The 72,089-nt window shown below is 33.4% G+C and overlaps 7 protein-coding genes across 7 annotated transcripts; 3 read left to right on the plus strand and 4 right to left on the minus strand.

Annotated features, from left to right (window-relative positions):
* The first annotated feature begins 538 nt into the window (after nucleotides 1–538).
* Nucleotides 539–9,105, plus strand: LOC148232623 (phenoloxidase 2-like). Its single transcript, XM_088191796.1, has 13 exons — nucleotides 539–3,178; nucleotides 3,250–3,442; nucleotides 3,510–3,612; nucleotides 3,684–3,804; nucleotides 4,469–4,674; nucleotides 4,739–4,852; nucleotides 4,919–5,063; nucleotides 7,233–7,397; nucleotides 7,475–7,603; nucleotides 7,671–7,855; nucleotides 8,260–8,402; nucleotides 8,467–8,699; nucleotides 8,770–9,105. Exons 1-13 carry the CDS (start codon nucleotides 3,068–3,070, stop codon nucleotides 9,001–9,003), a joined length of 2,082 nt encoding a protein of 693 aa, XP_088047922.1. The 5' UTR covers nucleotides 539–3,067; the 3' UTR covers nucleotides 9,004–9,105.
* Nucleotides 9,106–11,840: 2,735 nt separating this feature from the next.
* Sse (extra spindle pole bodies like 1, separase) lies at nucleotides 11,841–14,955 on the minus strand. The gene is made up of 13 exons (XM_088193298.1): nucleotides 14,747–14,955; nucleotides 14,536–14,670; nucleotides 14,387–14,468; nucleotides 14,141–14,328; nucleotides 13,905–14,078; nucleotides 13,703–13,842; nucleotides 13,531–13,646; nucleotides 13,120–13,462; nucleotides 12,887–13,055; nucleotides 12,692–12,827; nucleotides 12,421–12,588; nucleotides 12,206–12,351; nucleotides 11,841–12,128 (listed from the first exon to the last, which is right to left on the minus strand). The coding sequence occupies exons 1-13, from the start codon at nucleotides 14,838–14,840 to the stop codon at nucleotides 11,971–11,973; spliced, it is 2,049 nt and encodes a 682-aa protein (XP_088049424.1). The 5' UTR covers nucleotides 14,841–14,955; the 3' UTR covers nucleotides 11,841–11,970.
* A 713-nt stretch (nucleotides 14,956–15,668) lies between these two features.
* LOC148232625 (RRP12-like protein) lies at nucleotides 15,669–21,878 on the plus strand. The gene is made up of 13 exons (XM_088193297.1): nucleotides 15,669–15,864; nucleotides 15,929–16,293; nucleotides 16,364–16,663; nucleotides 17,626–17,709; nucleotides 17,777–17,929; nucleotides 18,017–18,252; nucleotides 18,314–18,428; nucleotides 18,490–18,654; nucleotides 18,790–20,767; nucleotides 20,838–21,005; nucleotides 21,077–21,239; nucleotides 21,501–21,635; nucleotides 21,715–21,878. Exons 1-13 carry the CDS (start codon nucleotides 15,729–15,731, stop codon nucleotides 21,824–21,826), a joined length of 4,110 nt encoding a protein of 1,369 aa, XP_088049423.1. The 5' UTR covers nucleotides 15,669–15,728; the 3' UTR covers nucleotides 21,827–21,878.
* Nucleotides 21,879–25,058: 3,180 nt separating this feature from the next.
* LOC148232626 (uncharacterized) lies at nucleotides 25,059–26,568 on the minus strand. The gene is made up of 2 exons (XM_088193299.1): nucleotides 26,195–26,568; nucleotides 25,059–26,111 (listed from the first exon to the last, which is right to left on the minus strand). The coding sequence occupies exons 1-2, from the start codon at nucleotides 26,515–26,517 to the stop codon at nucleotides 25,166–25,168; spliced, it is 1,269 nt and encodes a 422-aa protein (XP_088049425.1). The 5' UTR covers nucleotides 26,518–26,568; the 3' UTR covers nucleotides 25,059–25,165.
* A 178-nt stretch (nucleotides 26,569–26,746) lies between these two features.
* Nucleotides 26,747–28,956, minus strand: Tcs1 (Threonyl-carbamoyl synthesis 1). The gene has a single exon (XM_088193300.1). It carries the CDS (start codon nucleotides 28,954–28,956, stop codon nucleotides 28,294–28,296), a length of 663 nt encoding a protein of 220 aa, XP_088049426.1. The 3' UTR covers nucleotides 26,747–28,293.
* LOC148232628 (mitochondrial inner membrane protease subunit 2) lies at nucleotides 26,774–29,335 on the plus strand. Its single transcript, XM_088193301.1, has one exon. It carries the CDS (start codon nucleotides 26,774–26,776, stop codon nucleotides 27,227–27,229), a length of 456 nt encoding a protein of 151 aa, XP_088049427.1. The 3' UTR covers nucleotides 27,230–29,335.
* Nucleotides 28,964–29,293, minus strand: Polr3K (RNA polymerase III subunit K). Its single transcript, XM_088193302.1, has one exon. The coding sequence runs from the start codon at nucleotides 29,291–29,293 to the stop codon at nucleotides 28,964–28,966; it is 330 nt and encodes a 109-aa protein (XP_088049428.1).
* Nucleotides 29,336–72,089: the final 42,754 nt, after the last annotated feature.

The raw sequence follows: 72,089 nt of genomic DNA on the forward strand, positions 1-72,089 counted from the left end.
GAAAAATAAGTAGTTGATAAGAAAATTGTGTACTTACTATTATATTCCACATATCGCTGCTACAGGAAATCATAAAGGAAGTACTAAAACCAATAATCATTATCACGTATCCTGTTTTTACCGACAGGTTTTAATTAATATTTATATACATACATATATTTGTATGCACGCACATTATTATGTATAAAACCGTTACGTTGCTCGACGCACGTAAAAATATGTAGAGATGTATTATTTATAAAACTTAAACGTTTCAGGATTCTAAATTCCCATTATCTACTCTTCTGCGTTATTTTTAATCGATTGTATTTTATTTTCAATTTATCGGGATCGCCCATAATCGTCGCGTTGCAATTAATTTGTACGAGATCCGCTAAAACTACATTAAACTGATACAACGAAACGGCGTTTATGGTTTCTGCTAATCTCGATCCACTGACACTAATTTAATGTTGTTTTAAGTCTTTGCACTCTGGTGTACAAGTGGATGTTATTTATATACGTATATTTTTATAAGGCGTTTGATAAAGTCAATCACGATTTACTTATGAAAAAATTAAATACAAAAGTCAATGGACGTATAGGCACTCATCGTAATCCACAAATAGTCAAGAGAAATGTTTCAAAATACTCGTATATAAAAGCAAATTTTCCCATAAGAAATAATGGAAGCGTATTGTGCCACGCAAATTTTTAATAAAAAGACCCATGGCGCCATTATACAAATTTTGTGGTATAATGTGTATTTTTTATGTAGGGATGATAAATTATAGTTAATTTTTTTTATGACATATGAATCTAATTTAGATTGGCAGTCACCGGTGACTGCCGTGGCGCCAATATATAAAATGCAAGAGACACAGATATGGATTAAAGTTGTTCAAACTGTGTACAGGCTCTGGGTATACTTATAGCATACATGTATGTGTACTCCAAAAAAACACAAATGTCGGGATCAGTGCCAACACATATTATGATGACATTTTCTCAACTAAAACTTTGTAAAGTCCATACAATATGTAGCGATAACTGGTACACAAGTTTGGATTTAGCTAATAAGCTATTGGCTAAAGACACACATTTACTTGGAACAATTAGAATTGATCGGAGAGGATTACCGAAAGAAGTTACCAGACAAAAATTGAATCGAGGCGAAATAGCTACCAAGAAAAATATAAAAGGCCTAACTATTTTCAAATGGAGAAACATGCGAAACTATGCTCTGTACAAAAAACAATATCGAGCAAAAGACAATAAAAAATAAAATAGGTAATCTGGTTGAAAGATTGATAATGATCCACGATTACAATCAAGGGAAAGCAACGGTGGATTTATCGGACCAGATGATTGCAACCAGCTTTGAAAAACAATGAAGTGGTACCGCAAATTGGGAATCGAGCTCCTTTTGAATACATCAGTAGTAAATTCTTTTGTTATGTTAAAAAATGTAACAAAAGAACAATTTACCATCGTGGAGTTTTGAAAGGAGCTCGCGATGTATCTTACGTCGTGCAAAGATTTTTCAGAGCCATCAACTTCGGTAATAACTAGAATACGATTAGCCATGAGTTATTTAAAAAATTTGCGCCAGGTACTACAAATTAAACTCTAAGTTTGGAAGAAAATTTGCGAGACATAAAACCACTAAGACTGTGTAACATACTGTGGAGGATGTGAGGGTCAACTCACTTCTGTTTATCGTGTTTCAATACAGAACATAGAAATGTTTGTATGTATAAGTTTGTAAAACCTATGACTGTCATGGCGCATTTTTAACAATTGATAGCTATGTTTAATTTATGTTTACATTGATAATATAATTTCTATTTCTATATAACTTTACACATAAATAGATATATTTAATTAATGCTAAATATGTTTTAATGCATACGTTATTTTAACCCTTTCGATGCTACGGACGTCAACATATATGTTCCACCAGTGCTATGGACGTCCACTGACGTCAACTGTTTTTTGAGCGTTTTACTAAAAAATATTGCCATCCCTGGAAAAAAGTAAAAAATCAAATATAAGATTTGGGCTTTATATATTGGTTTTTATTGTCGTCATGACACCTGCATACAAACTTCGCGAATCAGTGTTGCCATATGTGAAAAAACTCCCAGATCACAATAAATCGCCGAATTTTTTATCACTTTACCTCAATGAATAAGTTTAGTTTTAGTCACATAGATGCGTTTTTCCTTTGTCGTGACCGTTGTGTTCCTGTTTTTTTCTATATTATTAGGTAACTATTATGATTAATAATTTTTAATGCTTAATTGTAATATTTCGCATAAAATATATTTTCAGAAAATATGTCGCAACGGTGGTTAATATTTATATTTATATGTAGCATAGAAATGGCTAACGCATACCTATTAATACTTATTCAAAAAATTATATTACGATGTTAAAAAATACATAAAATGCTATTTTTGTCATGAGGCCCGAAAGCATTGTTTTCCCAGGGCCCGGATTCGCTCTCGGCGGCCCTGCTGATAGTCCAATGAAATTTTTTTCTCGTGGAACTTTAATTAGGAACATTTTGAAGTAGGGTTCTCTTGGTAGCCCCACTCCATGCTTTATAGATAATCTTGAGGCAACTGACGAAGTGAAAATTATTTTTTTAAAAGTCTCTGATGGTAAAATTTGCTCATTCGGTCACTTGAAAGTTTAAAGCGTCGCTGAAAAAGTGATTCGGTGTACACCTTTTGAAGTTTGAAATGACATTCTGATCCATGGGCACTTTGTAGAAAAAAATTAAATCTCCGGTCTGGAAGATAAGCAGAAGTATTACCCATAACTGACAAGACTGAGTGGCAAATTATTTTAAGAAAGTCCACTGTATTGAATTAATTCTTATTTTATAATTAAATTTATAATTTTTCATGGTTTATTAATATATGTAATTAGAGTTATTATAAAAAACAAGTAACCACAACCTGCGGTTTTGCACTCATCCACCAAAAATTAGGTACTTATAAAACATTGTATTTCTACGTGCCTTCGATCAGTCTAAGTAGCGATAGAGTCGAGACATTATTCGCATCTTCGAGCTTTCACGATGACGGCGAACAACGAGAGGCTTCAACTGTTGTTTGATAGACCCGCTGAACCTTCGTTCATGCCGAAGGGTAACCAGGGTGTCGCCTTCGACATACCGTCCGAATATCTGGTGAGATAATAATACACTAATTGCATTTTCAACTTTTTCCCGAAGGGTTGATTGTTAAAATATTTTTTCAGACCGAACGCTACCGACCTTTGGGGCAAACGCTATCGAATCGCTTCGGTGAAGATGCCACAGAGCACGTTCCCGTCAAGGCAGTGTCCAATATTGATCTCAAAGGAATCACACAGCTGTCGAGACAGGACGCCTTCTCGCCGTTGATACCTAGACACAGTCAAATCGCTTCGAGGCTCATCGACATTTTCATGAGTAAACCGCCCTTCGCCATCTTTTTTTAATACCGCATACTGATAACCAAACGAAACCCCTATTTCAGAATGTCCAGACACCGAGAATCTAACATCCGTGTCTCTGTACTGCAGAGATAGGGTCAACGCCGGTCTATACAATTACTGCTTAAGCGTAGCAATGTTGCACAGGTATCAATCATACGTTGAATTATCTCGATCGTTTCGATTTTTATTATAAAATATCATTTTAAACGAAATAGACCAGATACCAGAAACGTGCAAGTGCCGACATTGCTGCAGAGCTTTCCAGATCGCTTCATCGATTCTTCGGTGTTCCAGCAGGTCAGGGAAGAAGCTCAGTTGGTCGCTCCAGAACTAAGGGTAAGCTTTATTCCTTCTTGAAACCACTCTAAATTCTCCACGATTTTTCAAAAGACTTCCATCGACGAATACTATGTCGAAAATTTGCTAAATAATCAGCTTGAAACTTTAAAGTATAATACATACAAAAAAATTTAGTTTTCTACAATTTTTAAAAATGTTTCATTAATAGCTAAATCCCTTAATATTACAAATAATATTGTTAATTCTGAGCCATTTTTTTTTAAAAGTATTTTTTAACTACATAATATTATTATGGATATAATAGACCGCTTTTCTGACCAATTAACAATTATTATAGATATAAATATTTTAATTGCAAGCAATTTAATAAATGCTGATTAAAAATCTTAGGCAGAAAATTTATCAAATTTCTACTAATTTTGCCAAAGTCAAAAATGAAAAAAGATAATATAAATTTAAGACATCAAATTAATTGTGAAATTTGCAACTGAAACATGTCAAAATTCCATAACTTGGAAAGAAACGTTTAGCAATCTTGACGAGGATATTTATCTAACTATTTGTACTTTACTATCTATTAAGTTTACATTACCGAAGGCGACGTTTTAAAAATTATTCATCCGTCGCATTGTAAATTTTTTTTATGAACTTTTCTTGTATTAAAGTATAATATAATTGTTTTTATATTTCCGAACTACAGACTCCGATCATAATTCCGAGAGATTACACAGCCTCCGATTTGGACGAGGAGCACAGAGTGGCGTACTGGCGTGAAGACATCGGTCTCAACATTCATCATTGGCATTGGCATTTGGTGTATCCTTTCGAATCGACGAACAGAGCTATAATTGCCAAAGATCGGCGCGGTGAGCTTTTCTACTACATGCACGAGCAGATTGTCGCAAGGTATTGAAATATTTTTTAGATAAATCTAAATTGAATCAAACTAAGTTTCGAGTCTGCATTTTAGATACAATTTCGAGCGCCTCTCCAATACGCTTCCGAGAGTTAGACCGTACAATAACTTCAGAGAACCGGTTAAAGAGGGATACTTTCCCAAACTGGACACCATCATCGCGTCGAGGTATATAAAACGCCAGGAGACGTCGCTGTTTTTTTTACATATATTATATAATAAATCATTTTACAGGGGATGGGCGCCGCGCCAGGAGAACATGAACTGCAGGGATCTCAATAGACCGATCGACGGGATCATTATGAACATACCTGATTTTGAAACATACATCAGAAGACTTTACGACGCAATCCATACCGGTCAAGTTATGACCGGTCAGGTTAGTATTTGATTTTTTTGTGTAAATGATGTTATATTTTAATTCCCGCGTATTTAACACATTACGGTCCGTTCACGCGTTTTCGCGTGATAGCGTAATTGGCGGTCAATCTGTTCGCGCGTTTTCGATCGATAAAAACAATGTAACATAACTTGTAAAAATAATGCGCTATAGGGTCGGCACGTAGATTTTTACGCTTGTGTGCAAGGCGGCTAACAAAATATTTTAATACCCAATACAATACAAAATAAAAATACACAATACAATACAAAAAGGAAAACAGAAAACTAACAAAGTCAATAATATTCTAAATTCGATTAATACATTTGAAAATAATTATTCGAGGTTATAGTTGTAAATCCATTTTAGAATTGATTCATGTGTATTAATAACTTCAATTTTGCAAGATCAATTCAGTTTTAATTTTTGTCACTTCGCTCGGTAACGAGCGTTTTAAAGCACGATTTTATTGATTTTGACGTGGATTTTTGACTTCTGAGAAGGGATAATTGTTTTTTGTGCTTTCCTAAAGGGCAAAATTCAGTTTGGATATGCTCATTTATTGTAAGTATGTTATAAAAAGTCTTAATATAAATACTATATAATACTAGACCGTACGATTTTATTGCTTTTGACATGGATTTTTTACTTCTGAGAAGAGATAATTTTTTTTGCGCTCTTCTATTGCTTAATATCTAAATAATACTAGACGGGACGATTTTATTGATTTTGACGTGTGTCCTAAACACTTTTTTAATTTGGCCAGAAATATGCATGCCATTTAATGAAATACTATGAATCTTAATGAAGTCAAAATATTTAAAATACGACCATTGGGTGACCAAATTTTATCTACTAGACGCGACTGAATGACCACCTTCTGAATCCCACATCTGAAGCTGCTCGAGCACCAAAGGGTTGTCTACTACGCCTTTGAGAAATTTCCAAAAGTGTTTAATTATATAAACACTTCTTGAGTTGACAACGAAACGTATCCTAGCGCTTCCATATGGAGAGATAGTATCTGTATTCCTTTATGTATAAATATGCTGTACATTTTCTAGCCGCAATTCATTACATTGACTCATTACGCTTGAAATCCATATAATAGAGCCAGCTTTTAGTATGCCGCGGACTAGGGCATCATAAAGAGTGCGCAAAATTTAAGTATTCCTGAAGTAGCGCGCATATCTTAAGATAAAACCGAGCATTTTTATCGATCTGCTGTGAGTCTCTGCAATGTGCAGGCTGAATTTTCAGTGTTTTTCGATAGTCACACCTAGATCCTTAGTAAAGGAAGGCCTGTCTAAAATATATCCGCCGAGATAGTAGGAATACTCCGAAAATAAAATTGTGTAACATTTATTTACACTGAAATGCAATCAATTACAGCAAGTCCACTTTCATAAAGAATTGAGATCCTCCTGCAGGTCGAGGGAATCCGAAATCAACTGCACTCTCTTGAAAATTTTCAAGTCATCAGCATATAATTTATTGCTATTTATTGCTATTTCTATGTCATTGATGAACAATAGAAACAGCAATGGACCCAATTTGAATCCTTGCGGTACTCCAGTAGAGGTCTTATATTGTTTTAAAAATGAGTTTTCAAACTTGACGAACTGATAACTATTGGTCAAGTAATTTGAGAATAGTTTTATGAGATTAGATAATTTTTTCACAAGTAAATCTTGATTAGCTTTATCGAACGTATATAACGTCTATTTGTAAACCAGAGTCCAATGATCTCGAAACAAAGTTGGAGAAAACCATAAGGTTAGTGACAGTAGATCGAGATTGCACATGCAATGATTAAAAATGTGTATACATATGTAGTATAATTTCAAATAATTTGTGGGAGCCTAGATTTGTTATGGCCAAAACTTGGCGGCACTTGAGTAGCACTGGCGTGATGGTTATTCTCTACACTGGCAATCTTCCGGGCGTTCGGACGCGTCGTCTCGCGTCCGCTTTTTACAATGTAAACAACCATTAAAATTCAATAAAACATTACTGCAGCGGTTCAATCTGTGTCTAATAGCCACCCGTCGCAAAACAGATTGAACAAGTTTTGGCCATAACAAATCTAGGCTCCCACACGTGCTGAAAGCAACGCCAATTAGATACATGTAATTCGGTATGCAAATAATATTTTATTTTCACTATTAGCAAAGCGGTCAGACGATAGAATTGGACGAGGTCAGAGGTATCGACATTCTCGGGAATCTAATCGAATCGACTGATCTCAGTGTCAATCGGAACTACTACGGTAACGTCCATAACTTCGGGCATCTGTTTTTGGGCTACTTGCATGATCCTGACGGCAGATACTTGGTCAGTTACCGGTACCTTATGAAGTATACTTTATTCGTTCGAGCGTAATTAATTCATACGTTACCCGTTTATTACAGGAACGCTTCGGTGTTATGGCAGATCCTGCCACAGATCTCAGAGATCCGATTTTCTTCCGTCTCCACGCTTTCATCGATGCCATGTTCCAGGAGTACAAAGGCACAATTCCGCGATATTCGAGAGCTCGCGTATGTTTGTTTTAAAATATGTTGTTTTTTCTATGTATATAATACATATTTAATTAATATTATATAGTTGGACAATCCAAATATCATCCTACGAGATGTGGTTCTGCAACAACAAGGTAACAACGCTCCCAACGCCTTGGAGACATTCTGGATGCAGACCGACTTGGATTTGTCAAGGGGTCTAGATTTCGTTAGAGGCGGAGGAGTGTACGTTAGATACACTCACTTGAACCACAATCCGTTCACATACAGGTAATACGCATACAATGAACATAAAAACCTATACAATTATGAATATTCACTCAGTAGGAGGATGATATTGACCATAATCTTCCCGTAAATTTCGATACGCAATTTGTACAGAATTGTTATGTATGTAGAACGATTTGAGCGGTAATTAAGCGATACATTTCGTAAATGTGTTGTTACTAACTAGCATTTAACACTTTGAACACGCGTGATTGTTGACAGCTGTATGATTTACAGTGCTGCCAATATACTCGAATTGGATGAACCTGTACATGATTTTTATCACAATCACAATGTTATGGTTAATAGCGCCGTAATTTTGAATACTGCAATGTTAATTTATTTAAACTGCAAAACTTAATTCCCAGTTGGAAGAGAAAAATACTAAGATTAAAAAATATTTTCAGAATAACGTATAACAATACCGGTGCAGCAAAAATGGGCACTGTGAGGATATTCATGGCGCCGAAGAACGACGAGCGAGGTCTACCGTGGCAAATGAGAGAGCAAAGACTGATGTTCATCGAATTAGACAAATTCTTCACGACTCGTAAGCGTCCTCTTAGAAATTCGTATCGTATTCGAGCTCTCTTGACAATTTAAAAATTCAACAGTCCAATCCGGCGAGAACACTATTGAGAGGCGCTCCGACGAGTCTTCAGTCACGATTCCGTTCGAGAGGACCTTCAGGAATTTGGAAGGCGGCCGCAATTTAGAAGGGCTCGCAGCGGACGCTTTTAACTTCTGCGGATGCGGATGGCCTCAGTACCTTTTGATTCCCAAAGGGACTCCCGGCGGAATGCCTTGCCAGTTGTTCGTCATGATCTCCAACTACGAATTAGACAGGGTGAGAAACATTCGGTCCTAATTGTACATCTTGAATATTAATCCTTATAACCCTCTCCGTATCGCTTAAGGTCGAACAGCCGTCTCTCGACGGGATCTGTTCGGACGCAGCCAGTTACTGCGGAGTCAGAGATAGGCTCTACCCGGACATGAGATCCATGGGCTATCCGTTCGATAGAGTGCCGCAAGATAACGTCGGAACGATCGACGATTTCTTGACTCCGAATATGATGGTGAAAGATGTTACGATTCGCCACAACAACAGATCGGTATTGAATCCGAGGAACCCGACGAATAGCAACTGAGCAAAATACAATATTAATATATAATTTTATTGCATTATATTTTTTATATATAATATTTATGTATCTCGCATATTATTGAATACATATTCATTTTAATACAAACTTAATTTTATTACAAAAAAGTAAGCCGGTTCAAAGTTAAATAAATATAGTTTTAAATGCTTATACTAGTGGTTGTTAACCTTTTTGAAGTCAGGGAGCACTTTTGATTATGAGAAAATAATCGTGGAGCACCAAAAGCAAAGGGTAAGAAAAAAATAAAAAAACATACAGATATTACTTTTATTACAATTTAAACGGATTACATAACGGTTAAGAAATATTAATTAAATAAATATAATATATATGTATGTACATTTAAAGTTTACTAACCCTAAGGGATGTGACTTCGCAACCATTAAGACATCGGTGGAAATCGGTAATATTTTATTAGTTAAATCTACATATTGCGACAAAATATGATGGGCAAGCTTGTCATTCTCCGAGCAGTGGTGGAGAAGCTGGCGGAGGGATGATGTCAGTGAGAGATCTTCAGAGGTCAAGCAGCGACGGTGTAGTGAAAGTTGGTACCTCTCTAGTGATGGTCGTTCGTGACTGTTAGGTCCTCATCTCCGGCTCGTATCTCCTGTTGGGCCATGTGTGCGTGTCTGTCGTATCTGCCCTCTCCTCATTGGAGACCAGCTTAAGTATTAAGGACTGCAAAGCTTGCTGACAAATCACAATCATGCAGCGATCATCCAGCCAATCGTTGCACTCGTTTCTTAGAACAACGAAGTATGTATACGCCTCTAGAAAGTGACATTAGTTTGATGGACATCTTTCCGAGGACTAATTGTGTAACGGAAATAATGTGGCATTGCGGTGCTTTTTGTCTTCCGGTGATATATTGTTTCCCGTGACCGTTTCACAACAAACAAATATTTTTTCAATGCATCGGAGAATAATTGCGTGTTATTTATGTGAACCCTTTTTTCTATACGTAACGAGGGCTTTTGTGTGGTCCCATTCTTTACATTCTATTGTCTAATTCATCCATATTATTACGAATGGTCACCCTTGGTTGCGGTCATTAACGCGAGTTTCAAGAATAAGACCCCACATAGATATTTGTAAATATCATAGCTAAAAATACTCAAATTAAATTTATTCGAAGCGAAACTCATTTAATGTGATACCTAAGCTTGTCAACTTTTGCAGGTTTCAGCAAAAGTCGACAAACTCGACTATAATGTAGCTACTCTCAAGTCTTTCGCGTTTCTTAGTATTTATATTGTTTATTGACAATAAACTGAGCTCACACATATATGAAATTGATAACTGTTAACAAGATTATAGGTGCTCTTATGAAGAGTGCTGGATTTCGTCATTGAGTATTATAGAGAAATTTATTTTTAGAGTATGCTCCTTTGACAAGGTAACTAGTTTTTCTTCTTCTTTGTATAAAAATAACTCTGTGTCAATCCTGGCAAAGGTATTTTGTCAGGGACGTAATTTAGGGGGGCAGGTGAGAGAATTTGCCCCCCTTGTATTTGACAGGAAAAATGCATGTCATTTAATTAAATACTATGAATCTTAATGAAACAGAAATATTAAAAAGAAAGCTGAAATGACGTTCTTGATTATTAACCAGAAAATCTCAGGTTATCCCTAAAGAAAATCTAATAAAAACAGTCTCGAATCTATCCCGAAAATATTTTTTAAAATATTTAATTTCAGCGAAATGATATTAGAATACACTGTTACCGGTGGATATATTTTTATCAGTGAAAATATAATTTATTTGGCAGGTGTTAGTAATTTTATATGATTTCAACTTTTCTATACGTAGTAATAAATATATACATACATTTTAACTTTCATAATTTATTTACATGCAATGAATAAATGTAACGGTGAATGTGTATTTTTCAGTGATATTATAATTTCACTAGTGAAGTCCAAATACATTTTCACCAGTAGATATATATATTTCTACTAGCGAAAACATAATTTAACTGATAGGCGATAGTGAAATTATATGCTGCTCTAAAATGTTTATGAAACTCAATTTCACTGTTTTGCTGTTCAGTCCTAAATATAACCTAATGAAAGTTCTGAAACTAATTATAGTTTTAGAACTTTCATTAGGTCAAGTCCAAAATACAGATTTTAAAAATATTTATTCCTTTTTATTATTTTTCATCAATTTAGTAAAACTTTTTTTAGGGGTTGTCAATCACCTAGGGGTGATTGACCTCGCGGCCACTGATATTCAAAGTGGAATCTAGTAAGACTTTATTGAAATATTTACGGTCATTCCAGATCGTCTCTACGCGTGTGTCGGTGGGGGCGCTTCTGCTGGTGACTCTGACTGTCTATCTCTTCTTATCGGAGTCCGAGCTTATATATTTTAGAGCTAAAAGGTTTGCTGGCCAATCGCATATGTGCAGTGATCTTCCAGCCAATCGCTGCAGTCCCGTTGTAGAACGGTGAAATACGTCTACGCCTTTAGAAAGCGACGTTCGCTCGCCCTAGGTCGTATTGCATTTTTCGGAAATATCACAGATGTGGTGATTATGATATCCGTGACCGTTTCGTCTCAACGGGATTCTCTTAACGACAGAGAATACTTACCGTGTATTGTCCCGCAAATCCTTTACGCTATTATGTCATTTATCTCCATTGTCAGTCATTAACGCGGGTTTAGGGTTTGACACAATGACCCTTTCAAACGTGGTCATCTGTGTGTGGTCGCTACATTTTAATACTTGGGATAAATTTTAAAACATATTTCTCAAGAGTGTAAAATAAAAATGACCAAAAATATCGTTAATTTTAAAATTATTTCAAAGACAAAATTAAAAACTGAAGAAGCTTTATTGACTAGGTAAAAAGGTTGAGTATTACAAATGTTGGATGAAGTTCAATTTATAGCTCGGACCAAATCGTAACCGACTTTAGCTGAACGGGACAAATATAAAATAAATACTAAATATTATAATCTAAATGTATACGTATAGGCAAACCCCTCGCTACGATACTAGAAGCGGTCATGGTATATGTGATATAACGTCTCGCAGCGGCGATGGCTTTCAATAAATCTGGCTCTTGTTTGACGTTCTCTTTACCCACATATTTATCGGGATCTGTAAAAAAATCAATATAAAGAAAAGTATTCATCAGACAATTCACAAAAAGTAATAATATAAAAATATCATTATACCTATGATACCGTGACTCCATTGTGTTTTATCAACGTTGCCCCAATGTTTGAGCGTCTTAGACGGTAAAAATAAAGAGAGCAGCATCGAAGTAAATTTATCCACTTCGTAATCGGTGACTTCCCAAAGCATGCCGATTACGGACGGACTAAAAATATGCATTATTTATTATATTTATAGCCCAGAAAACCGTATTAGAGGTCGTTAAAAGTATTACCATTTAGCTATGTGAAAGTGAGAGTGAATCGGAATTGGTAAAAATCGCGCTCCTTGATAGCGCAATCTGACGCTTCCGCATCCGCTGAGTACTGCCACCGATTTGACATTGCCGAGCCTCTCGGCAGTTCCGCCGATATATTGAGAACCATCACCGTGTCCGCAATATCTAGAGCGTAAATGCCGAAATGAAATTCGGTCCATTCGCCGACGAAGTAACGATGACAGAAGATACGATTAAATATGAACAAAAGGCTAGTCGTAATACTTACAAAAACACATCAGATTCCATTAAACTTCTCTCGTACATATCCAGCGGTGGTTTTATGTTTTTTACTCCGTTCCAATGAGGACACCAGTAGCTCACGAACGAGCTGATCCTTTTCTCCATTTTGCTCAAGTCGCCGCCTACGATATAACAGCCCGCGTCATGAAAATTTTAAGCATTACTTCAACGTTGCACTTGCCTGGATTAATAAGATAATTTCCGTTGACCGGTTTGAGTATATAATAACCGTCGCGTATGTTGTTTTCGTGTTTTTTGAATAATGCGTGAGCAAATTTCAAACATTCCATTCTGGTCACGGCTTGTACCGAGAGAACGGGCAGTAATTCCCAAGGAAAAGTATCTAGTTTCTGAAATATTTTAATAAATTACAATAAGTTTTGAAATCGCTTATAATTCAAGAATAGTATTAACCTCGTCTATTAATAAAATCACAGGATATCTCTCGGCGATCTTCAGTCCTTTCAGTTGGCTTTCGGACTTAACGTCGTCGATAAAATCTAATACAGTCTTTTTGAACAATTTGTATTCGATACTGCCGGTGATTATTTTTGAATCGCATTTGATGCAAATATCTTTCACTTTAAATTTAGACTGACATTTATTACATTTATTACAGCCGGTCGAATCTCGGGAGTTTGAAGGGGCGTATTCAATATAAATTCGACGAATGCATAACGACGCTTCGGTCTTCGAAACGTGATGAGAAGCGCTGATTAATTTTTTTATTAAGAATCTTTGAGTGGACGAAAGCGATCTGTAATTAAATCGACATTGAAAAAATAATCTCTAGTTATCGTGTATCGTGTAGGTAGTTTAGCGTACTCAAAATCGTTACAAAACTCATCGATTAAATTATTCAAGATGTCAGATTTTATTTGTCCAGTTAATAAACAACGCCAATATCTTAACCAGCTTCTATCCATGGTCGAAATGACGCCCTGAAAAATTATTGGTTTTATAAAAGAAAAACATTAATGGAAGTGAAAAACTAAACCTTCATTCGAAGATCGCAATCCGATCGCTTTTCCCAATATTTTTCGAGCGAATTGTTGGTGATTCGTAAATTGTTATCGATCACGAATAAGTTCTCTTCGATCGTAGATAATAGTTCGACGAATAATTGTTTTTCTCCATCTAAAATAGCATAAGTAGGCGTAAGAGAATTAAACGTTAATTTAGCAAGTAAATAGTAATACATTTTATCTGTTCCGGAACTATATTAATAGTGAACGGTGGGACATTTTCTTTTTCCAACATATCGTTCTTTAAAACGGACACGTAAAAGTCCTTCACTGTAAATTTAGAAACTTTCATCGTCTGCCATTGTTCAGATTGTTCATAGCCCGCCGTGAGTTGAATGACGGTCCATTCTATAAACGTTTTAATAAATATAAAGTTTCATATAAGTTATAATGATATTAAATAATTGTACCTTTGGGAAGCTCGTCGAGTGTTTTTCTTGTTTGAACGAGTCGCTCGTCGTCGTCGTCGTCGTCGTCCAGGTGTCGTATGTGTACTCGATCTAAATGTTTCTCGTTAATTTGAGTACGGTGTGCGTTTAAACCGCTTTTAATAATTTTGGAATTTTCCTCAGATAAATATGACAATAATTTATCAGATCTAAAAACAAATGAAAATTATCAAAATATAAGCAATAAACAATGCAATGTTAACTCACTTTATATCCGCATTAATGTTCAAATGGTTATTAATTGAGTTGACTTTTTTAGAGCAAGCTTCCAAAATGGCCTTTTTGTTATCTACGTGCATAAAAATGAAAATGACACAATCTTAAAGACATAAATCGCATACTTATATCATACTCACTATCGCAGACGGTTCTTTCGCTCCGAAACTGAGCCATCGTTCTAACCGAAGGAGCGATCGCTTCGATTAAATTATAAACAGCTTCCGAGTCTCTTTTGGCTTTAAATAAGGCGCTGGCGTTTAATTTTCGTAAACCTGCGCACGCGTCATGACATAACAATTACAATTTAACATCACACAGACAAATCCAAATAAACATTCCTACTCCTACTTTGATATGTAGCTCCGTTTGGATCACCCGATTTCGAGCTTAACGCTGTTTTTACTTCTTCTAATAACTTTTCAAGCTTACTGTCGTCTTCCATACTTGCATAGAGATTTGTGCCTTGCGTCAGATTTAAACTCAACGGACGTCAAACGATCCAAATAACTAAGACGGTCATAACACACTGTAACTCGACCGTTAAAATTAATTAAAGTATGTAGGTACTACAAAAAAACTGTAACATAATTTATGGAAGTCGTTTTAATGCAATAATCTCTTATTGGCTTTTATTTCATTTGTGAAATATTAAATAAATTTGCTCAATCAACATTTTGATGTCCTTGACCTTGACCTTGCGAAATATATTTGATTGAATCATCCGAAACAAGTTGTAATCGATGTTTCAAACAATCCAAAAAAATTGCGATATTTGGACAAATATATTCCTATTTTTAAGCTTAAGCTTCCAATTCCACCAAATCCACAAATATAGTATTTTTATAAATTTTCATAAAATACAGATTTACTATCGAGCCGGTGCAAACATATAGCAGCACATCCTTGCGTTTTCTAACACGTCAGAAAAATATCTCTTGTCATATTTTTAGAAATGTTATTGTTTAAATTTTCAATTTTAGTTTAAAAAAATGTATAAAAAGTAATAGCAAAAATGTTTTTGATATTAAATGACGTTCCACATACTATCATCTTATCTTCATCTGAAAGTGACATATATTTTACTTTTAAAAGCAGCCAAATTTAATATATACAAATTTAAACAGAACAATCATTGAACCCAGTAGTATTTTAGTAATAAACGATACAGTTTTATTTTTGGAGAAGGTTAGAATTAAATCGGCTGATTTATTTGTAAGAAAAGCATTATTAATGTTGAAACGTCAAAATAGCAATGGCCGAGATTTGATGCGTTTCGATCGTTTCGTGTCCCACGTGCTTGACGTGCTTGACGTGCCGCTCGTCGTCCACCATGGGAAAATTTCGTTCAAAGTTGAAGGGCGCTACGAAAGGGCGCCGTTGGGGAAAAGGGCAATCGTCCAGTTCTAATCCTGCCACCACCAGACATCGCGACATAGCCAGATCCAAGTTGATACACGAGAATCTAGGTAAGGTTATGTTTTGATTTATGATTTGACATTAACGCCAATTTACTAAGTAATACTAGTGCAGGAAACGACAGCGGGCTCACGAGAAACGCCCTAAAGAAGCACGATGCCATCCATATATTCGGCCACGGCCTGGGAGACGTTCAAAAACCTTCCGCCGATAACGAAATGTCAATCGCCAAGAGCCTTCGAGATATTTCACTGTGCGACGGAGAGGACGACGAATCCGAGGCGAACACCTACAAAACGTTTCAGACGTTCGCTTCCGACTGGAGCGCTTGCTCCAACGCCAGTTTTACGAGACTCCTGAGAGGTTTCGATCCTAAGTGCGCTCTGCACAAGGAGATGCTGGCAATTCTGGCGGCTATTACGGAAGTTATAAAAGAGAAGGGAGGCTGCGAGACTAGCACTGAATATTTTGCAGCATTGGTACGCACAACCTGTTATTTTTTTATCAAAATATAATATCAAATTTTAATCATTTTACATTCAATTTTAGATGGAAACGTTAAAAGTCACAGAAGCCGACGATAGTTTAACTGCCATCCTCTCTCTGTTATCCATGGGATTAAAATCTGTCCCTAGAGCCGTTTTAATAAAACAATTTTCTGAATCCGTTTCCATATTGGTAGAACTGTTGGAAAAATATTCTGAAAGCGACAGTAATGTTATATTGAGATGTATCATCGGATGCTTATCGATATTTCTTAGAGCGCAAGACTATGCAACTTGGAGTAATCAGTCTACGATGAAAATCTTTGAATCTCTTTTAGTTTTCACCATACATTCCAAGCCAAAGGTATATATATATCCAGTTTTCATTTTTTTTAACCATTTTAATAATGAAACTTGAAAAAATATATCTGTTTATTGTAATCACTTTTGACAACATGCGACATCCTCATCAAAATTTTTCAAAAAGACGGAGGTTTTTAAGTTCTCCTCAAACAAGAATTCCGAGATGGTTTTTGAACAAAAATTTCCCTGAATACATTTTTTAGGTCCCATACAATTTGTCTTTTGTTTTCAACAAAAATGATATTTTCAAAATCTGGTTACCTTAATTTACGTAAAAGTTTGTAGTATAAATTAACAAAAAGTTATTGCCCGAAAAACTTATAGTTTATTTATACGATTTAAAACATGTTATCCTATTTGCTGTAATATTGTTATATTTCACAAAAACAGACTTCTTTCAGAATAATAATTACAGTTTGCGAAAAGAAAGTCAAATAGAAAACGCTTTCAGCTGTTAAACTTACCTTTCTTAATATTTCGCTGTGTCATTTCTGCTACTTTAATTCTTAGAAACTCTTACATTCAACATCAAATTCCCGCTGTTCTAAAACCCAATCTGTGTAAAAAAAGCTGCGAACGCACGAATCGACAATTCCGGGTCTTTGGCCACACTTTCACTTACAGCAGTAATATTCTTGCACAACAATAATGCATAGGCCTTACCCTATCTCCCTAAAATGTTCATATATTTATGTGAATCTGGCTTGTTAAACTCGATCGATCAATGGTATGTGTCAAAAATATAAGATTTAATTTTATGCGGGCCTCAAAAAAAATCACCTCAATCATTTTTGTTCAATTAGAGATGCTGATGCATGCGGCTCGCAAGTCCACAAGTTTAACAGGCCTGATGTAGATATATGAACAAAAAAATAATACAACAAAGTTTTGCTCCAAATTATTTATGATTTCACTTTACACCTGGGCGTTTCTTATATTGATAATTTTAATCGTTATTTTTAGGTAAGGAAAGCTGCTCAACATGCAGTTTGCGCTATTCTACGAGGGAGTTCCTTTATGTTGCCTTCGGACGATGCTAATCAAAGAGTATGACGCTGACGATGTTTCTAATGTTTACGTTTTATAATTTTTTATATGTAAATCTATATTTTAGGTTATTAAACTACATCCAGCGGCAAATAGAGTAGCAGCGATGTGCATATCACAAATGAAAGCTGAAGTTTTATTATCGAGCCAGACTACCGTGTTACATATACTGACTCTGCTGACTGACGTGTTACCGTTTTTCAGCAAAGATTGTATTAAGGTATTATAATCACTATTTCGACAAATAGTTTGTCAACGCGTTATCTTAAGATGAATCTGAAGTATATTATTTAATTATTTTATTTAGGCATCGTGTGAATCTTTGTTATCGTTGATGACTCAAAACGACATCATCGTCAAAACTTGGTGCTTAAAAGCTCTCCATTCTTTGTTCGTCGACTCGAACGAATCTTCGCATCTGACTGCGGCCCTCGCCGTTCAACTCGTCCGAGCTCTGACGGCTTACCGACCGAGCGCTTTGGACACTAGACAAGTGTTAGCCTGGATAACCGTCGTTCAATATGCATTTTTACGTTTGGCTCGGTGAGTCACTACAGCGTTTAAAAAAGAAAAACCGAAGACCTAATTACCGTTATATTTTCAGATTGGATTTAGCCATCTGTATGTCGGATTTACCGAAGTTTGTTCACATATGTGTTTCGGAACTGTGGTTGTGCGATAAGATCGACATCATCTCGACTACGTCCAACGCTTTAAAGGTATCGATCGATTTTGGAATCTTATGTTGATAGTTTTTATTATAATGATACATATTTTCAGGCTATTTTGATAGATTGCGTTAAGCCGGCTTCCGATAGTGAAGAAAATTCAATAAAGTACTGGAGTAGTATGGAATCGATATTCAAATCGATCAAAGCAGGTTTAGACAATCCGTTCAATCAATCGACGAAACAAGTCATCTTGACTATCGGAGTGTGCTTCGAGGTGAGTTATTTGAATACGATACTCGTTAAAAAAATTCAATAATACTCGCGCACGGTAAAAATATAAAAAAATCAGTAAATAGATTATTTATCTGTAACTACGTCGGGGCGTTTCTTACTATAGTTTATCTTATAGGTTGGAAACGATCATATAAAATCTCTGTTGGCTCCGTTGCTGAAACATCTCAACGAGAGGCGCGAGAGTATCAACTTTACTTTGATCAAAGAAATGGAGTACGCGACGGGCTGCGCCGTAAAACACCTCGGTCCTCAGTTTGTACTCGAATGCATCCCGCTGAAAAACTCCAGAGACACCGTCAACTTGGACCGCAGCTGGTTATTGATCGTCCTGAAAGAAAAAGTGCAGAACTCGACCCTAAAATTCTTCACCGAAGAAATTCTCACTATGGCGTCCATGTGTCGTAACAGATCTAAGTTGGCAGCCGGTCTCAAAAACGAAACCGAAGCTCACACGTACGAATTGCTCTGCAGTCAGCTTTGGGCTTTATTACCCAACTTTTGCACCAATCCTAGCGACGTCAAGGATAACTTCAAAGGTATAGCTCGTATCCTCGGAACCGTCATCAAGGACAATAAAGATTTCAGACCATCCGTCATGCAAGGATTGAGAAAATTGATAAACTCTACGGCTGACGTTCCAGAGGATTCGGAAGAAGTGTCCAGATTCGCTAAGAATTTCTTACCGCTGTTGTTTAACGTTTATATGACGCCGGGAACGAGCGGTCACGATACTAGTCAACATTTAGCCGTTTTGGAGACGATTCGAGTCTATCTGACTATCGCTCCTCAGAATTTACGCGAAGAGTTGTTCCAGAATTCGTTAAAACGTCTCGAGTGCAAATCGGACTATCCTTCCAGAGAATCTCTATTGGATGTCATCGGAGCGTTGGCTCTGTATCAAAGCGGCGATAAGATATCGACTCTTTTCGAAACGTGGATTTTTCCATTATGCGAAAATACCGGCGAAGATTTAAAAAAGATTGTCAAGAAGAAGAAGAAAGAATCTAAATCGGGAACGGAAGATGATAAAGTCGATTTGATACGTAAGAAAGACGAAGCGAAAACAATCGAAATGGAACATAAGAAAGCTTATCGGATCTTAGAAGAGATCTTCAGAAGCGATAAAGAAAATTGTAAAACGTTCTTGCTAGAAAATCGTAAAAAGATGCAGAAGATGCTAATGCAGTCTCTAAATAAGTCGGCTGATAATAGCAAGGCTTCCAGATTGAAGTGCATTCAATATTTGATCAAGTCGCAGCCTAATCTAGACCACGAGAGCAAATTGCTCAAGACCGCTCTACCCGAAGCCGTAGTTTACACGAGAGATATCAATAGTAAATGTCGACAGTGCGCCTTTGACTTGATGGTGACGATCGGAGAGACACTTCAGAGCCGAGACGACGGCTTGGATCACTTCACCGCAATGCTGGAGACGGGCCTGCAAGGCGCTCCGAATATTATCACGGCGACCGTCTGGTGTTTAGCGACGGCAATTTATAATTTTTCCGCCGCTTTGGGAGTGCACAATTTGCAAAGGATAATGGAAAACGTATGCCAACTCATGAAAACCACCGACAGACAGGTTGTCGGCGCTTGCGTCGCTTTTCTGAAAGTCTATACGAAGACTCTACCGTCGCCGCTGGTCGCCGGTAGTTTGCCGATCGTCTTCAATTCTATCGCCGAGATGTGTGACGACTGCAAAAGACACACGAGGACAGATTTGGCCAATCTACTGACGAAACTGACGCGCAAATTCGGAACGGACACCGTCGCCGCCCTGATACCGGAGTCCGACGTGGGAATGCATAGGAAGTTAAGGTACACGAGAAAGATGGATTCGAGAAAGAAGAGGATAAAGGAAGCCAGGCGAACCCAGAACGACCGAGAATCGGACGACGAAATTCAGATAAAGGGATCGTCGAAGACTTTAGAAGAGATCCTAAAAGACTCGGACTCGGAGTTAGACGTCGACGACGACGAAGATAATAAAAAACGATCAAAATCAAACAAGAAAGTGAGTCAAACGTGGATACGCGAAGACGAGAATAACATATTGGATTTGATGGATCCGTCGTCGGCTAAGAATATCACGGGTACGACTATATTTTTGAAGTTGATTAGATTTTAATTTAAACGAATTATATAAGAATAATTTAATTTTAGCAACCAGACCGGTGATCGACGGCGAGAAGAACAGAGCGGATTTAGAAAAAACGAAGAAGAAACGCGAAATTAAGACCGCTCCGGACGGAAAGCTGATGTTGAACTTCGACGACGATTCGGAATCCGAAAACGAAACGCAGAAACGACACAAAGACTCTGACGATTCGGGTATCGTTTCATAAAAGTGAGCTTATACGTAAACATTTTTTTTTTCTGAGCTGTTGATTTGTATCAATCAGACGAGGATAGCGACGACGACGCATCGGCCGCGGAAACTATGCTCTTGTCCGCCGGCAGAAAGAGGAAACACGACGATATCAAAAGTCAGAAGAGTGGGAAAAGTGGCGTTTCTTCATATTCGAGTGTATCGAAATATAAAACTGGAGGCAAAGGCATTCATAGGTAAAGTATCAATTTTTATATAGCGTTTTGCAACTTAACGAGGACGGAATTCTAAGCTAGTCTTTTTTCTATAGTAAAATGTTTACATATTTCATACGCATCTGTTTTGACAATCGAGGTTTTTCTTCCGGATTCCATCTACAGTATATTTATAAAAACCCGACTTGTCCAATACCTATCGAAATATTCAGCACTCAAAACTTTGACACAAAAAATACTTTGGAATTACTGCAGTATTAATTTTTTGAATCAATTTTTCAGGAATACTAACGCTTCAGTGAAATCCGACGCAGGATCGGAATATCGCTCTAAAAAAGCTAGAGGCGACATGAAGAGAAAAGGAAAACCCGATCCTTACGCCTACGTACCGCTCGTCAGAAGCTCTCTAAACAAGAGGTACGTATATAATCTAATGACGGCGCATATATCCTACGCGCTAGGTCTGCAGATATGTAATGCGTTTATATAATTTCAGAAAACGCATGAAGAACGCCGGTCAGTTCAATAGCATCATAAAAGGAGCTCAAAAAGGCGCAGTCGTGGGTAGAATTTCTAAATCAAAGATGCGAATCAAATCGAAGAAATAAACTGAAAATATTCATCTATATAATAGAAATAAATTCATATTTAAATATAAAAGTATTTCATTTCCATGGGGCTATTTTGGCGGTGGGAACTTTCGACTTGTGTTTTAATATCATATGTACAATTTGGTTCATTCTTATTTTTTTTTTGTTTGCTTCTCATTCGAATGACAGCTATGGCAAAAAAAATTTTGCTCAGGATAAAAAAACGCACACAAAATTTCACAGATACTTAATATCAAAATTAACAGGACGCTGAAAAAATTCAATTCAGAACGGAAGATGCGAAGGCTGAAAAAAATCCAAGACTAAAATAAATTTACGGGAGGTATTTATGCTCAAATTTTATCTTGACGAATTTGTCACTGTGAACTTTTTTTATAAATATATTAGGTGAATCGAAAGAAGTTTTTGAAAACCATCGAGGAATTATCAGAAAAGATCGGCTGTCCCCAATCAGACTCGGCAAAAACGTAGGCAAGGAGTTTAGGTTCCGCACGGTGTATCGCCGTCGGTTATGGATCAATGTGTGAATTCGTTCTTAGTTGTTAAGCAGATTTGAAACCGATTCATTTCTGAGATAAATTGTTACTGAAGACGAAAGACGGATCCTTCATAGCAGTAGTGGGAATTTATCCAACTTGCGATACTTAGATAATTGTTTTTACAAATGGACCCATTAAATAAAATAAACGTCGATTCAGTGTCGTAATTTGGAAAATGTGTGGGTAGAAAAATATTTATTTATTTCGTACAGCAATAATGTTAGGAATGTGGAGACTATAGCTGTTTTGAGAGTATACTTTAAGATCAATCAGATATGAAAATATTAACACTAGATTTACTAGGTTTTGAAAAATAAAATTGGAAAATTATTTACAGACAACACTAGACATTTAGGAAACTAAATTCTACGGATTCTGGCATAGGTAAGGCTATTTACTTTATTTCACATAAAATTTCGAATGTCAATAAAACATCAGAAGGTGAATTTATTATATCCGGACAAAATGCATAAGCTTATCTGAAAAACAAAAATTAATTACAAAACGTATCAATGATATCTCAATTACAAAAAAATGCTGAAAAGTTTAGATAAAAGCGTTAATATCAGGGATACTGCTCAACTTGCAATATGTATAAGAGGAATAAACGACAAATTAAAAATAATTGAAGAATTATTGCGTCAAGTCAATGAATGCCTTACGCTTAGGCTTGGAAAATAGTAACAACAGATAGTTGCCAAAAATTAATAGGAAAAAAATCGGGTTTGTAAAAAGAATCAGCGATCAAGTCAAATCAGTCGATCCAAATAAAAATGTATTTTTGTGCGACATAATTCATCAGGTTTTATGCAAGAAAGTTTTAAAATTGAATTATGTAGTAAAAGTTGTAAACTTTATTAGAAGCCAGTCGTCGCCACTTTCTATCATTTTTGGATAATATTAAATCTGAACGTGGACATTCCATATTACTCACACAAAGTGTTGGAGCTTGTGAAATGTTTCTAATCAATCGCTAACTGTCGAGTTGGTAAAACTACTCGACCGCTTTCCTAATATGAAATAATTGTGACAGAAATTTTTCGAAAATTATTTCAGGTATTCGATTTCAAGATTTTGAGAAATTGAAAATTATTTTAGTTTACTTTTGACATAGAATTATATTAGAATTAATTTAATTACAATGCGATAATCTTATTTAAAACAATGGCAATTTTAAATGCTGAGAGATTGAAAGAATTAAAAATCAAGCAAAAAAAAAATATGGTCGGTTTGACGCACCAGTGTGAAAGATCTGAAATGAATAATAACAAATCGAGAATAATCGATCTCAGATCTCTGATGAAAACTTACATTTTAACCAGTGACTTAAATCCTGATTTAAAAAAATGGTTGAAAAGTAACAGCATTTTCATTCATCTCGTTGATGTAAATTGCATGTTATATGTATTTTTTAAATAAATTACATCAAGTTCTATAATTGTGTAAAGATGGTTAACCCATGTTTTCGTGTTATTAAATTGCTATGATGAATTAGGGAAACCTGTCATATCATATTGGTCAAACATATTTTTTATGTATGTATGTTCAAGACCAATTATTAAAAGTATTTTTATCGGAGGGATTGTGAGGGTTTAAATCCACTTCCTCGAAATTCTAGCAATATGTGTTTTTATTATTTCTTACATATTTGAAATTTTAAGTATAATTGAAAAATATTTTCCCGCAATGCTAATCATGATTACTTAGTGTACATGATGGAAAATTTTTTCGAATTTAAAACTATTTGCAACATAGAATTTTTAAAATAATTTAAATTAGTTTTTTACAATCGTTTCATGGTTTTTAATTAGTTTTATTTATGTACTATATTGAATTTTGTTTTAATTTAACCCTTACTAAAAATAGCAAGTTACTGATTATTTTCTGATTGTGGCTTTGGACCGCGATGAACAAGGCCAAACACGCCAATTTCGACACCTCGGCCATCTTTCAGGTGAAATTATTAAAATACGATCAGTCCTAGTTAATAAAGAAAATTATTGTACATGAGACAAAATAATTTAGTCTCATTTTGTCGACATCGACACGAATATCATTTATTACGGTCTACGGAACATTCTACATTCGTTTCGAAAATAAAATTTCGATTCAATGGACGATGTCTGAAAACATGTATTTCTTACATTTAAACGTCAAGTGGGGATTTTGGTCATTCGCTACCGAACGGTTCACAAAGGGACTTTACAATAACAGTATACAAAATATTGATATTATAACGAATCCTAATTTTATTTTAGATTTCCCATTTAAAATGAGCATGTTTACGTTGCGGTTTATTGCCTGACTCTAATAAATCAGTTATTAGACAGTTTCTTTTGCCAATGTAACTGGGATTGAAATGATTTTTGCTTTAATAGCTTAGTTTTGGTAAAACACACTCGCCAAAACTGAGGGTTGCGCTCCTTCCTTCCGATCTATGAACAATAGTTATACAGATGTATCTTTGTATGAATTTGTCTGAAATATTTTGTGTTAGGTGCTTTGAAGCTTTCCTCATTTTTTTTAAAGTACATATTCAAATAATAGTTTTTGTTATATTTCCTCGGGATAATAAGTTTCCCATAAATTATACATGGTTAAATTTACCTACTGACCCTAAAATGAAAATGGTTTATATACGATAAACGTTGGATTTGCGTTACCGTTAGTATGTAACAAAAAGTAGTAAGTGATGTCGAATTTGTTTTATTGACCCACCCGCATCGGCGAGCGGCCCGCTTAATAAAAAAACTTATGAATATGATAGCGTCGTATTTACAAGATATAATATAATAAATTAGCAGTCGTCGTCGACGGCGAGCGCGTCGAACGCGAACGAGCCGACCGAACGGTCGCTGCCGGTCGAGTCCTCGGCGGGGTCCTCGCGGACGGGGCGGCGGGCGTCGAAGCGCGCGAACAGCTTGCGCACTTCCGGAGAGCCGCCCGCGCCCGCTCCCGCTCCGGGGCCGCAGAAGGCGTCTCGGGCGTCGGCGCGGGCCCTGGCGCGGAAGGCGCTCCGCAAGGCGGCCGCGCGCCGAACCAGCGATATCGCTCCGCCGGCCCGGGACGCGCCGAAGGAGCAGGTGGAGAGGGGGCGCGGTCCGGTCGCGTACCAGTGAACCTCGGACGCGCGCCACTCGGGCGGAGCCGCGCACTCCTCCGAGGGCACGGCGGCTTTCCACTCGGGCGGCTGAGGAGGGCGCCGCTTCCGCTCGGGCCCGAGCGCGGCCGAGGCCGGCTGGGGCGCCTCCGCGACGATGGTCCGGGGCGCGGCGGTCGCCGGTCGGGGGTGCGGCTGGAGCCGCAGCTGCTGCGGCGGGGGAGGCGGCGGCGGAGGAGGCGGAGGCGGCGGCGGCGGCGGTGGCGCGGGAGGCGGTTGCGGAGACGGCGGCGGCCGAGGCTCCGGCGCCGACTTGGCCGCGCGGTGCTCGGCCAGCAGGGCGTCGAACGGCTTCGCGCGCCCCTCGACCGTCCTGCGCAGCGAGAGCGCGTGAGACTTGCACGTCAGCGACCTGGTGCAAGGCTTGCCCCCCTCGAACGACACCACCCCGCAGTGCTTGTCCGGGTCGTACTCTCTGACGGCGTGCTTCGGCCGAGCGGCGGAGGAGGCGGCGGCGGTGGCGGCGGCGGTCGCAGCTTTGGACGGGGTGCGCGGCTTGGGCGGCTCCGGGGGCTCGACGGCGGCCGCTTCGGGCTCCCTCGCCGGCTCCGCTTCGGCTGCCGTCTCCGCGGGCGCCGGTACTCTGAAATCGAAAAGCGAACCGGTCTTAGTCGTCTTGTCTTAGTCGACTGTCACGTCGTTCAGTCGTCTCGTCGCGATCGTCACCTGTCGCGCCTCGGTTTGACGGGCCTCGCCGGCGCGCTCGGCGGTGGACACGGAGGCGGCGGCAAGTCCGCGTGCCTGTCCTGCAGATGGCGGCGCACCGCGCACACCTTCACCACCGCGCCGCACAGGTGGCACAGCGCGGCCAGCAGCGGGTCGACGGAGGGCGCGCGCCCGTACAGACACATGTGCGCGCGCCGCAGCCGCGTCACTCGGGCCCGGGGGGCGGAGCGCGAGGACGGGCGCCGCGGATCCTGCGCCGGCCGCCCGCGCCCGATCTCCGCCGCCCAGGAGTCCCACGGCCGCTCGCCGCACCGCCGAGTCATGGCTCAGCCGGCGCGCGCCGACCGAGCCGACGGCCGACCCAAAACACTGCTTTCGGTCTAGACGTCGCCTTCGACGGCCATGAACGATTTGTGTATAAATTATTTAATTTTGGTTTATTATAATTAATTAATGTCGAATAATTGTCAATGTAATTTTTCTTGTAAATTTTTCTTTTCAATATCGAGTTTTTCGATATCGTAAAAAGCAAGAGAAAGGCGCGATGGCAACACAAGAGGCGGGTAGCAAAAACGTGAAATGCTGCGAAGGACCGTCGAAGCGGCTCTGCTCGCGGCTCCCGCGGCGCTCGCGTTCGCCGACGCGGTGGGTTACGTGGCCCGCGTGGAGGGGATCTCCATGCAGCCGGCGCTGAACCCCGACGCCGACCGACCCGACTACGTGTTCCTGTCGCGCGCCCGCGACCCGCGAGACTACCGGCGGGGCGACGTCGTCTCGCTGATCGCGCCCAAGGATCCCGACAAGATCATCATAAAGCGGATCGTCGCGCTGCACGGCGACGTGGTGCGCACTACGGGCTACGAGCGGGCGGCGGTGCGCATTCCCGAGGGTCACTGCTGGGTGGAGGGGGACCACGCGGGACGCACGCACGACAGCAACGCTTTCGGCCCCGTTTCGCTTGGGCTGCTTACCGCCAAGGCGGTGTCGATCGTATGGCCTCCGGATAGGTGGCGAACGCTACAGTCTACAGTCTAGGATGCCTTGATATCGTATCGCAACAATGTATTTTATCAACTCTTAACCCATAAGTCATGCTAAAACTATTCTAATCCAAATATACGCTAAATTCCTAAACTATTTCTTTTATAATACATTCATATCATTATACATAAACTTTATTTTTAAAAAATTATTTTTGGAAAATATTCTTAGTGCTAGAATTAATTATTACATTCTAAGGAATATAACATATCAGCTTCTTATCCTCATTACGCGGACAAAAATAGCACCGAGGAGGTTTTGTTCCCTTCTTGAAATCACATTTTTTCCAATCTGGAAACTTAGTTATCTATAAAATATATGCATTAAGAGCTGATATGTCCATCAGCTTCATGAATAACCTTTTTGTTGGTCTTACGCAAGAATACTGCCTTGTCATTTTACAGAACCCTTGGTATGATTGTATCCAATTTATCGTCAATAAATTCTGTGCTCAAAAGAGCAATAGATCTTATTTTTGGAACATGACACATGTTATTTTTTTTCTAATAGCTTTTTAGCTAAATCCAAAGTATGGTCGTAGAAGGTCCATCACAATTCGTCCTCCTCGACTCACTTCTCTCTTGTTGTTTAGCATACCAGTGTATACCTGTAAATTGAAAGGAATATAATTTTGTTTGCATGCACCTACAAACTTGCATTCATTCTCTCTAATCTTGTCAATAATCGGTTGTCAAATCTGAGAACACTAAAAATTTCCGAATAAAAATATTGTCTAAACAATTGCTTAAATTGAATTTTGCCGAAGAAAGTAATATACCTACAAATGCATTTAATTGGAGAAATACACTTTTTACTGATATGTTCGTTTCAATTTGTACCAGATGCAAAGTTGATAATGTTGTATTATGATGTTCCAAGTCTTCCGTGTCAGTGTCGTTGTTCTCAATATCAATATCACTATCATCATTACACAAGGTGAATTATATAAAATAATATTTATTAAGTAATACTCAAAGATGAGAAAATAGTGGAGTGGGGGAAAAGTTTGAGAAAAATTTATAGTGAAATTTATTGTAAAAAATATTTGTACAGAAATGTTATCGGTCACGCTTAATTTTGTAACTGTCCAAAATGTGGGATATTCGGCGGTGCGCTACGCCGTCTCTGATGATGCGGTAGTGTCCTTCTCGGGACAGATCCACGACCGTGGAGCCGACTCTCGTCTCGTCTCCGAGAAGTCCACCGTCGAACACGGCCGCCAGCTGGGAATGCAAGGGACGGAACTCGCCGACGTGGAGACAGGACGGCGCCGAGCTGGGGTTGGCGCTGGTGAGCGCGACGGGTCCGCCGAACGCCGAGGCGACGTTACGAACGAACCGACAGTCGGGTATTCTGATGCCGATGCGATCGGTTCCCGGGTTCAAGCTCGGATTGTCCAGCAGAGGCGTCCGCTTCAGCACCACGGTGATGGGGCCCGGCAAGAGCTTCTCGAGCAGCTCTCGCGTCAAGTGTTCCGAGTGACCCCACTTTCTAAACTGGCACAGGTCGCCCACGCACACGGCGACCGGTTTCGACTCGTCGCGACCTTTGATTCGATACAGGGTTTGCACGGCGCGAGCGGATTCGGCGCTGCAAGCTAAGCCGTAGACGGTGTCGGTCGGAACGGCCACGACCTCCTCTCTCGACAGGAAGCGAGCCGCTGCGTTTTCGGCGTCCGAGTCCAGGGTCCTGAATATGGCCGCCATCTTTTGTATTTTCATGTCGTCTTCACTCTCGCCAATTGTGCGCGCAGGAATGATTGCTGCACCGGTAGAACGTCGTCATCGGTTCGTCGGCCGATCGAGTCTGAATTTGCATGAAAAAGGCTCGGTTGTGCGCGCACTTGGGGCAGACGACGTCAGTGGAGTCGGCGTTTTCCCAGGCGGCGGCTTCTCCCATCACATAGTCCAACTCCTTCAGCTTCGGATACGTCTTCTGCCTCAGCTTTCTGCTTATCCGGTAAACGTAAGGACACGTGTTGCAAGCGTACTGCAATTTACAGTCTCGACTCTCTTCGACTGCGAGCACGTTAGCGCACGTCGGACAAAACAGCAGCATCGAAATCTAACCTCTCATCCGTCACTTTGCCCTGTTGGTGTCGATGTTGCCGCAAACCAAAAATCTCACCTACGCATACGATTCCATCAAATCTTTGAAATTAATAATTATAGCTAAATATTAGACAAATAATAATAATACTATTTCTTTAATCATCTAATTCCACTTGGACCACCAACACGAATGAAACATAACGAAATAAGATTTAATTATAATGTAATTTATTTTAAAAGTTTTATTTATTTATTTTTGTATCAAGATATTGTTAATGCCTAATGCATATTATTTATTAACCCTTTGCACTCGTATTTTTTTTTTGTTAGGGTAGCGCCAGCTCGTATTTAATTTCAAGATTTTTTTTAAGTTCAATTTTTACAAGTAAAAATGAAATAAAACATGTTTTCATTAATATTTTTACAAATTAAAATTAACACAGCGAAAGATTGATAGTTTAGTAAGTATTTTAATTAAAAAACATTAAATTAAATATTAAAAATATATTATAATTTAAATACTTTTGAAATAAATCGGAAAATAACTTTTTTTATTGTACTTTTTTAAATATTTTGTAAAACTTAGAAAAGAATAATTTATTGAAATGTGTTTACGAATAATTGTACTTACTATTCACAAAAAATAAATGACATAGTATTAGGTATACATAGTATAGGAAGGTAAATGTAATGATGTTTTTAGATGATTTTTCGTCCATCGCAATCAAATGCGCGGTAAAACAAATAAATAAATTATTTAAAAAAACAGCTGAGTGATGTAGCAGCAGGGGTTTATAACCATTAAGAAATTTGTAAATAATTTAAATATTGGACTGCTTGTATTTTTTTGCACCTATCGTTTATTATCTTGCGCAATGCGCTTATTATCTTGCGCATCGCGCTCGTTCTATAGCGTTTAGCGCTCATAACATCGATCAAGAATTTGCGTTTATACAAAAAATAATGGTTACAATATAATTTAATCAAGATTAAAATTACAAAGAGCACAAGTTTTTTACTTGTTGTTTTTTTTCTTAGTAAAACCTTAGTTTTTAGTTTTTTTAATTGTTTTTTCTTGGTAAATAGTTAATATATTCCCATTAACATGTTTTAGACTTTATAGAAAATCAGATTACAATAAACGTATTATAAAAAATAAAAAAATATACTGTTAGTTAAATAAAACATATAATAACATATAATACATTTTTTAAAACATAGATAATACGAAAAATTGTTATGCACCTTACAATAAATAAAACACAAACAATATGCACATCAGTGCATATGTTTTAAGCAAAAGGATACATTTTGACGATTTAACCAATGATTTTTAAAAGAAAATTTAACTCTTTTGACGCTAAGTTGCCGATAATGAGATTCCGAATAAAGTAAAGCGAAGGTCCATATATAAAGGAGAATGTAGATTAGTAATTATGTCCCCGTCAAAACCCCCCTGGACATTGACCCCTCGTGCAAATAACCCCCTGACAATTAACCCACCATACAAATAACCCCCCTGACAATTAACCCCCGCCACGTATAAAGATAAGTATTTTATTTATTTTGTTAGTATTTATAATAAATGGTCATTATTTTAATAATATAATGTTTAATACGAATAATCAGTATCAATACTAATTATTTGCACAGGGGATTATTTGTACGGGGGGGCTAATGTCCAGGGCAGTTTTGATGGGGGATATATGTCTAGGGGGGGTATTTGTCCTGCGTTTACGTGCACTTAGGATAGGAATATTTAAAATACGAAAAAGAAGGCCAAATTAAATTAGATATTTTTTTAATATATTCACTGTCTATGGCAGAGGTCAGATTACGGCCCAATCCAGCCCTCTGCTTATTTTAATCCGGCCTGCAAGTAATTGTTAGATTTGACATTTAAAAAAATCAAAGTATGTGCTATAATAGAGCGGCCAACCGTCGAGTTAAGGAGCTAGCTAGGTATCACCTTATAAGGTGCTCCTATTGCTTTGGATTTCACTGTGACGTTATGCAGTTTAAATTTGACAGCATCTTCAGTGCCCACGTAACGCCTTTTGCAATAGATTTGTTCGTCTACCAGTTTTTCGGCGAGAACAGTTGCTAAAAGATAAGCACATTGTGTGTAACATCAATAGACAACTAAATAGCAGATTTTTTAACTCAATTCGGTGAATTTAAATTATTTTCGACTCTTAACACCATTGCTAAATTCAGGCTTTCGCATGGCTCTTTAGGTCAAAATATTACATGTAGCCTTTGCCAAATAGTTAATATTTTGTATAAGTAAAGGGTTATGTATAAATAGTAGCAGTATTTATCCATTTTTAAAGGCTTCTGCAAACAGTAAGTTACTAAGTAAGTTACTGGTTTGCACTAAATTATTTATTCAAGCAGTCAATGCTATGTTTAAGTGACTGAAAAATTAGTTTTGATGAATAGTTTGCATGGAACAACTACAAATGAAAATATTATTAATAAAGTTGAAAAACGTTAACAAAGTACATTTTAAAGCGAATTTCGAATAAAATGTGTAACATATGATATTAAATAGATTTGAGAATTAGCCTTTGCTGAAGATATCATGAGATTTCTTAACAGATTGAACTTTGAGCTAAAAAGAAAAACAGTGCTTATATTTAAAATTTACACCACATTTGAATTTTTGAGAGAAATGATAAAGCTCATTTTAATTTTGCTTCCTGGCCCGCTGAGCTTAAAATATTTACAATCTAGTCCTTCACAAAAAAGGTTTGCCGACCCCTGGTCTATGGTATTAGACGAGTAAAATAACCTTGTCTATATTCTTCAGTCATATGTTTTACAGAGAGACTTTCAAAGTGCGTCATGGCAATTTTACAACTTTATATTTAGATTGTCTTGTATAACCGGAATGTCGCAGTCCTTAAGGCGTTGAACTGATATTCAAGAGGCTATCGGTTCAGGTCCCCGCAGCAAACTAAACATTTTAATAATAGGAATGCGCTATTATTAAAATTGTGCCCTAGCTGCTAAGCGACATCTATTGATTGTAAGCTGTAATTATAGTTAACAATATATAATAGATATCACTAATTTACAAACTGTGTTTTAAATCTTATCCAATTAAATGTGTAAGTGTTGATTATGTTGTGCATAAACGGCTTTTAACAATAGTTTTTCAATGACGCATATTTGAGTCATCCACCAGTAGAGTGTTAAATATGGATAAATTTATATAAGTACAATACAATCCTAAAACTCACTGAAAAAATATGTCTTACAAGACTTTTAACCCTTTCACCGCGAATGACTTCTATGGGTGTCATCAAGAAAATCACCAGTACGCATTAGACATTTAAAGGTGCCGTAAACATTTGAGCTTAATAAAATGGCTTTTTAGTATAATTTAAGGCTGTAAATCACTAGAATTATTTGAACCATAATATTTTTAAAAATATAGCATGAATAGGTGCCCCCACATATTAACAAATTTTGAAATGGCGCTTAAAAATATCAGCTGTGGTGATAATCTAAATGCAATCGGAGCCAGGTCCCACCCAATTTTTTTGTATATAAAAAATATTAGGTGGGGCCGGTAAAGTTTTATTATATTTCGTGAAAATGATCAAATTTTCTATTTAGGCAAATATTCTACAAGTTTTTTGTATGTATTTGCCAATTTGAGGCAGAAATGATAAATATTACATTGTTTTTTTTTGGGGATCTGTTTTGGATTGGCAGGCGTTCTTACACCTAGAGCGAACCAGCGTAGTTTGGCCTAGTGGATTTATTTTTGAATTTTTAAGTTTTGAATTTATTAAAACAGTTTTTAATAGTATAAATAAATTGATCATAAAAAAATATTACATTAAAAGATTATCCTAAACTTGAAACTTTAAATACTTGGACAAGATTTAAAATTGGTAGAAATCGTCTTAGCATAAACGCATACTATTACTGTCACAGTAATAATATCACGGTTAATATCAAATTCATCGTCACGTCCTTAAAAATCCATTATTATATCGTCATTTGTAATTATATGGATAATTTTGAAAATAAAATCAATATATGTATTTATAAATAATTAAAACACAGATTACTAATTCTGTTTTATATAATTTAGTAATTTACTAGCTCGAAAATAAATTAAATGTGTCGAGACCAATATTATCATTTGAGTTGAGTACCCAGGTCGATAGTTGTCAATCGCTCGTTTTATTAGTGCGAGCGAGTAAGCGAGCTCTGCTTGCATAACGGCATCTCGCTCTTTTTTCCGTCTTACAAATTTTATTTTTATTTCATAAAAGACACACAATATAAAGTAATAATTATGCACAATTAGAGCATATGATCCCGTTTCATCCCATATCATAAAAATATAGATGCCATTTGAAGGAAAAAATCAGTTTTTGAGCAATAATTGACAACCTAAATCTGTCAGTCTAGCGCGATGCCGTCCTAACACCGCGCGCTTTGACCATGTTCCGATGAAAAATTTTACAATAAACTTACACTTGTAAATTTAAAATTATTGAGTTATTTGCATAAGTTAAAAATTCAATATTACTGAAATGTGTTTAACAGAAGTCTTTTTAATATTAATAAATTTAAATTTTCAAAATTTGCTTGAACACAAAGCCAATAAATGCATTCAAAGTTTTGTCGACATATTGTCGACGTTCGAGTGCAACGCTTGAAATACGATGTCGACACATAGTCGACTTACGAGCGCAAAGGGTTAAATTTATTTGTTTGTGTACGAATATACCTACTATTTTATACTTTAGCGACGGGAGGTGATTAAGCCGCTGCAGTAGTATTTCATTCATGATTTATAAATACATGTTTAGGGTCTGTGATGATGGTGACGGGTGGCAATGAGACACAGATTGAGCCGCTGCAGTAGTATATTTATTTGAGATTGACGGAGTTTACATTACAAAATGGGGCGGACGCACAACGGCACGCGTCCGAACCCTTACAAGCTTGCCGGAAGAGAGAGAGCCGTCACAACACCGCTATTTCTGCGCCGACCAGTTTTGGCCATAACAAATCTATATTGGCCCCCATACGGCTCCGGCCCTAGCAATTTACAATTGCGAACTATAACCAGGGGGAGGTATGGGGGCCTTGGCGCTGCTGTTGATTAAATGCTGGCGGCGCAAAAGTAGCAAAGTCGTGACGTATGGTGTGGCGGCGCGGCCTCCAGTGACGCGCGGCGTGCTTCGCTCCAAGCCGAGTGGAACACGTGTAGACCCGGGCGGCGCGTAGGGCTCCAGGGGGCGCGAGAAGAACGGGCATGTCCGGGAGCACCTTTCGGGGCCCTGTGGTGCGTCGGTGCAGCTACACAGGGCGCGCGCGTGACGGGCCCCGAACATGCGGTTCGAGCTCGGAGTCGCGGGGGCGTAGCCCCACGGGTGCGTGACGGGTCACGAGTGGTCCACTCGAGCCTGGTCTACGGCAGCACTTCGGTGGCTTCTCGCTGGAGGCGCGTGGTGGCGCCGGATGCTTCCTGGGTCACGTGGTCGGCGGCGGCGGCGGCTGACGATGGCGGCTCATGGTCGGAGGCGCAGGCCCATCGTCTTGGTGGTCCGCCAGCTCGAGTCCGGATCCAGGGAAGCTCCGGCGGGGTGGCAGCAAGTGGGTTTGCAGCGGCTCGGCTTTTTGTACTGCAGCGGCGTCTGTGTCTGCCATTTTTCGTCTGACTCCATATGTGTGCTCAGGATCACGTCGGCGTCAACAGTTTAGGGTCTGTGATGATGGTGACGGGTGGCAATGAGACACAGATTGAGCCGCTGCAGTAGTATATTTATTTGAGATTGACGGAGTTTACATTACAAAATGGGGCGGACGCACAACGGCACGCGTCCGAACCCTTACAAGCTTGCCGGAAGAGAGAGAGCCGTCACAACACCGCTATTTCTGCGCCGACCAGTTTTGGCCATAACAAATCTATATTGGCCCCCATACATGTTTATACAAGTGAACGAGTGCGCCGGCCCGCAACGGCGTGCGAGCCCGCCAGCGTCGCTACGATAAGAGTGAGATCAATAATTCAATTGACACTAAAGACGGAGTTAGATTTACATTTTATTGCTAATAGATTTTTCTGCAGTTTCTTTGTGCGTCTCGAATTTCGACAAGCGTATCTATTTCTGGTACACAAAGGTGTAATCTAGTGTTCATATTAAAAATAGTTTTTGCTTCAAAACAAGCTATATATTAGATTGATTCTTAATTCATTCGTTTTAATGACGAACAATTAAATTTTTGTTATAGTATAAAATTCTTAAACATTTTTTTAATGGCGGCAAATTTAAAAACCTGAAGTATCATAATTTCGTGGGATAAAATCCTACAAAAAAGTGTGCCCCACTAAAAATGTTCAAAAGCTAAATCTGCATCGAAATTGTAGCGGCCACACAGATGGGTCCACATTTGAAAGGGCCATTGTCCCATTGTTATTAACTGTGACCAAATACGATCATTCATTAACAATGTGACAAATAACATTATGGCACAAAAACGATTTTTGGACCGCACAACACGAGTCGTTAAGAGAGTCCCTTTGTGACAAAAAGGTCACGGATATCATAAATATCCACATCCGTGACTGTTTCCGAAAAATGCGAAAAGCCGTCGACGAACAAAATGTTACTTTCTAAAAGGCGTAGCCGATTTCATCAGTTCTACGAAGCAATTGCGGTTATTGGCTGGAACATCGTATGTACATATACGATTGGCCAGTAAGTATGTAACCCCTTGAGGATATAAGCCCGGACTCCGATGAGGAGAGCAGAGACAGTCCGAGACAGTCAGAGGGACAGCGCCAGGACCAGCCCGAGATCTTGTGGAGCGCCTTTAAACCAAATAAAGACGCAGTAATCACTTAAAATTGTCAAAAAATATTGTTAAATAATATAATCTGATATTATTTGCCGCACTGATGCGCTGACCTAAGCTATTCGCTGATAAGCAATAAAAACGTGCATATATTATTTCTATTCGATCCGAATTAAAGAGAGTGGAAGCCGCGAAGTCAGGCTGTTGAAAGATTAACAGTATGGAGAGGAGAACTCCAACGGCCATCCTACATAGATTAAGTTCGTTATTAAACGACTAAACTTCATTTATACCGGTCATTGATTGACTAGGTACACTGTTCCATATTTCTTAACTTTATATACGTCGAGCATCATCAACCGTTCGCTGATTAGGTAAGGTTACTCTTGTCTTGTAAGCAGCCTTTCGTCAGCACCGGTAAGTGTCCAGTTTTCTGAACCGTATGTCAGAACTAGTCTAATCAGCGTTTTGTAGAGCAGTATTTTTGTACGACGAGATAGTGTCCGCTGAAATAGCATTTATTTGATGACACTACTCGTCTCTTGATCTCCTTGCTGACATCTATTGTAGCTGTTACCAGGGTTCTGAGGTATATAAAGTCACTGTCACACTCAAAAGTGTACTCGTTCATTTCGAGATTGTTAACAAACATACACAGGCTGCTTAAAAATTCTATACTGTTACAAAAATTAAAATTTAAATATGTATAACTAAGCTCACACTGACCTTAACTATATTGAAAATCTTATCAGCGTATGTATGGTGGGTCGATCGACTCATAACACTAAACGTGTTTTGAAAAAAAAATACTTTTATTTTTTAATTTTTAATTTCTTTTAAAGGTATCGTAAGTATAGTCGAAAGCTCTATTTTGTATCAAAAATTCAGGTCGATTTTTTAAATAGAAACCTCATACGAGCGTTAATTATATGCAGAGTCGCATAAAAGCTCGTTCGAGGTCTCGGTCAATATATCGTAAGACTCGGTTTTTATTAAAAAAAAATAATAAAAAATTGCTTTTATATGCAAATTAAAATTCCAAACACTTTTTGCATACGACATTTTTCAGTAGAATTACATTTAGCAAAGTTATGATACGTTGAATTTTTACATTAGCCGCCATTTTAAAAAAAATAATTTTATATGTTTTTTTTAAACATAACGTATAAGGGCTGCACGTTAGTTCTAAGCAATACTCAAAATTTTAATTTTTAACTTTGAAACCAAGCAGTTAAATGCGTTAACTCTTCCGAAAGTCTCAAAATGGCTAGTATGGGGGTACGATCGAACTGATACATCGCTTGTTTTCAAGCAAAAATATATATTTTATATATAATTCTGATAAACTTTAGGCTTCTAAACATTTCATGTATAGAGACCTTTTTGACGAAATTCAACACTACTGAGTTATAAGTGATTGAATTTTAATACTTGTCGCCATTTTGCAAAAAATTGACAAAATAAATTTTGCTAACAAACAAACACAGGATGCTTAAGAATTCTATACTGTTACAATAATTGAAATTTAAATATGTATAATTAAGCTCACACTGACCTTAACTATATTGAAAATCTTATGAGCGTATGTATGGTGGGTCGATCGACTCATAACACTTAACGTGTTTTAAAAAAAAAATACTTTTATTTTTTAATTTTTAATTTTTTTTTACGTATCGTAAGTATAGTCAAAAGCTCTATTTAGTATCAAAAATTCAAGACGATTTCTTAATTAGAAACCTCATACGAGCGTTAACTATATGCAGAGTCGCATAAAAGATCGTTCGAGGTCTCGGTCAATATATCGTAAGACTTGGTTTTTATTCAAAAAAAAATAATTAAAAATTGCTTTTATACGCAAATTAAAATTCCCAACACTTTTCGCATACGACATTTGTCAGTAGGATTTTATTTAGCAAAGTTATGACACGTTAAATTTTTACATTAGCCGCCATTTTAAAAATTTTTTATATATTTTTTTTAAACATAACGTATAGGGGCTGCACGTTAGTTCTATGCAATACTCAAAATTTAAATTTTAATCTTAGAAACCAAGCAGTTAAATGCGTTAACTCTTCCGAAAGTCTCAAAATGGCTAGTATCGGGGTACGATCGAACTGATACATCGCTTGTTTTCAACCAAAAATATATATTTTTTATATTTTATTTAGATGAACTTTAGGCTTCTAAACATTTCATGTATAGAGACCTTTTTGACAAAATTCAACACTACTGAGTTATAAGTGATTGAATTTTAATACTTGTCGCCATTTTGCAAAAAATTAACAAAATGGATTTTGCTAACAAACATACACAGGATGCTTAAGAATTCTATACTGTCACAAAAATTAAAATTTAAATATGTATAACTAAGCTCACACTGACCTTAACCATATTGAAAATCTTATAAGCGTATGTATGGTAGGTCGATCGACTCATAACACTTAACGTGTTTTAAAAAAAAAATACTTTTATTTTTTAATTTTTAATTTTTTTTAAGGTATCGTAAGTATAGTCGAAAGCTCTATTTTGTATCTACAATTGAAGTCGATTTCTTTAATAAAAACTTCATACGAGCGTTAACTATATGCAGAGTCGCATAAAAGCTCGTTCGAGGTCTATATCAATATATGGTAAGACTCGGTTTTTATTAAAAAAAATAATTAAAAATTGCTTTTATATGCAAAATAAAATTTTAAACACTTTTTGCATACTACATTTTTCAGTAGGATTTCATTTAGCAAAGTTATAACACTTTGAATTTTTACATTAGCCGCCATTTTAAAAAAAAAAATTATATATTTTTTTTAAACATAACGTATAGGGGCTGCACGTTATTTCTATGTGATACCCAAAATTTAAATTTTAATCTTCAAAAATAAGCAGTTAAGAGCGTTAACTCTTCCGAAAGTCTCAAAATGGCTAGTATGGGGGTACGATCGAACTGATACATCGCTCGTTTTCAAGCAAAAATATATATTTTTTATATTTGATTCTGATGAACTTAAGGCTTCTAAACATATAATGTATAAAGACCTTTTTGACAAATATCAACAACACTGAGTTATAAGTGATTAAATTTCGATACTTGTCGCCATTTTGCAAAAAATTGACAAAATGGATTTTGCTAACAAGCATACACAGGATGCTTAAGAATTCTATACTGTCACAAAAATTGAAATTTAAATATGTATAAAAAAGCTCACACTGACCTTAACTATATTGAAAATCTTATGAGCGTATGTATGGTGGGTCGATCGACTCATAACACTAAACGTGTTTTGAAAAAAAATACTTTTATTTATTAATTTTTAATTTTTTTTTAAGGTATCGTAAGTATAGTCGAAAGCTCTATTTGTACCAAAAATTAAAGTCGATTTCTTAAATAGAAACCTCATACGAGCGTTAACTATATGCAGAGTCGCATAAAAGCTCGTTCGAGGTCTCGGTCAATATATGGTAAGACTCGGTTTTTATTAAAAAAAAATAATTATAAATTACTTTAATATGCAAATTAAAATTTCAAACACTTTTTGCATACGACATTTTTCAGTAGGATTTCATTTAGCAAAGTTATGACACTTTCAATTTTTACATTAGCCGCCATTTTGAAAAAAAAAATTATATATTTTTTTTAAACATAACGTATAGGGGCTGCACGTTAGTTCTATGCGATACTAAAAATTTAAATTTAAATCTTTGAAACCAAGCAGTTAAGAGCGTTAACTCTTCCGAAAGTCTCAAAATGGCTAGTATGGGGGTACGATCGAACTGACACATCGCTTGTTTTCAAGCCAAAATATATATTTTTTATATTTTATTCTGATGAATTTTATACTTCTGAACATTTCATGTATAGAGACCTTTTAGATAAAATTTACAACTACTGAGTTATAAGTGATTGAATTTCAATACTTGTCGCCATTTTGCAAAAAATTGACAAAATGGATTTTGCTAACAAACATACACAGGATGCTTAAGAATTCTATACTGTCACAAAAATTAAAATTCAAATATGTATAAATAAGCTCACACTGACCTTAACTATATTGAAAATCTTATGAGCGTATGTATGGTGGGTCGATCGACTCATCACACTAAACGTGTTTTGAAAAAAAAATACTTTTATTTTTTAATTTTTAATTTTTTTTTATAGTATCGTAAGTATAGTCGGAAGCTCTATTTTGTATTAAAAATTCAAGTCGATTTCTTTAATAGAAGCTTCATACGAGCGTTAACTATATGCAGAGTCGCATAAAAGCTCGTTCGAGGTCTCGGTCAATATATGGTAAGACTCGGTTTTTATTAAAAAAAAAATAATTAAAAATTGCTTTTATATGCAAATTAAAATTCCAAACACTTTTTGCATTAGACATTTTTCAGTAGGATTTCATTTAGCAAAGTTATGACACTTTGAATTTTTACATTAGCCGTTATTTTAAAAAAAAATTTTATATATTTTTTTAAACATAACGTATAGAGGCTGCACGTTAGTTCTATGCGATACTCAAAATTTAAATTTTTATCTTCGAAACCAAACAGTTAAGAGCGTTAACTCTTCCGAAAGTCTCAAAATGGCTAGTATGGGGGTACGATCGAACTGATACATCGCTTGTTTTCAAGCAAAAATATATATTTTTTATATTTTATTCTGATGAACTTTAGGCTTCTAAACATTTTATGTATAGAGACCTTTTTGACAAAATTCAACACTACTGAGTTATAAGTGATTGAACTTCAATACTTGTCGCCATTTTGCAAAAAATTGACAAAATGGATTTTGCTAACAAACATACACAGGATGCTTAAGAATTCTATACTGTCACAAAAATTGAAATTTAAATATGTATAAATAAGCTCACACTGACCTTAACTATATTGAAAATCTTATGAGCGTATGTATGGTGGGTCGATCGACTCATCACACTAAACGTGTTTTGAAAAAAAAATACTTTTATTTTTTAATTTTTAATTTTTTTTAATAGTATCGTAAGTATAGTCGAAAGCTCTATTTTGTATTAAAAATTCAAGTCTATTTCTTAAATAGAAACTTCGTACGAGCATTAACTATATGCAGAGTCGCATAAAAGCTCGTTCGAGGTCTCGGTCAATATATGGTAAGACTCGGTTTTTATTAAAAAAAAAATAATTAAAAATTGCTTTTATATGCAAATTAAAATTCCAAACACTTTTTGCATTAGACATTTTTCAGTAGGATTTCATTTAGCAAAGTTATGACACTTTGAATTTTTACATTAGCCGCCATTTTTAAAAAAAATTTTATATATTTTTTTTAAACATAACGTATAGGGGCTGCACGTTAGTTCTATGCGATACTCAAAATTTAAATTTTTATCTTCGAAACCAAACAGTTAAGAGCGTTAACTCTTCCGAAAGTCTCAAAATGGCTAGTATGGGGGTACGATCGAACTGATACATCGCTTGTTTTCAAGCAAAAATATATATTTTTTATATTTTATTCTGATGAACTTTAGGCTTCTAAACATTTTATGTATAGAGACCTTTTTGACAAAATTCAACACTACTGAGTTATAAGTGATTGAACTTCAATACTTGTCGCCATTTTGCAAAAAATTGACAAAATGGATTTTGCTAACAAACATACACAGGATGCTTAAGAATTCTATACTGTCACAAAAATTGAAATTTAAATATGTATAAATAAGCTCACACTGACCTTAACTATATTGAAAATCTTATGAGCGTATGTATGGTGGGTCGATCGACTCATCACACTAAACGTGTTTTGAAAAAAAAATACTTTTATTTTTTAATTTTTAATTTTTTTTATAGTATCGTAAGTATAGTCGAAAGCTCTATTTTGTATTAAAAATTCAAGTCTATTTCTTAAATAGAAACCTCGTACGAGCATTAACTATATGCAGAGTCGCATAAAAGCTCGTTCGAGGTCTCGGTCAATATATGGTAAGACTCGGTTTTTATTAAAAAAAAAATAATAAAAAATTGCTTTTATATGCAAATTAAAATTCCAAACACTTTCTGCATTAGACATTTTTCAGTAGGATTTCATTTAGCAAAGTTATGACACTTTGAATTTTTACATTAGCCGCCATTTTGAAAAAAAATTTTATATATTTTTTTTAAACATAACGTATAGGGGCTGCACGTTAGTTCTATGCGATACTCAAAATTTAAATTTTTATCTTAGAAACCAAACAGTTAAGAGCGTTAACTCTTCCGAAAGTCTCAAAATGGCTAGTATGGGGGTACGATCGAACTGATACATCGCTTGCTTTCAAGCATAAATATATATTTTTTATATTTTATTCTGATGAACTTTAGGCTTCTAAACATTTTATGTATAGAGACCTTTTTGACAAAATTCAACACTACTGAGTTATAAGTGATTGAACTTCAATACTTGTCGCCATTTTGCAAAAAATTGACAAAATGGATTTTGCTAACAAACATACACAGGATGCTTAAGAATTCTATACTGTCACAAAAATTAAAATTCAAATATGTATAAATAAGCTCACACTGACCTTAACTATATTGAAAATCTTATGAGCGTATGTATGGTGGGTCGATCGACTCATCACACTAAACGTGTTTTGAAAAAAAAATACTTTTATTTTTTAATTTTTAATTTTTTTTTATAGTATCGTAAGTATAGTCGGAAGCTCTATTTTGTATTAAAAATTCAAGTCGATTTCTTTAATAGAAGCTTCATACGAGCGTTAACTATATGCAGAGTCGCATAAAAGCTCGTTCGAGGTCTCGGTCAATATATGGTAAGACTCGGTTTTTATTAAAAAAAAAATAATTAAAAATTGCTTTTATATGCAAATTAAAATTCCAAACACTTTTTGCATTAGACATTTTTCAGTAGGATTTCATTTAGCAAAGTTATGACACTTTGAATTTTTACATTAGCCGTTATTTTAAAAAAAAATTTTATATATTTTTTTAAACATAACGTATAGAGGCTGCACGTTAGTTCTATGCGATACTCAAAATTTAAATTTTTATCTTCGAAACCAAACAGTTAAGAGCGTTAACTCTTCCGAAAGTCTCAAAATGGCTAGTATGGGGGTACGATCGAACTGATACATCGCTTGTTTTCAAGCAAAAATATATATTTTTTATATTTTATTCTGATGAACTTTAGGCTTCTAAACATTTTATGTATAGAGACCTTTTTGACAAAATTCAACACTACTGAGTTATAAGTGATTGAACTTCAATACTTGTCGCCATTTTGCAAAAAATTGACAAAATGGATTTTGCTAACAAACATACACAGGATGCTTAAGAATTCTATACTGTCACAAAAATTGAAATTTAAATATGTATAAATAAGCTCACACTGACCTTAACTATATTGAAAATCTTATGAGCGTATGTATGGTGGGTCGATCGACTCATCACACTAAACGTGTTTTGAAAAAAAAATACTTTTATTTTTTAATTTTTAATTTTTTTTTATAGTATCGTAAGTATAGTCGAAAGCTCTATTTTGTATTAAAAATTCAAGTCTATTTCTTAAATAGAAACCTCGTACGAGCATTAACTATATGCAGAGTCGCATAAAAGCTCGTTCGAGGTCTCGGTCAATATATGGTAAGACTCGGTTTTTATTAAAAAAAAAATAATTAAAAATTGCTTTTATATGCAAATTAAAATTCCAAACACTTTTTGCATTAGACATTTTTCAGTAGGATTTTATTTAGCAAAGTTATGACACTTTGAATTTTTACATTAGCCGCCATTTTGAAAAAAATTTTTATATATTTTTTTAAACATAACGTATAGGGGCTGCACGTTAGTTCTATGCGATACTCAAAATTTAAATTTTTATCTTCGAAACCAAACAGTTAAGAGCGTTAACTCTTCCGAAAGTCTCAAAATGGCTAGTATGGGGGTACGATCGAACTGATACATCGCTTGCTTTCAAGCAAAAATATATATTTTTTATATTTTATTCTGATGAACTTTAGGCTTCTAAACATTTTATGTATAGAGACCTTTTTGACAAAATTCAACACTACTGAGTTATAAGTGATTGAACTTCAATACTTGTCGCCATTTTGCAAAAAATTGACAAAATGGATTTTGCTAACAAACATACACAGGATGCTTAAGAATTCTATACTGTCACAAAAATTGAAATTTAAATATGTATAAATAAGCTCACACTGACCTTAACTATATTGAAAATCTTATGAGCGTATGTATGGTGGGTCGATCGACTCATCACACTAAACGTGTTTTGAAAAAAAAATACTTTTATTTTTTAATTTTTAATTTTTTTTTATAGTATCGTAAGTATAGTCGAAAGCTCTATTTTGTATTAAAAATTCAAGTCTATTTCTTAAATAGAAACCTCGTACGAGCATTAACTATATGCAGAGTCGCATAAAAGCTCGTTCGAGGTCTCGGTCAATATATGGTAAGACTCGGTTTTTATTAAAAAAAAAATAATTAAAAATTGCTTTTATATGCAAATTAAAATTCCAAACACTTTTTGCATTAGACATTTTTCAGTAGGATTTTATTTAGCAAAGTTATGACACTTTAAATTTTTACATTAGCCGCCATTTTGAAAAAAAATTTTATATATTTTTTTAAACATAACGTATAGGGGCTGCACGTTAGTTCTATGCGATACTCATAATTTAAATTTTTATCTTAGAAACCAAACAGTTAAGAGCGTTAACTCTTCCGAAAGTCTCAAAATGGCTAGTATGGGGGTACGATCGAACTGATACATCGCTTGTTTTCAAGCAAAAATATATATTTTTTATATTTTATTCTGATGAACTTTAGGCTTCTAAACATTTTATGTATAGAGACCTTTTTGACAAAATTCAACACTACTGAGTTATAAGTGATTGAACTTCAATACTTGTCGCCATTTTGCAAAAAATTGACAAAATGGATTTTGCTAACAAACATACACAGGATGCTTAAGAATTCTATACTGTCACAAAAATTGAAATTTAAATATGTATAAATAAGCTCACACTGACCTTAACTATATTGAAAATCTTATGAGCGTATGTATGGTGGGTCGATCGACTCATCACACTAAACGTGTTTTGAAAAAAAAATACTTTTATTTTTTAATTTTTAATTTTTTTTTATAGTATCGTAAGTATAGTCGAAAGCTCTATTTTGTATTAAAAATTCAAGTCTATTTCTTAAATAGAAACCTCGTACGAGCATTAACTATATGCAGAGTCGCATAAAAGCTCGTTCGAGGTCTCGGTCAATATATGGTAAGACTCGGTTTTTATTAAAAAAAAAATAATAAAAAATTGCTTTTATATGCAAATTAAAATTCCAAACACTTTTTGCATTAGACATTTTTCAGTAGGATTTCATTTAGCAAAGTTATGACACTTTGAATTTTTACATTAGCCGCCATTTTAAAAAAAAATTTTATATATTTTTTTTAAACATAACGTATAGGGGCTGCACGTTAGTTCTATGCGATACTTAAAATTAAAATTTTTATCTTAGAAACCAAACAGTTAAGAGCGTTAACTCTTCCGAAAGTCTCAAAATGGCTAGTATGGGGGTACGATCGAACTGATACATCGCTTGCTTTCAAGCATAAATATATATTTTTTATATTTTATTCTGATGAACTTTAGGCTTCTAAACATTTTATGTATAGAGACCTTTTTGACAAAATTCAACACTACTGAGTTATAAGTGATTGAACTTCAATACTTGTCGCCATTTTGCAAAAAATTGACAAAATGGATTTTGCTAACAAACATACACAGATGCTTAAGAATTCTATACTGTCACAAAAATTGAAATTTAAATATGTATAAATAAGCTCACACTGACCTTAACTATATTGAAAATCTTATGAGCGTATGTATGGTGGGTCGATCGACTCATCACACTAAACGTGTTTTGAAAAAAAAATACTTTTATTTTTTAATTTTTAATTTTTTTTAATAGTATCGTAAGTATAGTCGAAAGCTCTATTTTGTATTAAAAATTCAAGTCTATTTCTTAAATAGAAACTTCGTACGAGCATTAACTATATGCAGAGTCGCATAAAAGCTCGTTCGAGGTCTCGGTCAATATATGGTAAGACTCGGTTTTTATTAAAAAAAAAATAATTAAAAATTGCTTTTATATGCAAATTAAAATTCCAAACACTTTTTGCATTAGACATTTTTCAGTAGGATTTCATTTAGCAAAGTTATGACACTTTGAATTTTTACATTAGCCGCCATTTTTAAAAAAAATTTTATATATTTTTTTTAAACATAACGTATAGGGGCTGCACGTTAGTTCTATGCGATACTCAAAATTTAAATTTTTATCTTCGAAACCAAACAGTTAAGAGCGTTAACTCTTCCGAAAGTCTCAAAATGGCTAGTATGGGGGTACGATCGAACTGATACATCGCTTGTTTTCAAGCAAAAATATATATTTTTTATATTTTATTCTGATGAACTTTAGGCTTCTAAACATTTTATGTATAGAGACCTTTTTGACAAAATTGAACACTACTGAGTTATAAGTGATTGAACTTCAATACTTGTCGCCATTTTGCAAAAAATTGACAAAATGGATTTTGCTAACAAACATACACAGGATGCTTAAGAATTCTATACTGTCACAAAAATTGAAATTTAAATATGTATAAATAAGCTCACACTGACCTTAACTATATTGAAAATCTTATGAGCGTATGTATGGTGGGTCGATCGACTCATCACACTAAACGTGTTTTGAAAAAAAAATACTTTTATTTTTTAATTTTTACTTTTTTTTTATAGTATCGTAAGTATAGTCGAAAGCTCTATTTTGTATTAAAAATTCAAGTCTATTTCTTAAATAGAAACCTCGTACGAGCATTAACTATATGCAGAGTCGCATAAAAGCTCGTTCGAGGTCTCGGTCAATATATGGTAAGACTCGGTTTTTATTAAAAAAAAAATAATAAAAAATTGCTTTTATATGCAAATTAAAATTCCAAACACTTTTTGCATTAGACATTTTTCAGTAGGATTTCATTTAGCAAAGTTATGACACTTTGAATTTTTACATTAGCCGCCATTTTGAAAAAAAATTTTATATATTTTTTTTAAACATAACGTATAGGGGCTGCACGTTAGTTCTATGCGATACTTAAAATTTAAATTTTTATCTTCGAAACCAAACAGTTAAGAGCGTTAACTCTTCCGAAAGTCTCAAAATGGCTAGTATGGGGGTACGATCGAACTGATACATCGCTTGCTTTCAAGCATAAATATATATTTTTTATATTTTATTCTGATGAACTTTAGGCTTCTAAACATTTTATGTATAGAGACCTTTTTGACAAAATTCAACACTACTGAGTTATAAGTGATTGAACTTCAATACTTGTCGCCATTTTGCAAAAAATTGACAAAATGGATTTTGCTAACAAACATACACAGGATGCTTAAGAATTCTATACTGTCACAAAAATTGAAATTTAAATATGTATAAATAAGCTCACACTGACCTTAACTATATTGAAAATCTTATGAGCGTATGTATGGTGGGTCGATCGACACATCACACTAAACGTGTTTTGAAAAAAAAATACTTTTATTTTTTAATTTTTAATTTTTTTTTATAGTATCGTAAGTATAGTCGAAAGCTCTATTTTGTATTAAAAATTCAAGTCTATTTCTCAAATAGAAACCTCGTACGAGCATTAACTATATGCAGAGTCGCATAAAAGCTCGTTCGAGGTCTCGGTCAATATATGGTAAGACTCGGTTTTTATTAAAAAAAAAATAATTAAAAATTGCTTTTATATGCAAATTAAAATTCCAAACACTTTTTGCATTAGACATTTTTCAGTAGGATTTCATTTAGCAAAGTTATGACACTTTGAATTTTTACATTAGCCGCCATTTTGAAAAAAAATTTTATATATTTTTTTTAAACAAAACGTATAGGGGCTGCACGTTAGTTCTATGCGATACTCAAAATTTAAATTTTTATCTTCGAAACCAAACAGTTAAGAGCGTTAACTCTTCCGAAAGTCTCAAAATGGCTAGTATGGGGGTACGATCGAACTGATACATCGCTTGTTTTCAAGCAAAAATATATATTTTTTATATTTTATTCTGATAAACTTTAGGCTTCTAAACATTTTATGTATAGAGATCTTTTTGACAAAATTTAACACTACTGAGTTATAAGTGATTGAACTTCAATACTTGTCGCCATTTTGCAAAAAATTGACAAAATGGATTTTGCTAACAAACATACACAGGATGCTTAAGAATTCTATACTGTCACAAAAATTGAAATTTAAATATGTATAAATAAGCTCACACTGACCTTAACTATATTGAAAATCTTATGAGCGTATGTATGGTGGGTCGATCGACTCATCACACTAAACGTGTTTTGAAAAAAAAATACTTTTATTTTTTAATTTTTAATTTTTTTTTATTGTATCGTAAGTATAGTCGAAAGCTCTATTTTGTATTAAAAATTCAAGTCTATTTCTTAAATAGAAACCTAGTACGAGCATTAACTATATGCAGAGTCGCATAAAAGCTCGTTCGAGGTCTCGGTCAATATATGGTAAGACTCGGTTTTTATTAAAAAAAAAATAATTAAAAATTGCTTTTATATGCAAATTAAAATTCCAAACACTTTTTGCATTAGATATTTTTCAGTAGGATTTTATTTAGCAAAGTTATGACACTTTGAATTTTTACATTAGCCGCCATTTTGAAAAAAAATTTTATATATTTTTTTAAACATAACGTATAGGGGCTGCACGTTAGTTCTATGCGATACTCAAAATTTAAATTTTTATCTTCGAAACCAAACAGTTAAGAGCGTTAACTCTTCCGAAAGTCTCAAAATGGCTAGTATGGGGGTACGATCGAACTGATACATCGCTTGCTTTCAAGCATAAATATATATTTTTTATATTTTATTCTGATGAACTTTAGGCTTCTAAACATTTTATGTATAGAGACCTTTTTGACAAAATTCAACACTACTGAGTTATAAGTGATTGAACTTCAATACTTGTCGCCATTTTGCAAAAAATTGACAAAATGGATTTTGCTAACAAACATACACAGGATGCTTAAGAATTCTATACTGTCACAAAAATTGAAATTTAAATATGTATAAATAAGCTCACACTGACCTTAACTATATTGAAAATCTTATGAGCGTATGTATGGTGGGTCGATCGACTCATCACACTAAACGTGTTTTGAAAAAAAAATACTTTTATTTTTTAATTTTTAATTTTTTTTTATTGTATCGTAAGTATAGTCGAAAGCTCTATTTTGTATTAAAAATTCAAGTCTATTTCTTAAATAGAAACCTAGTACGAGCATTAACTATATGCAGAGTCGCATAAAAGCTCGTTCGAGGTCTCGGTCAATATATGGTAAGACTCGGTTTTTATTAAAAAAAAAATAATTAAAAATTGCTTTTATATGCAAATTAAAATTCCAAACACTTTTTGCATTAGATATTTTTCAGTAGGATTTTATTTAGCAAAGTTATGACACTTTGAATTTTTACATTAGCCGCCATTTTGAAAAAAAATTTTATATATTTTTTTAAACATAACGTATAGGGGCTGCACGTTAGTTCTATGCGATACTCAAAATTTAAATTTTTATCTTCGAAACCAAACAGTTAAGAGCGTTAACTCTTCCGAAAGTCTCAAAATGGCTAGTATGGGGGTACGATCGAACTGATACATCGCTTGTTTTCAAGCAAAAATATATATTTTTTATATTTTATTCTGATGAACTTTAGGCTTCTAAACATTTTATGTATAGAGACCTTTTTGACAAAATTCAACACTACTGAGTTATAAGTGATTGAACTTCAATACTTGTCGCCATTTTGCAAAAAATTGACAAAATGGATTTTGCTAACAAACATACACAGGATGCTTAAGAATTCTATACTGTCACAAAAATTGAAATTTAAATATGTATAAATAAGCTCACACTGACCTTAACTATATTGAAAATCTTATGAGCGTATGTATGGTGGGTCGATCGACTCATCACACTAAACGTGTTTTGAAAAAAAAATACTTTTATTTTTTAATTTTTAATTTTTTTTAATAGTATTGTAAGTATAGTCGAAAGCTCTATTTTGTATTAAAAATTCAAGTCTATTTCTTAAATAGAAACCTCGTACGAGCATTAACTATATGCAGAGTCGCATAAAAGCTCGTTCGAGGTCTCGGTCGATATATGGTAAGACTCGGTTTTTATTAAAAAAAAAATAATTAAAAATTGCTTTTATATGCAAATTAAAATTCCAAACACTTTTTGCATTAGACATTTTTCAGTAGGATTTCATTTAGCAAAGTTATGACACTTTGAATTTTTACATTAGCCGCCATTTTAAAAAAAAATTTTATATATTTTTTTTAAACATAACGTATAGGGGCTGCACGTTAGTTCTATGCGATACTTAAAATTTAAATTTTTATCTTCGAAACCAAACAGTTAAGAGCGTTAACTCTTCCGAAAGTCTCAAAATGGCTAGTATGGGGGTACGATCGAACTGATACATCGCTTGTTTTCAAGCAAAAATATATATTTTTTATATTTTATTCTGATGAACTTTAGGCTTCTAAACATTTTATGTATAGAGACCTTTTTGACAAAATTTAACACTACTGAGTTATAAGTGATTGAACTTCAATACTTGTCGCCATTTTGCAAAAAATTGACAAAATGGATTTTGCTAACAAACATACACAGGATGCTTAAGAATTCTATACTGTCACAAAAATTGAAATTTAAATATGTATAAATAAGCTCACACTGACCTTAACTATATTGAAAATCTTATGAGCGTATGTATGGTGGGTCGATCGACTCATCACACTAAACGTGTTTTGAAAAAAAAATACTTTTATTTTTTAATTTTTAATTTTTTTTTATAGTATCGTAAGTATAGTCGAAAGCTCTATTTTGTATTAAAAATTCAAGTCTATTTCTTAAATAGAAACCTCGTACGAGCATTAACTATATGCAGAGTCGCATAAAAGCTCGTTCGAGGTCTCGGTCAATATATGGTAAGACTCGGTTTTTATTAAAAAAAAAATAATAAAAAATTGCTTTTATATGCAAATTAAAATTCCAAACACTTTTTGCATTAGACATTTTTCAGTAGGATTTCATTTAGCAAAGTTATGACACTTTGAATTTTTACATTAGCCGCCATTTTAAAAAAAAATTTTATATATTTTTTTTAAACATAACGTATAGGGGCTGCACGTTAGTTCTATGCGATACTTAAAATTAAAATTTTTATCTTAGAAACCAAACAGTTAAGAGCGTTAACTCTTCCGAAAGTCTCAAAATGGCTAGTATGGGGGTACGATCGAACTGATACATCGCTTGCTTTCAAGCATAAATATATATTTTTTATATTTTATTCTGATGAACTTTAGGCTTCTAAACATTTTATGTAAAGAGACCTTTTTGACAAAATTCAACACTACTGAGTTATAAGTGATTGAACTTCAATACTTGTCGCCATTTTGCAAAAAATTGACAAAATGGATTTTGCTAACAAACATACACAGATGCTTAAGAATTCTATACTGTCACAAAAATTGAAATTTAAATATGTATAAATAAGCTCACACTGACCTTAACTATATTGAAAATCTTATGAGCGTATGTATGGTGGGTCGATCGACTCATCACACTAAACGTGTTTTGAAAAAAAAATACTTTTATTTTTTAATTTTTAATTTTTTTTAATAGTATCGTAAGTATAGTCGAAAGCTCTATTTTGTATTAAAAATTCAAGTCTATTTCTTAAATAGAAACTTCGTACGAGCATTAACTATATGCAGAGTCGCATAAAAGCTCGTTCGAGGTCTCGGTCAATATATGGTAAGACTCGGTTTTTATTAAAAAAAAAATAATTAAAAATTGCTTTTATATGCAAATTAAAATTCCAAACACTTTTTGCATTAGACATTTTTCAGTAGGATTTCATTTAGCAAAGTTATGACACTTTGAATTTTTACATTAGCCGCCATTTTTAAAAAAAATTTTATATATTTTTTTTAAACATAACGTATAGGGGCTGCACGTTAGTTCTATGCGATACTCAAAATTTAAATTTTTATCTTCGAAACCAAACAGTTAAGAGCGTTAACTCTTCCGAAAGTCTCAAAATGGCTAGTATGGGGGTACGATCGAACTGATACATCGCTTGTTTTCAAGCAAAAATATATATTTTTTATATTTTATTCTGATGAACTTTAGGCTTCTAAACATTTTATGTATAGAGACCTTTTTGACAAAATTGAACACTACTGAGTTATAAGTGATTGAACTTCAATACTTGTCGCCATTTTGCAAAAAATTGACAAAATGGATTTTGCTAACAAACATACACAGGATGCTTAAGAATTCTATACTGTCACAAAAATTGAAATTTAAATATGTATAAATAAGCTCACACTGACCTTAACTATATTGAAAATCTTATGAGCGTATGTATGGTGGGTCGATCGACTCATCACACTAAACGTGTTTTGAAAAAAAAATACTTTTATTTTTTAATTTTTAATTTTTTTTTATAGTATCGTAAGTATAGTCGAAAGCTCTATTTTGTATTAAAAATTCAAGTCTATTTCTTAAATAGAAACCTCGTACGAGCATTAACTATATGCAGAGTCGCATAAAAGCTCGTTCGAGGTCTCGGTCAATATATGGTAAGACTCGGTTTTTATTAAAAAAAAAATAATAAAAAATTGCTTTTATATGCAAATTAAAATTCCAAACACTTTTTGCATTAGACATTTTTCAGTAGGATTTCATTTAGCAAAGTTATGACACTTTGAATTTTTACATTAGCCGCCATTTTGAAAAAAAATTTTATATATTTTTTTTAAACATAACGTATAGGGGCTGCACGTTAGTTCTATGCGATACTTAAAATTTAAATTTTTATCTTCGAAACCAAACAGTTAAGAGCGTTAACTCTTCCGAAAGTCTCAAAATGGCTAGTATGGGGGTACGATCGAACTGATACATCGCTTGCTTTCAAGCATAAATATATATTTTTTATATTTTATTCTGATGAACTTTAGGCTTCTAAACATTTTATGTATAGAGACCTTTTTGACAAAATTCAACACTACTGAGTTATAAGTGATTGAACTTCAATACTTGTCGCCATTTTGCAAAAAATTGACAAAATGGATTTTGCTAACAAACATACACAGGATGCTTAAGAATTCTATACTGTCACAAAAATTGAAATTTAAATATGTATAAATAAGCTCACACTGACCTTAACTATATTGAAAATCTTATGAGCGTATGTATGGTGGGTCGATCGACACATCACACTAAACGTGTTTTGAAAAAAAAATACTTTTATTTTTTAATTTTTAATTTTTTTTTATAGTATCGTAAGTATAGTCGAAAGCTCTATTTTGTATTAAAAATTCAAGTCTATTTCTCAAATAGAAACCTCGTACGAGCATTAACTATATGCAGAGTCGCATAAAAGCTCGTTCGAGGTCTCGGTCAATATATGGTAAGACTCGGTTTTTATTAAAAAAAAAATAATTAAAAATTGCTTTTATATGCAAATTAAAATTCCAAACACTTTTTGCATTAGATATTTTTCAGTAGGATTTTATTTAGCAAAGTTATGACACTTTGAATTTTTACATTAGCCGCCATTTTGAAAAAAAATTTTATATATTTTTTTAAACATAACGTATAGGGGCTGCACGTTAGTTCTATGCGATACTCAAAATTTAAATTTTTATCTTCGAAACCAAACAGTTAAGAGCGTTAACTCTTCCGAAAGTCTCAAAATGGCTAGTATGGGGGTACGATCGAACTGATACATCGCTTGCTTTCAAGCATAAATATATATTTTTTATATTTTATTCTGATGAACTTTAGGCTTCTAAACATTTTATGTATAGAGACCTTTTTGACAAAATTCAACACTACTGAGTTATAAGTGATTGAACTTCAATACTTGTCGCCATTTTGCAAAAAATTGACAAAATGGATTTTGCTAACAAACATACACAGGATGCTTAAGAATTCTATACTGTCACAAAAATTGAAATTTAAATATGTATAAATAAGCTCACACTGACCTTAACTATATTGAAAATCTTATGAGCGTATGTATGGTGGGTCGATCGACTCATCACACTAAACGTGTTTTGAAAAAAAAATACTTTTATTTTTTAATTTTTAATTTTTTTTTATTGTATCGTAAGTATAGTCGAAAGCTCTATTTTGTATTAAAAATTCAAGTCTATTTCTTAAATAGAAACCTAGTACGAGCATTAACTATATGCAGAGTCGCATAAAAGCTCGTTCGAGGTCTCGGTCAATATATGGTAAGACTCGGTTTTTATTAAAAAAAAAATAATTAAAAATTGCTTTTATATGCAAATTAAAATTCCAAACACTTTTTGCATTAGATATTTTTCAGTAGGATTTTATTTAGCAAAGTTATGACACTTTGAATTTTTACATTAGCCGCCATTTTGAAAAAAAATTTTATATATTTTTTTAAACATAACGTATAGGGGCTGCACGTTAGTTCTATGCGATACTCAAAATTTAAATTTTTATCTTCGAAACCAAACAGTTAAGAGCGTTAACTCTTCCGAAAGTCTCAAAATGGCTAGTATGGGGGTACGATCGAACTGATACATCGCTTGTTTTCAAGCAAAAATATATATTTTTTATATTTTATTCTGATGAACTTTAGGCTTCTAAACATTTTATGTATAGAGACCTTTTTGACAAAATTCAACACTACTGAGTTATAAGTGATTGAACTTCAATACTTGTCGCCATTTTGCAAAAAATTGACAAAATGGATTTTGCTAACAAACATACACAGGATGCTTAAGAATTCTATACTGTCACAAAAATTGAAATTTAAATATGTATAAATAAGCTCACACTGACCTTAACTATATTGAAAATCTTATGAGCGTATGTATGGTGGGTCGATCGACTCATCACACTAAACGTGTTTTGAAAAAAAAATACTTTTATTTTTTAATTTTTAATTTTTTTTAATAGTATTGTAAGTATAGTCGAAAGCTCTATTTTGTATTAAAAATTCAAGTCTATTTCTTAAATAGAAACCTCGTACGAGCATTAACTATATGCAGAGTCGCATAAAAGCTCGTTCGAGGTCTCGGTCAATATATGGTAAGACTCGGTTTTTATTAAAAAAAAAATAATTAAAAATTGCTTTTATATGCAAATTAAAATTCCAAACACTTTTTGCATTAGACATTTTTCAGTAGGATTTCATTTAGCAAAGTTATGACACTTTGAATTTTTACATTAGCCGCCATTTTAAAAAAAAATTTTATATATTTTTTTTAAACATAACGTATAGGGGCTGCACGTTAGTTCTATGCGATACTTAAAATTTAAATTTTTATCTTCGAAACCAAACAGTTAAGAGCGTTAACTCTTCCGAAAGTCTCAAAATGGCTAGTATGGGGGTACGATCGAACTGATACATCGCTTGTTTTCAAGCAAAAATATATATTTTTTATATTTTATTCTGATGAACTTTAGGCTTCTAAACATTTTATGTATAGAGACCTTTTTGACAAAATTTAACACTACTGAGTTATAAGTGATTGAACTTCAATACTTGTCGCCATTTTGCAAAAAATTGACAAAATGGATTTTGCTAACAAACATACACAGGATGCTTAAGAATTCTATACTGTCACAAAAATTGAAATTTAAATATGTATAAATAAGCTCACACTGACCTTAACTATATTGAAAATCTTATGAGCGTATGTATGGTGGGTCGATCGACTCATCACACTAAACGTGTTTTGAAAAAAAAATACTTTTATTTTTTAATTTTTAATTTTTTTTTATAGTATCGTAAGTATAGTCGAAAGCTCTATTTTGTATTAAAAATTCAAGTCTATTTCTTAAATAGAAACCTCGTACGAGCATTAACTATATGCAGAGTCGCATAAAAGCTCGTTCGAGGTCTCGGTCAATATATGGTAAGACTCGGTTTTTATTAAAAAAAAAATAATAAAAAATTGCTTTTATATGCAAATTAAAATTCCAAACACTTTTTGCATTAGACATTTTTCAGTAGGATTTCATTTAGCAAAGTTATGACACTTTGAATTTTTACATTAGCCGCCATTTTAAAAAAAAATTTTATATATTTTTTTTAAACATAACGTATAGGGGCTGCACGTTAGTTCTATGCGATACTTAAAATTAAAATTTTTATCTTAGAAACCAAACAGTTAAGAGCGTTAACTCTTCCGAAAGTCTCAAAATGGCTAGTATGGGGGTACGATCGAACTGATACATCGCTTGCTTTCAAGCATAAATATATATTTTTTATATTTTATTCTGATGAACTTTAGGCTTCTAAACATTTTATGTAAAGAGACCTTTTTGACAAAATTCAACACTACTGAGTTATAAGTGATTGAACTTCAATACTTGTCGCCATTTTGCAAAAAATTGACAAAATGGATTTTGCTAACAAACATACACAGATGCTTAAGAATTCTATACTGTCACAAAAATTGAAATTTAAATATGTATAAATAAGCTCACACTGACCTTAACTATATTGAAAATCTTATGAGCGTATGTATGGTGGGTCGATCGACTCATCACACTAAACGTGTTTTGAAAAAAAAATACTTTTATTTTTTAATTTTTAATTTTTTTTAATAGTATCGTAAGTATAGTCGAAAGCTCTATTTTGTATTAAAAATTCAAGTCTATTTCTTAAATAGAAACTTCGTACGAGCATTAACTATATGCAGAGTCGCATAAAAGCTCGTTCGAGGTCTCGGTCAATATATGGTAAGACTCGGTTTTTATTAAAAAAAAAATAATTAAAAATTGCTTTTATATGCAAATTAAAATTCCAAACACTTTTTGCATTAGACATTTTTCAGTAGGATTTCATTTAGCAAAGTTATGACACTTTGAATTTTTACATTAGCCGCCATTTTTAAAAAAAATTTTATATATTTTTTTTAAACATAACGTATAGGGGCTGCACGTTAGTTCTATGCGATACTCAAAATTTAAATTTTTATCTTCGAAACCAAACAGTTAAGAGCGTTAACTCTTCCGAAAGTCTCAAAATGGCTAGTATGGGGGTACGATCGAACTGATACATCGCTTGTTTTCAAGCAAAAATATATATTTTTTATATTTTATTCTGATGAACTTTAGGCTTCTAAACATTTTATGTATAGAGACCTTTTTGACAAAATTGAACACTACTGAGTTATAAGTGATTGAACTTCAATACTTGTCGCCATTTTGCAAAAAATTGACAAAATGGATTTTGCTAACAAACATACACAGGATGCTTAAGAATTCTATACTGTCACAAAAATTGAAATTTAAATATGTATAAATAAGCTCACACTGACCTTAACTATATTGAAAATCTTATGAGCGTATGTATGGTGGGTCGATCGACTCATCACACTAAACGTGTTTTGAAAAAAAAATACTTTTATTTTTTAATTTTTAATTTTTTTTTATAGTATCGTAAGTATAGTCGAAAGCTCTATTTTGTATTAAAAATTCAAGTCTATTTCTTAAATAGAAACCTCGTACGAGCATTAACTATATGCAGAGTCGCATAAAAGCTCGTTCGAGGTCTCGGTCAATATATGGTAAGACTCGGTTTTTATTAAAAAAAAAATAATAAAAAATTGCTTTTATATGCAAATTAAAATTCCAAACACTTTTTGCATTAGACATTTTTCAGTAGGATTTCATTTAGCAAAGTTATGACACTTTGAATTTTTACATTAGCCGCCATTTTGAAAAAAAATTTTATATATTTTTTTTAAACATAACGTATAGGGGCTGCACGTTAGTTCTATGCGATACTTAAAATTTAAATTTTTATCTTCGAAACCAAACAGTTAAGAGCGTTAACTCTTCCGAAAGTCTCAAAATGGCTAGTATGGGGGTACGATCGAACTGATACATCGCTTGCTTTCAAGCATAAATATATATTTTTTATATTTTATTCTGATGAACTTTAGGCTTCTAAACATTTTATGTATAGAGACCTTTTTGACAAAATTCAACACTACTGAGTTATAAGTGATTGAACTTCAATACTTGTCGCCATTTTGCAAAAAATTGACAAAATGGATTTTGCTAACAAACATACACAGGATGCTTAAGAATTCTATACTGTCACAAAAATTGAAATTTAAATATGTATAAATAAGCTCACACTGACCTTAACTATATTGAAAATCTTATGAGCGTATGTATGGTGGGTCGATCGACACATCACACTAAACGTGTTTTGAAAAAAAAATACTTTTATTTTTTAATTTTTAATTTTTTTTTATAGTATCGTAAGTATAGTCGAAAGCTCTATTTTGTATTAAAAATTCAAGTCTATTTCTCAAATAGAAACCTCGTACGAGCATTAACTATATGCAGAGTCGCATAAAAGCTCGTTCGAGGTCTCGGTCAATATATGGTAAGACTCGGTTTTTATTAAAAAAAAAATAATTAAAAATTGCTTTTATATGCAAATTAAAATTCCAAACACTTTTTGCATTAGACATTTTTCAGTAGGATTTCATTTAGCAAAGTTATGACATTTGAATTTTTACATTAGCCGCCATTTTGAAAAAAAATTTTATATATTTTTTTTAAACAAAACGTATAGGGGCTGCACGTTAGTTCTATGCGATACTTAAAATTTAAATTTTTATCTTCGAAACCAAACAGTTAAGAGCGTTAACTCTTCCGAAAGTCTCAAAATGGCTAGTATGGGGGTACGATCGAACTGATACATCGCTTGTTTTCAAGCAAAAATATATATTTTTTATATTTTATTCTGATAAACTTTAGGCTTCTAAACATTTTATGTATAGAGATCTTTTTGACAAAATTTAACACTACTGAGTTATAAGTGATTGAACTTCAATACTTGTCGCCATTTTGCAAAAAATTGACAAAATGGATTTTGCTAACAAACATACACAGGATGCTTAAGAATTCTATACTGTCACAAAAATTGAAATTTAAATATGTATAAATAAGCTCACACTGACCTTAACTATATTGAAAATCTTATGAGCGTATGTATGGTGGGTCGATCGACTCATCACACTAAACGTGTTTTGAAAAAAAAATACTTTTATTTTTTAATTTTTAATTTTTTTTTATTGTATCGTAAGTATAGTCGAAAGCTCTATTTTGTATTAAAAATTCAAGTCTATTTCTTAAATAGAAACCTAGTACGAGCATTAACTATATGCAGAGTCGCATAAAAGCTCGTTCGAGGTCTCGGTCAATATATGGTAAGACTCGGTTTTTATTAAAAAAAAAATAATTAAAAATTGCTTTTATATGCAAATTAAAATTCCAAACACTTTTTGCATTAGATATTTTTCAGTAGGATTTTATTTAGCAAAGTTATGACACTTTGAATTTTTACATTAGCCGCCATTTTGAAAAAAAATTTTATATATTTTTTTAAACATAACGTATAGGGGCTGCACGTTAGTTCTATGCGATACTCAAAATTTAAATTTTTATCTTCGAAACCAAACAGTTAAGAGCGTTAACTCTTCCGAAAGTCTCAAAATGGCTAGTATGGGGGTACGATCGAACTGATACATCGCTTGTTTTCAAGCAAAAATATATATTTTTTATATTTTATTCTGATGAACTTTAGGCTTCTAAACATTTTATGTATAGAGACCTTTTTGACAAAATTCAACACTACTGAGTTATAAGTGATTGAACTTCAATACTTGTCGCCATTTTGCAAAAAATTGACAAAATGGATTTTGCTAACAAACATACACAGGATGCTTAAGAATTCTATACTGTCACAAAAATTGAAATTTAAATATGTATAAATAAGCTCACACTGACCTTAACTATATTGAAAATCTTATGAGCGTATGTATGGTGGGTCGATCGACTCATCACACTAAACGTGTTTTGAAAAAAAAATACTTTTATTTTTTAATTTTTAATTTTTTTTAATAGTATTGTAAGTATAGTCGAAAGCTCTATTTTGTATTAAAAATTCAAGTCTATTTCTTAAATAGAAACCTCGTACGAGCATTAACTATATGCAGAGTCGCATAAAAGCTCGTTCGAGGTCTCGGTCAATATATGGTAAGACTCGGTTTTTATTAAAAAAAAAATAATTAAAAATTGCTTTTATATGCAAATTAAAATTCCAAACACTTTTTGCATTAGACATTTTTCAGTAGGATTTCATTTAGCAAAGTTATGACACTTTGAATTTTTACATTAGCCGCCATTTTAAAAAAAAATTTTATATATTTTTTTTAAACATAACGTATAGGGGCTGCACGTTAGTTCTATGCGATACTTAAAATTTAAATTTTTATCTTCGAAACCAAACAGTTAAGAGCGTTAACTCTTCCGAAAGTCTCAAAATGGCTAGTATGGGGGTACGATCGAACTGATACATCGCTTGTTTTCAAGCAAAAATATATATTTTTTATATTTTATTCTGATGAACTTTAGGCTTCTAAACATTTTATGTATAGAGACCTTTTTGACAAAATTTAACACTACTGAGTTATAAGTGATTGAACTTCAATACTTGTCGCCATTTTGCAAAAAATTGACAAAATGGATTTTGCTAACAAACATACACAGGATGCTTAAGAATTCTATACTGTCACAAAAATTGAAATTTAAATATGTATAAATAAGCTCACACTGACCTTAACTATATTGAAAATCTTATGAGCGTATGTATGGTGGGTCGATCGACTCATCACACTAAACGTGTTTTGAAAAAAAAATACTTTTATTTTTTAATTTTTAATTTTTTTTTATAGTATCGTAAGTATAGTCGAAAGCTCTATTTTGTATCAAACATTCAAGTCTATTTCTCAAATAGAAACCTCGTACGAGCATTAACTATATGCAGAGTCGCATAAAAGCTCGTTCGAGGTCTCGGTCAATATATGGTAAGACTCGGTTTTTATAAAAAAAAAAATAATTAAAAATTGCTTTTATATGCAAATTTAAATTCCAAACACTTTTTGCATTAGACATTTTTCAGTAAGATTTCATTTAGCAAAGTTATGACACTTTGAATTTTTACATTAGCCGCCATTTTAAAAAAAATTTTTATATATTTTTTTTAAACATAACGTATAGGGGCTGCACGTTAGTTCTATGCGATACTCAAAATTTAAATTTTTATCTTCGAAACCAAACAGTTAAGAGCGTTAACTCTTCCGAAAGTCTCAAAATGGCTAGTATGGGGGTACGATCGAACTGATACATCGCTTGCTTTCAAGCATAAATATATATTTTTTATATTTTATTCTGATGAACTTTAGGCTTCTAAACATTTTATGTATAGAGACCTTTTTGACAAAATTCAACACTACTGAGTTATAAGTGATTGAACTTCAATACTTGTCGCCATTTTGCAAAAAATTGACAAAATGGATTTTGCTAACAAACATACACAGGATGCTTAAGAATTCTATACTGTCACAAAAATTGAAATTTAAATATGTATAAATAAGCTCACACTGACCTTAACTATATTGAAAATCTTATGAGCGTATGTATGGTGGGTCGATCGACTCATCACACTAAACGTGTTTTGAAAAAAAAATACTTTTATTTTTTAATTTTTAATTTTTTTTAATAGTATTGTAAGTATAGTCGAAAGCTCTATTTTGTATTAAAAATTCAAGTCTATTTCTTAAATAGAAACCTCGTACGAGCATTAACTATATGCAGAGTCGCATAAAAGCTCGTTCGAGGTCTCGGTCAATATATGGTAAGACTCGGTTTTTATTAAAAAAAAAATAATTAAAAATTGCTTTTATATGCAAATTAAAATTCCAAACACTTTTTGCATTAGACATTTTTCAGTAGGATTTTATTTAGCAAAGTTATGACACTTTGAATTTTTACATTAGCCGCCATTTTAAAAAAAAATTTTATATATTTTTTTTAAACATAACGTATAGGGGCTGCACGTTAGTTCTATGCGATACTTAAAATTTAAATTTTTATCTTCGAAACCAAACAGTTAAGAGCGTTAACTCTTCCGAAAGTCTCAAAATGGCTAGTATGGGGGTACGATCGAACTGATACATCGCTTGTTTTCAAGCAAAAATATATATTTTTTATATTTTATTCTGATGAACTTTAGGCTTCTAAACATTTTATGTATAGAGACCTTTTTGACAAAATTTAACACTACTGAGTTATAAGTGATTGAACTTCAATACTTGTCGCCATTTTGCAAAAAATTGACAAAATGGATTTTGCTAACAAACATACACAGGATGCTTAAGAATTCTATACTGTCACAAAAATTGAAATTTAAATATGTATAAATAAGCTCACACTGACCTTAACTATATTGAAAATCTTATGAGCGTATGTATGGTGGGTCGATCGACTCATCACACTAAACGTGTTTTGAAAAAAAAATACTTTTATTTTTTAATTTTTAATTTTTTTTTATAGTATCGTAAGTATAGTCGAAAGCTCTATTTTGTATCAAACATTCAAGTCTATTTCTCAAATAGAAACCTCGTACGAGCATTAACTATATGCAGAGTCGCATAAAAGCTCGTTCGAGGTCTCGGTCAATATATGGTAAGACTCGGTTTTTATTAAAAAAAAAATAATTAAAAATTGCTTTTATATGCAAATTTAAATTCCAAACACTTTTTGCATTAGACATTTTTCAGTAAGATTTCATTTAGCAAAGTTATGACACTTTGAATTTTTACATTAGCCGCCATTTTAAAAAAAATTTTTATATATTTTTTTTAAACATAACGTATAGGGGCTGCACGTTAGTTCTATGCGATACTCAAAATTTAAATTTTTATCTTCGAAACCAAACAGTTAAGAGCGTTAACTCTTCCGAAAGTCTCAAAATGGCTAGTATGGGGGTACGATCGAACTGATACATCGCTTGCTTTCAAGCATAAATATATATTTTTTATATTTTATTCTGATGAACTTTAGGCTTCTAAACATTTTATGTATAGAGACCTTTTTGACAAAATTCAACACTACTGAGTTATAAGTGATTGAACTTCAATACTTGTCGCCATTTTGCAAAAAATTGACAAATGGATTTTGCTAACAAACATACACAGGATGCTTAAGAATTCTATACTGTCACAAAAATTGAAATTTAAATATGTATAAATAAGCTCACACTGACCTTAACTATATTGAAAATCTTATGAGCGTATGTATGGTGGGTCGATCGACTCATCACACTAAACGTGTTTTGAAAAAAAAATACTTTTATTTTTTAATTTTTAATTTTTTTTTTTAGTATCGTAAGTATAGTCGAAAGCTCTATTTTGTATTAAAAATTCAAGTCTATTTCTTTAATAGAAACCTCGTACGAGCATTAACTATATGCAGAGTCGCATAAAAGCTCGTTCGAGGTCTCGGTCAATATATGGTAAGACTCGGTTTTTATTAAAAAAAAAATAATTAAAAATTGCTTTTATATGCAAATTAAAATTCCAAACACTTTTTGCATTAGACATTTTTCAGTAGGATTTCATTTAGCAAAGTTATGACACTTTGAATTTTTACAATAGCCGCCATTTTGAAAAAAAATTTTATATATTTTTTTTAAACATAACGTATAGGGGCTGCACGTTAGTTCTATGCGATACTCAAAATTTAAATTTTTATCTTCGAAACCAAACAGTTAAGAGCGTTAACTCTTCCGAAAGTCTCAAAATGGCTAGTATGGGGGTACGATCGAACTGATACATCGCTTGCTTTCAAGCAAAAATATATATTTTTTATATTTTATTCTGATGAACTTTAGGCTTCTAAACATTTTATATATAGAGACCTTTTTGACAAAATTCAACACTACTGAGTTATAAGTGATTGAACTTCAATACTTGTCGCCATTTTGCAAAAAATTGACAAAATGGATTTTGCTAACAAACATACACAGGATGCTTAAGAATTCTATACTGTCACAAAAATTGTAATTTAAATATGTATAAATAAGCTCACACTGACCTTAACTATATTGAAAATCTTATGAGCGTATGTATGGTGGGTCGATCGACTCATCACACTAAACGTGTTTTGAAAAAAAAATACTTTTATTTTTTAATTTTTAATTTTTTTTTATAGTATCGTAAGTATAGTCGAAAGCTCTATTTTGTATAAAAAATTCAAGTCTATTTCTTAAATAGAAACCTCGTACGAGCATTAACTATATGCAGAGTCGCATAAAAGCTCGTTCGAGGTCTCGGTCAATATATGGTAAGACTCGGTTTTTATTAAAAAAAAAATAATTAAAAATTGCTTTTATATGCAAATTAAAATTCCAAACACTTTTTGCATTAGACATTTTTTAGTAGGATTTTATTTAGCAAAGTTATGACACTTTGAATTTTTACATTAGCCGCCATTTTGAAAAAAAATTTTATATATTTTTTTAAACATAACGTATAGGGGCTGCACGTTAGTTCTATGCGATACTCAAAATTTAAATTTTTATCTTCGAAACCAAACAGTTAAGAGCGTTAACTCTTCCGAAAGTCTCAAAATGGCTAGTATGGGGGTACGATCGAACTGATACATCGCTTGTTTTCAAGCAAAAATATATATTTTTTATATTTTATTCTGATGAACTTTAGGCTTCTAAACATTTTATGTATAGAGACCTTTTTGACAAAATTCAACACTACTGAGTTATAAGTGATTGAACTTCAATACTTGTCGCCATTTTGCAAAAAATTGACAAAATGGATTTTGCTAACAAACATACACAGGATGCTTAAGAATTCTATACTGTCACAAAAATTGAAATTTAAATATGTATAAATAAGCTCACACTGACCTTAACTATATTGAAAATCTTATGAGCGTATGTATGGTGGGTCGATCGACTCATCACACTAAACGTGTTTTGAAAAAAAAATACTTTTATTTTTTAATTTTTAATTTTTTTTAATAGTATCGTAAGTATAGTCGAAAGCTCTATTTTGTATTAAAAATTCAAGTCTATTTCTTAAATAGAAACCTCGTACGAGCATTAACTATATGCAGAGTCGCATAAAAGCTCGTTCGAGGTCTCGGTCAATATATGTTAAGACTCGGTTTTTATTAAAAAAAAAATAATTAAAAATTGCTTTTATATGCAAATTAAAATTCCAAACACTTTTTGCATTAGACATTTTTCAGTAGGATTTCATTTAGCAAAGTTATGACACTTTGAATTTTTACATTAGCCGCCATTTTGAAAAAAAATTTTATATATTTTTTTTAAACATAACGTATAGGGGCTGCACGTTAGTTCTATGCGATACTCAAAATTTAAATTTTTATCTTCGAAACCAAACAGTTAAGAGCGTTAACTCTTCCGAAAGTCTCAAAATGGCTAGTATGGGGGTACGATCGAACTGATACATCGCTTGTTTTCAAGCAAAAATATATATTTTTTATATTTTATTCTGATGAACTTTAGGCTTCTAAACATTTCATGTATAGAGACCTTTTTGACAAAATTAAACACTACTGAGTTATAAGTGATTGAACTTCAATACTTGTCGCCATTTTGCAAAAAATTGACAAAATGGATTTTGCTAACAAACATACACAGGATGCTTAAGAATTCTATACTGTCACAAAAATTGAAATTTAAATATGTATAAATAAGCTCACACTGACCTTAACTATATTGAAAATCTTATGAGCGTATGTATGGTGGGTCGATCGACTCATCACACTAAACGTGTTTTGAAAAAAAAATACTTTTATTTTTTAATTTTTAATTTTTTTTTATAGTATCGTAAGTATAGTCGAAAGCTCTATTTTGTATTAAAAATTTAAGTCTATTTCTTAAATAGAAACCTCGTACGAGCATTAACTATATGCAGAGTCGCATAAAAGCTCGTTCGAGGTCTCGGTCAATATATGGTAAGACTCGGTTTTTATTAAAAAAAAAATAATAAAAAATTGCTTTTATATGCAAATTAAAATTCCAAACACTTTTTGCATTAGACATTTTTCAGTAGGATTTCATTTAGCAAAGTTATGACACTTTGAATTTTTACATTAGCCGCCATTTTGAAAAAAAATTTTATATATTTTTTTTAAACATAACGTATAGGGGCTGCACGTTAGTTCTATGCGATACTCAAAATTTAAATTTTTATCTTCGAAACCAAACAGTTAAGAGCGTTAACTCTTCCGAAAGTCTCAAAATGGCTAGTATGGGGGTACGATCGAACTGATACATCGCTTGCTTTCAAGCATAAATATATATTTTTTATATTTTATTCTGATGAACTTTAGGCTTCTAAACATTTTATGTATAGAGACCTTTTTGACAAAATTCAACACTACTGAGTTATAAGTGATTGAACTTCAATACTTGTCGCCATTTTGCAAAAAATTGACAAAATGGATTTTGCTAACAAACATACACAGGATGCTTAAGAATTCTATACTGTCACAAAAATTGAAATTTAAATATGTATAAATAAGCTCACACTGACCTTAACTATATTGAAAATCTTATGAGCGTATGTATGGTGGGTCGATCGACTCATCACACTAAACGTGTTTTGAAAAAAAAATACTTTTATTTTTTAATTTTTAATTTTTTTTTATAGTATCGTAAGTATAGTCGAAAGCTCTATTTTGTATTAAAAATTCAAGTCTATTTCTTAAATAGAAACCTCGTACGAGCATTAACTATATGCAGAGTCGCATAAAAGCTCGTTCGAGGTCTCGGTCAATATATGGTAAGACTCGGTTTTTATTAAAAAAAAAATAATTAAAAATTGCTTTTATATGCAAATTAAAATTCCAAACACTTTTTGCATTAGACATTTTTCAGTAGGATTTCATTTAGCAAAGTTATGACACTTTGAATTTTTACATTAGCCGCCATTTTGAAAAAAAATTTTATATATTTTTTTTAAACATAACGTATAGGGGATGCACGTTAGTTCTATGCGATACTCAAAATTTAAATTTTTATCTTCGAAACCAAACAGTTAAGAGCGTTAACTCTTCCGAAAGTCTCAAAATGGCTAGTATGGGGGTACGATCGAACTGATACATCGCTTGTTTTCAAGCAAAAATATATATTTTTTATATTTTATTCTGATGAACTTTAGGCTTCTAAACATTTTATGTATAGAGACCTTTTTGACAAAATTCAACACTACTGAGTTATAAGTGATTGAACTTCAATACTTGTCGCCATTTTGCAAAAAATTGACAAAATGGATTTTGCTAACAAACATACACAGGATGCTTAAGAATTCTATACTGTCACAAAAATTGAAATTTAAATATGTATAAATTAGCTCACACTGACCTTAACTATATTGAAAATCTTATGAGCGTATGTATGGTGGGTCGATCGACTCATCACACTAAACGTGTTTTGAAAAAAAAATACTTTTATTTTTTAATTTTTAATTTTTTTTTATAGTATCGTAAGTATAGTCGAAAGCTCTATTTTGTATTAAAAATTCAAGTCTATTTCTTAAATAGAAACCTCGTACGAGCATTAACTATATGCAGAGTCGCATAAAAGCTCGTTCGAGGTCTCGGTCAATATATGGTAAGACTCGGTTTTTATTAAAAAAAAAACAATTAAAAATTGCTTTTATATGCAAATTAAAATTCCAAACACTTTTTGCATTAAACATTTTTCAGTAGGATTTCATTTAGCAAAGTTATGACACTTTGAATTTTTACATTAGCCGTGATTTTGAAAAAAATTTTTATATATTTTTTTTAAACATAACGTATAGGGGCTGCACGTTAGTTCTATGCGATACTCAAAATTTAAATTTTTATCTTCGAAACCAAACAGTTAAGAGCGTTAACTCTTCCGAAAGTCTCAAAATGGCTAGTATGGGGGTACGATCGAACTGATACATCGCTTGTTTTCAAGCAAAAATATATATTTTATATATTTTATTCTGATGAACTTTAGGCTTCTAAACATTTTATGTATAGAGACCTTTTTGACAAAATTTAACACTACTGAGTTATAAGTGATTGAACTTCAATACTTGTCGCCATTTTGCAAAAAATTGACAAAATGGATTTTGCTAACAAACATACACAGGATGCTTAAGAATTCTATACTGTCACAAAAATTAAAATTTAAATATGTATAACTAAGCTCACACTGACCTTAACCATATTGAAAATCTTATAAGCGTATGTATGGTAGGTCGATCGACTCATAACACTTAACGTGTTTTAAAAAAAAAATACTTTTATTTTTTAATTTTTAATTTTTTTTAAGGTATCGTAAGTATAGTCGAAAGCTCTATTTTGTATCTACAATTGAAGTCGATTTCTTTAATAAAAACTTCATACGAGCGTTAACTATATGCAGAGTCGCATAAAAGCTCGTTCGAGGTCTATATCAATATATGGTAAGACTCGGTTTTTATTAAAAAAAATAATTAAAAATTGCTTTTATATGCAAAATAAAATTTTAAACACTTTTTGCATACTACATTTTTCAGTAGGATTTCATTTAGCAAAGTTATGACACTTTGAATTTTTACATTAGCCGCCATTTTAAAAAAAAAAATTATATATTTTTTTTAAACATAACGTATAGGGGCTGCACGTTAGTTCTATGTGATACCCAAAATTTAAATTTAAATCTTCAAAAATAAGCAGTTAAGAGCGTTAACTCTTCCGAAAGTCTCAAAATGGCTAGTATGGGGGTACGATCGAACTGATACATCGCTCGTTTTCAAGCAAAAATATATATTTTTTATATTTGATTCTGATGAACTTAAGGCTTCTAAACATATAATGTATAAAGACCTTTTTGACAAATATCAACAACACTGAGTTATAAGTGATTAAATTTCGATACTTGTCGCCATTTTGCAAAAAATTGACAAAATGGATTTTGCTAACAAGCATACACAGGATGCTTAAGAATTCTATACTGTCACAAAAATTGAAATTTAAATATGTATAAAAAAGCTCACACTGACCTTAACTATATTGAAAATCTTATGAGCGTATGTATGGTGGGTCGATCGACTCATAACACTAAACGTGTTTTGAAAAAAAATACTTTTATTTATTAATTTTTAATTTTTTTTTAAGGTATCGTAAGTATAGTCGAAAGCTCTATTTGTACCAAAAATTAAAGTCGATTTCTTAAATAGAAACCTCATACGAGCGTTAACTATATGCAGAGTCGCATAAAAGCTCGTTCGAGGTCTCGGTCAATATATGGTAAGACTCGGTTTTTATTAAAAAAAAAATAATTATAAATTACTTTAATATGCAAATTAAAATTTCAAACACTTTTTGCATACGACATTTTTCAGTAGGATTTCATTTAGCAAAGTTATGACACTTTCAATTTTTACATTAGCCGCCATTTTGAAAAAAAAAATTATATATTTTTTTTAAACATAACGTATAGGGGCTGCACGTTAGTTCTATGCGATACTAAAAATTTAAATTTAAATCTTTGAAACCAAGCAGTTAAGAGCGTTAACTCTTCCGAAAGTCTCAAAATGGCTAGTATGGGGGTACGATCGAACTGACACATCGCTTGTTTTCAAGCCAAAATATATATTTTTTATATTTTATTCTGATGAATTTTAAGCTTCTGAACATTTCATGTATAGAGACCTTTTAGATAAAATTTACAACTACTGAGTTATAAGTGATTGAATTTCAATACTTGTCGCCATTTTGCAAAAAATTGACAAAATGGATTTTGCTAACAAACATACACAGGATGCTTAAGAATTCTATACTGTCACAAAAATTAAAATTCAAATATGTATAAATAAGCTCACACTGACCTTAACTATATTGAAAATCTTATGAGCGTATGTATGGTGGGTCGATCGACTCATCACACTAAACGTGTTTTGAAAAAAAAATACTTTTATTTTTTAATTTTTAATTTTTTTTTATAGTATCGTAAGTATAGTCGGAAGCTCTATTTTGTATTAAAAATTCAAGTCGATTTCTTTAATAGAAGCTTCATACGAGCGTTAACTATATGCAGAGTCGCATAAAAGCTCGTTCGAGGTCTCGGTCAATATATGGTAAGACTCGGTTTTTATTAAAAAAAAAATAATTAAAAATTGCTTTTATATGCAAATTAAAATTCCAAACACTTTTTGCATTAGACATTTTTCAGTAGGATTTCATTTAGCAAAGTTATGACACTTTGAATTTTTACATTAGCCGTTATTTTAAAAAAAAATTTTATATATTTTTTTAAACATAACGTATAGAGGCTGCACGTTAGTTCTATGCGATACTCAAAATTTAAATTTTTATCTTCGAAACCAAACAGTTAAGAGCGTTAACTCTTCCGAAAGTCTCAAAATGGCTAGTATGGGGGTACGATCGAACTGATACATCGCTTGTTTTCAAGCAAAAATATATATTTTTTATATTTTATTCTGATGAACTTTAGGCTTCTAAACATTTTATGTATAGAGACCTTTTTGACAAAATTCAACACTACTGAGTTATAAGTGATTGAACTTCAATACTTGTCGCCATTTTGCAAAAAATTGACAAAATGGATTTTGCTAACAAACATACACAGGATGCTTAAGAATTCTATACTGTCACAAAAATTGAAATTTAAATATGTATAAATAAGCTCACACTGACCTTAACTATATTGAAAATCTTATGAGCGTATGTATGGTGGGTCGATCGACTCATCACACTAAACGTGTTTTGAAAAAAAAATACTTTTATTTTTTAATTTTTAATTTTTTTTTATAGTATCGTAAGTATAGTCGAAAGCTCTATTAAGTATTAAAAATTCAAGTCTATTTCTTAAATAGAAACCTCGTACGAGCATTAACTATATGCAGAGTCGCATAAAAGCTCGTTCGAGGTCTCGGTCAATATATGGTAAGACTCGGTTTTTATTAAAAAAAAAATAATTAAAAATTGCTTTTATATGCAAATTAAAATTCCAAACACTTTTTGCATTAGACATTTTTCAGTAGGATTTTATTTAGCAAAGTTATGACACTTTGAATTTTTACATTAGCCGCCATTTTGAAAAAAATTTTTATATATTTTTTTAAACATAACGTATAGGGGCTGCACGTTAGTTCTATGCGATACTCAAAATTTAAATTTTTATCTTCGAAACCAAACAGTTAAGAGCGTTAACTCTTCCGAAAGTCTCAAAATGGCTAGTATGGGGGTACGATCGAACTGATACATCGCTTGCTTTCAAGCAAAAATATATATTTTTTATATTTTATTCTGATGAACTTTAGGCTTCTAAACATTTTATGTATAGAGACCTTTTTGACAAAATTCAACACTACTGAGTTATAAGTGATTGAACTTCAATACTTGTCGCCATTTTGCAAAAAATTGACAAAATGGATTTTGCTAACAAACATACACAGGATGCTTAAGAATTCTATACTGTCACAAAAATTGAAATTTAAATATGTATAAATAAGCTCACACTGACCTTAACTATATTGAAAATCTTATGAGCGTATGTATGGTGGGTCGATCGACTCATCACACTAAACGTGTTTTGAAAAAAAAATACTTTTATTTTTTAATTTTTAATTTTTTTTTATAGTATCGTAAGTATAGTCGAAAGCTCTATTTTGTATTAAAAATTCAAGTCTATTTCTTAAATAGAAACCTCGTACGAGCATTAACTATATGCAGAGTCGCATAAAAGCTCGTTCGAGGTCTCGGTCAATATATGGTAAGACTCGGTTTTTATTAAAAAAAAAATAATTAAAAATTGCTTTTATATGCAAATTAAAATTCCAAACACTTTTTGCATTAGACATTTTTCAGTAGGATTTTATTTAGCAAAGTTATGACACTTTAAATTTTTACATTAGCCGCCATTTTGAAAAAAAATTTTATATATTT

The sequence above is a fragment of the Plectrocnemia conspersa genome, unplaced genomic scaffold, assembly GCF_051122295.1.
Source record: "Plectrocnemia conspersa isolate PC_06_02 unplaced genomic scaffold, ASM5112229v1 ptg000009l, whole genome shotgun sequence".
Lineage (NCBI taxonomy): Eukaryota > Metazoa > Arthropoda > Insecta > Trichoptera > Polycentropodidae > Plectrocnemia > Plectrocnemia conspersa.

Bases quoted from the DNA above. Each gene is read 5' to 3' on its own strand.
- LOC148232623 (XM_088191796.1), top strand. From the start codon at position 3,068: ATGACGGCGAACAACGAGAGGCTTCAACTGTTGTTTGATAGACCCGCT. The intron at 4,675-4,738 runs GTATTGAAATAT...TCTGCATTTTAG, and splicing joins CACGAGCAGATTGTCGCAAG to ATACAATTTCGAGCGCCTCT. The intron at 5,064-7,232 runs GTTAGTATTTGA...TTTCACTATTAG, and splicing joins GTCAAGTTATGACCGGTCAG to CAAAGCGGTCAGACGATAGA.
- LOC148232628 (XM_088193301.1), top strand. From the start codon at position 26,774: ATGCTGCGAAGGACCGTCGAAGCGGCTCTGCTCGCGGCTCCCGCGGCG.
- LOC148232626 (XM_088193299.1), bottom strand. From the start codon at position 26,517: ATGACTCGGCGGTGCGGCGAGCGGCCGTGGGACTCCTGGGCGGCGGAG. The intron at 26,112-26,194 runs GTGACGATCGCG...TTTCGATTTCAG, and splicing joins GTCAAACCGAGGCGCGACAG to AGTACCGGCGCCCGCGGAGA.
- LOC148232625 (XM_088193297.1), top strand. From the start codon at position 15,729: ATGGGAAAATTTCGTTCAAAGTTGAAGGGCGCTACGAAAGGGCGCCGT. The intron at 16,664-17,625 runs GTATATATATAT...CGTTATTTTTAG, and splicing joins CCATACATTCCAAGCCAAAG to GTAAGGAAAGCTGCTCAACA. The intron at 17,710-17,776 runs GTATGACGCTGA...TCTATATTTTAG, and splicing joins CGGACGATGCTAATCAAAGA to GTTATTAAACTACATCCAGC.
- Sse (XM_088193298.1), bottom strand. From the start codon at position 14,840: ATGGAAGACGACAGTAAGCTTGAAAAGTTATTAGAAGAAGTAAAAACA. The intron at 14,079-14,140 runs GTACAATTATTT...AAACGTTTATAG, and splicing joins ACTCGACGAGCTTCCCAAAG to AATGGACCGTCATTCAACTC. The intron at 12,589-12,691 runs GTAAGTATTACG...TTTACGCTCTAG, and splicing joins ATGGAATCTGATGTGTTTTT to ATATTGCGGACACGGTGATG.
- Tcs1 (XM_088193300.1), bottom strand. From the start codon at position 28,956: ATGAAAATACAAAAGATGGCGGCCATATTCAGGACCCTGGACTCGGAC.
- Polr3K (XM_088193302.1), bottom strand. From the start codon at position 29,293: ATGCTGCTGTTTTGTCCGACGTGCGCTAACGTGCTCGCAGTCGAAGAG.